This window comes from Calidris pugnax, unplaced genomic scaffold (genome assembly GCF_001431845.1).
Source record: "Calidris pugnax isolate Ruff unplaced genomic scaffold, ASM143184v1 scaffold20, whole genome shotgun sequence".
Taxonomy (NCBI): Eukaryota; Metazoa; Chordata; class Aves; order Charadriiformes; family Scolopacidae; genus Calidris; species Calidris pugnax.
The window spans coordinates 28,977,917-29,048,728 of NW_015094510.1; the positions used below are offsets into that span (position 1 = coordinate 28,977,917).

Here is a 70,812-nt window from a genome sequence, read left to right on the forward strand (position 1 = left end):
TTTTGGCTTTCAGAGTCTGGATCATGATTTGCCTTTTATAAGCAAATTATTTGAAACAATTTCTGGAAATGAATAGTGCAATTGGTTTTTGATGGAGTGGAGCAATCAGTATGACGAACAGCAATTCAGTAGCTTCTACAACATTTGAAACTCTCCACTTGTTTGATTTCATTGCTATTCTTTGAGTGCTGATAAAACTTGTGTTTTGTCTTAATACTAAAGCAAGGACAAAGTAAAAGATTTAATGCAATGTCATTTGCATAAAACTTTCCTTCAGAAGTTTCCACTGTTAAAATACACAGCAAATGAAATGTAAATGATACCTACACTATACCCAGTTCCATACTATGATGGATACAGAGGCAGCTCAAAAGGTTTTTAAGTGCAATCATCCTTCTAAGCTGGATTCTCCTCTTTGTGTTTAAAAAAAGAAGAAAGCTAATATAATGTAATAGTAAGAGGTTTTGTATGAGCTTAGTAAAAAGAAAATGTGGTGTTTTAGTTGAAGCTTGTTAGAGATAATTTGTGTTAGGCAAAGGTTAAATTAAAAAAAAAAGACTAATAGAATTAAGTGAATTTGAGGATATTATACAATGCCTTTATAAAGTATGTAAGTTCTGGAAATCAGAAAAGTTGCCAAAGGTAAGATTATTTTGTTAAGAAATAATTGGTACTTGCAGTGCAATGTACTTCACTACATTGAAAAATGAGTTCTTTGCTTGCTGTATGAAGGACTATTTTCACATTTAGATAAAATGATTTTACAGAAAGCTATAATGGAGTCTGATGAAGAGTGGTCCGTGAACAAGAAGTTAATTGATCTTTCTTCAAAAGATATTCGGAAATCTGTAAGTAATGAAATATATTGAACACTGAATTTCTCAGCAAATTCTTCTCATCCTTTTTCGTTATTAAGTGTTTCAAAGAGAGAAGAAAGGGAACACAATTAGATCAGTGGCTCAAGAAATGGAATAAGCATGATGAAAATTAAAAGTCTGACTGAACTCCTAACTGACATTAGGGAAAAGATTCCCATTTATTTCAACAATAGGAGGACTGAGCTGCAAGCATTGGTTGAGAACAAAGCTGGCACTTTGAAGACACGTACTAGCATAATTTTCTTGATTAACTTTAAGAATTAAGGTAGATCAAAGATTTGCAAATTACCTTCCTGGAAGAAATATGATGTGTCTTTTTCATTGACTTATAACAGCCTTTTGTGTTGCTAAGTTTGTGAAGCGTAAATATAAATAGCACTATAAGTCTTTTTTTCTAAAGCAAGGGAACAGTACACTGTCTGTCTCCTGGATACTAAACTGAAACATCATTGTATAAACAAATCCTAGGTTCAAAGATTGTTCCATCATTTTAATATTAAAGTGAAAGATGTGTATAGATTTTACCACAAGTAGTTTACTGCTGTGTAGTAGCAATACTTAATTTCCAAAAGTGTCTTTTAATAAATATAGCACCTTTGCACTAAACAAATTCTGATTTAGGAGAAAGAAGAGATGGGTTTTAATACTGAGACTTGAAGCCTGATACAACATTTAAAAGACTTGCTGCAGAAAACAGCAGAAATTACTTGCAGAACTGTAGCAATAAATGAATCTGCTTTCAAGTCACTTCTTGCTTTGTCAGACTGAAGGGTCTTTCCTTGTAGCAGGATAACCAGTGTCTCCTCTGTAGACTGACTGAATTATTAAATTAATTGATTTGGCAAGTTAATGATAATTTCCAGTCATGTAGTGGGGTTTTCTGGTAGTGTATTCTCCATAGAGATGTTTCCCCTTCCCCCTGAGTATCAGCATTTCCTCTGGGTAAATATTTCCTGCTATTGCTCAACATCTCATCGTTAATAAATGCAACTTGCTGGTGGTCATCTTAAAACTTCTACTCATCCCGTGTGATTCAGAGTTGTGGAGTCAGGAAGGCATTTGCTGAGTGTTTTTGCTGCTGCATGGTCCCTCCCCATCTCCTGCCTGGTGCTGTAGGTGGTGTCCTCTGGAGGTTCTGCCACCCACAGATCATCTTTTCAGTTTTCAGTGTCTTTTTATTTCGTCATTGTATGGTGTTCTTTCCCCTTACCTATTTATTTACTGTTTCTCTGTAGCAACTTTATAAATTGATCTGAGAGGTCATTTAAGAAAAAAAAAAAGGTATCCTGTTGAGTGTAGAAACACTTTCAAATGCGTTAGGTTGTGGGGAGGTTAACTGAATACCTACAGTCTGTCGAACAGCTAAAAATGTGGGTCTGCATGTGTAGGTTCCTAAAGGATTACCATACTTTTCTGTGGACTTCGGGCTTCAAGGAGGATTTGCTCATGTCATTGAAGATCAGCACAAGTTCCCCCATTACTTTGGAAAGGTATTGTTGTGTAAAAGATAAATTTACCAATTATACTCTTTTTAATAAAATTTAATTAAAACAGATGCTGCCAGAATCGTCACTTTGCTGTACCTTATCCCAGTTTATTAGCTGGCTTTTCTTGCAGTGATTGTAACTTTGCATGTTGAATAAAGTAGCTGATTTCTTCACTAGCTGATACTTGGAATGTGATTCTAGATCCATGTTTCTTTTGAATTAATAGGAACTCTAGATACTTGACATGTAATTTAATTGATGGAAAATACTTGCATCTATTTAAGAAGAAGGAAAAAAGGGGGGTTTCATGGCCATAATACTCTCATATAGGTGTACTGGCTTCTGCTTGTATAAATTAGGGTGCATAGACACACGAACTCACAGGCAACTCCTAGTATGATAGGTGTGTGGTTAAATTACTTCATGTAGTATAGAGAGTATAGTATACACAGGAGGAGCTGCTGTAAAACCTTCTCTTCTTTATTATGTCACAGCAGTCTTTATTGGAAAATTCAATATTGCAAAAACATTAAGAGTGACTTGGGAGAAATATAACTTATTTCAAGAAGAGTTAAGAGCAAAATATGCAACTTTTTCTGAACTTTTCTCTTCTTAGTCACAAATGTACAAATATATTAACAGTCTTGCAATGTTAGGATATTTGTGCAGTCCATTGCTATGCGGCAGTTAAAAGAATTTTGCTGAGGCAGCCATCTAACAACTGCAGTTCTAATTTTTGAATTGGTATATTTTTCAGAATTTCCAGTTTTAATAAATAGCACTTGAAGAAAACAGTGACAAGTAATGTTATAATTTGAAAATATGTATTTGTATATTCTATGATAAAATAGTGTTAAGTAATATGGTAATTTTGTATTTATCGTTCTATATCTTTGTTCTACTTGCAAAGGAAATCGTTGGTGGCATGCTGGACTTGGAACCGCGGCTCTGGAGGAAAGGAATCAGGCAGAATTTTGAGGATCAGAGGAAGAAGGTGTTGCAGTTTGCACAGTGGTGGAAACCATATGACTTCACCAAAAAGAAAGAATGAGTACATCGCTGCAGTCAAGGACTCTATAAGCCATAAATTATATTTAAGGATACTTCATATGTTAAGAGTAACACCAGTGTGTTATATATTGCAAATATATTTTAAAACCAAGGACATTGTTTAATTGCTGATGACCTGTTTCTGGTTTAGACACTGTGGATCACATCAACCTGGAAGCCTGGCAAACCAGAAGTGTACAGTGTTTTTAATTTTTCAGCTGAGCCAAAAGAATAATGCCCATGTCACTGTTGGTATTCTTCAAAATATATGCTCTGCTTTTGGAGTTTTTATAATCTTTGAGGCAACTGAATTTTTTTTATATAGCGTAGAGCCAGTGCTTAATAATCACAGTAACTTTTTGTAGAAAATGGTGTAAATTTGAAGAACATTTTGATTAATACAAATACATTGTTGCAAAAAGAAGCTGTACAGAAAATTACTTTCTGATTTTGAGTCCTTGTGTTCTTTAAGTTGAGGTCATTGCAGTAATACAAGTGTTCAGGTATGATGTGATTGATAAACCTCCTGCTGCTCCCCCTGCACAAGAATGTTCTGTACTTTCCTTCAATATGAAGTAGTATTTTGAAGCTGACCTGGTGCACAAAGGCTGATGAGGCAGCTGGTGGCAAATGACAGCTTTAATGGTAGCAGTTACTTATGATGACAATAAAAACCAAAATGTAAAGAGAGATAAGCGGTGAAGAGCCCTAAGGAAAAACAGTCTCCAATGGCCAGAAAAGAAGCAAATCACCACAGGGATCTCCCCAGGTGACTCTTCTCTCTTGGACATCCCCTCTGGTGTGGCAGGTGGTCCACCATAATACTGTTCTAATTATAACTATATAGTTTTTGTTGAGTCCTGCTCAAACTCCCTGCTGGTTGTTCCTGCTTGGATGCTGTTAGTGCTGATTGGAGCACGCTGTGAGCAGGGGTGAGAGTTGCTCGTTAATTGATTGTTAAGCTTTGTGCATGGATGTCACTGGGAAATGCCTGCCCGCTATTTAAAGGACTGCTGTCTGCTGTGTTATTCACTAGGTTTTGTCTTTTCTTTAGTGTAAAAGTTACAAAATGGGGAAGTGTGAGCAGGAAGAAAGGGTGATTCCTCCATCGCTTTCCATGGGAAACCTGACGTAGCAGGCTTGGGCTTCACAGGAGCAGAGCTGGGAGGACAGGACAAGGACAGAAGGATGAGGATGAAGACATTGCCACGGTGTCCTCCCAGTGGTTAAGGGAAAGGGTGCAAACTTGCAAACGAAAGACTGCAGTGCTACGGGGAAAGGCTGGGAGTGGCAAGCAGAAGGCCCTTAGCATGGCAGAGGTTAAGGCATCCTGCAGGTGTCCCAGTGTCCTTCCTGCTCTTTTCATACAATCATAGAGTGGTTTGGGTTGGAATGGGCCTTAAAGATCATCTAGTTCCAACCACCCTCCCATGGGCAGGGACACCTCCCACTAGACCAAGATGTAGAACTGTACAGTTCTGTTACCTGCTGTGAAGAGCTCAGGTTAAGAAATGGATCCCTAAATATTACAGGGTTGAATAAGTGTTCATTTCTAGTCCCTTGGCGGTCTTCTGCAACTTTCCTGAAGAGCCAGTATTCTTTTTTCTTTTTTCTTTGTTACTGTTTTTTTGGCAAGTAAGTCTGGTAGAGGTAGAAATTTATTGTGTTGTGAATTATTTTCTTAGGATCTTCGTAAATTTGTGTCACTGCAAGAGAAATAACTTAAAAATAAGCTGTCATGGTACTTTTAGTGATTTAATGTCTGATTTGTACTATTTTTCATCAGCAAGCCAGGGATAAAAGGGCCAGTTCTACTGTTCTCCAGAAGTTTTGACCTTCCTTAGGCTACTGGGAAGATTACAGAGCAGATAGGAAATGAGATAGTAACTGCTTGGAGTTGGTCAGGATGTGGTAACGCGGAAGCAATTTTAGGTAAAGTGCAGTCCTTGGTGGTAGCTGTGTTTAACCCCAGCCCCACACAGCCACTTGGCCCCCGCAGTGGGGTGGGTGAGAGAATCAGAAGGATGAAAATGAGAAAACTCATGGGTTGAGATAAAGACAGTTTAATAAGTAAGGGAAAAGTTGCACAAACAAGCAAAGCAAAGCAAGGAATTAGTTCACCACTTCCCACGGGCAGGCCGGTGTTCAGCCATCTCTGGGAAAGCAGGGCTCCACCACGTATAATGGGCACCTGGGAAGACAAAACGCCGTAATTCCAAATCATAGAATCATCCAGGCTGGAAGGGACCTCCAAAGGTCATCTAGTCCGACCTCCCCGCAGTCAGCAGGGACACCCCCAACTAGACCAGGTTACCCAGGGCCTCGTCGAGCCTCACCTTGAATATCTCCAGGGATGGGGCCTCAACCACCTCCCCGGGCAACCTGTTCCAGTGCTCCACCACCCTCACAGTGAAGAACTTTCTCCTAATCTCCAGTCTAAATCTGGCCTTTCCCAACCTATCACTACAGGCCTTTGTAAACAGGCTCTCCCCAGCCTTCCTGTAGGCTCCCTTCAGGTACTGGAAGGCTGCTATTAGGTCTTCTCTTCTCCAGGCTGAACAACCCCAGCTCCCTCAGCCTGTCCTCATAGCAGAGGTGCTCCAACCCCCTGATCATTTTAGTGGCTCTCCTCTGGACCCTCTCCATCAGGTCCATGTCTTTCCTATATTGAGGGCTCCAGACCTGCACACAATACCCCAGGTGAGATCTCACCAGAGCAGAGTAAAGCAGCAGAATCACCTCTCTGGACCTGCTGGCAATGCATCTTTTGATGCAGCCCAGGATGTGATTGGCCTTCTGGGCTGCAAGTGCACACTGCCTGCTCATGTCCAGCTTCTCATCCATCAGCACCCCCAAGTCCCTTTCCTCAGTGCTGCTTTCTACTAGCAGCTGTCCCCCACTTAATGTCCCTCACTTCCTCCTTCTTTCCCAAGCTTTACATACTGACCATGATGTCTCAGGGTATGGAATGTCCCTTCGATCAGTTGGGGTCAGCTGTCCTGGTTGTGTCTCCTCCCAGCTTCTTGTGCCCCCTCAGCCTGCTCGCTGGTGGGGTGGTGTGAGGAGCAGAAAAGGCTTTGACTCTGTATAAGCACTGCTCAGTGATAACTAAAACATCCCCCTGTTATTGACACTGTTCTCAGCACAAATCCAAACCACAGACCTGTACCAGGTACTGTGAAGAAAGTTAACTCTGTCCCAGCCAAAACTGGCACGGTGGTGTAAAGCATGACTCACAATTGGTTTCTCTGAAAGTGCATGTTATCTCCAGTCTCGTCTGCCCCCCTGGAGGACAGCCAGGAAGTGGCAGAGGGGAATTGTCTTTTAAGTCTTTAAAAGGCAGAAAAGTCTTTATCCAGTGCTTTGCTGGAGATGTACTGATATTCTTTGGATCAGAAAGGACTCAGAAATATGGAGTAAGGGTAATAATCTCAAGCTAGTGATACGGGAAAATGTCTCTTACCTATTAGAAGTTTTCAGAATGGGTGACTGTGCCTACCACGTACACTGAGAATAGTATCTTCCTGTAATTGGTCGCAGACCAGGCAAGCGTATCTTCAGGTTAAACTGTTCCTTTTCATAAGTGTCTCTAAATATTCATGAGGCCATGAGAGTGAACATGGCTTGTTAGGGCACTTATGTGGAAGGCATAGTATGCTTCGAGTTCAGTCCTTACTCTATAAATATTAAAATATTTTAAGTAGACCACCTTTATCCAGAAGAATACCCAATACCTAAATTATTTCAGCACTAAGAGGTGGAAAATGTAAATTCACCTGTCTTTAGGGAGAACAGGGCTCAGAAGCTGTATTTCCTACATTGCTGTAAATGTGCTCCTATGAACTCTTTGGTGTAACTGGGGAGAAAAAGGGACTTCTCTCTCCAACAGAACCTATGTGTGTGATCTAACAGGCGTAAGGACGTAGCCATGTCCTGCCCTGCCAGACAGGAAGATTCTCCTTTTGTATGATACCTACTGCTGTCCTTCTCAGCTGCTGGCATAAAATGGAATGTTTCCCTGCCATCCTGTCAGCCTTTTCCAGTGCAGAGTAATCCCTACCTTGTATTTCCTCGCTCTGCTGAAGGAATTGTGTCCTCTTAACCTGCATTCCAGGTCTTTCAGTGGTTTCAGGGCAGGTGTGCTGCACCACCACACCATTGCTGCTGCTTGATCAAGCCCTGGGTGAGGTCTGAGCAGGAATTCAGACTCCAGGGCTTTTTATTCAATCATGTTTGCCACTAAGTTCTCTACAGACAACCAGGATAGATGACACAGGGAAGCAGATCATCTGCCTCAGGCCTTGATACCCTGCAGATTCCTAGCCTGGGTCTGTCTGGAGGAAAATGAGCTAAACAGGCTCCTGTGAGATGTTCACTTTCTTCTTTGCCCTTTCTCAGGCTGTGCTGTTCAACCTGGTATTCCCCACAGCCATGTAGAAAGCAGCCTGATGCATGAGGCAGTTGTCTTTGTATTAAGAATCCACATTTTGAGGTTGTTATTTTTGCTCAAACTGAAGGAAAGCACCATGAATTTATACCACACCATTAGCTACCAAATGAAGTGTAAAAGCTGCCGTGGTATCATCATCCTTATCTATAGCCAGCGGTTGGTTGATGTCAAGGTGACTGCCTGAAGTTATCTGTTGATGTAAATTGCAGTACAGTGAAATGAAGTTGATGAAGCTGAGGTAAAATCAGCTAAAATGGAAAGCAGGAATCATAGAAGACTTCCTGCCTGTTACTGATGTTCTTCCAGATAGGTAGTTCTCATGTATGTCCATGTTCCACTTGCTTTTCCCTTCCCCTTTTCTATTTTCCTTTGGACTAAGACAGTGAGATGCTGCCGTTTTGGTGTAATGCTGTTTTGGTGGATTGTTGCTTTGTACTTCTTAAAATACCTGAAAGAGAACAACATGCATTTTTGTTGCGTTGGTTGAAAATCAATATAGCAACATTAAATCTTAGGTCTGTTTGGGCTGATTTTTTTCAGTTCATGAATCTAAAGGATGAGCTATTCTAGGGTCATAATCATATGTGATTTAATGGGATTTTACGTATTGAGTTCAACCGACTTGTTTTAAATTTCATCCAAGTTCTGATTGGAAAGTAACATGTTAAAATAAATAGTAACTCTCATGGCAAGAGATCACAAATCTATTGCAGTCTATGAAAGAAGAAACATTTTGATGGGTCCCTTAAGGCTTCTGTCTTTGGTTGACATTTCTTTAGCATTTCCTGCCTTCTGCATCTGTATTTTTATCATTAAAACATGTTTTGTCTAATTCCAGCTGGACTGCTGGATGAAAAGATGTGGAGACACTGACTGCTGTGCTCTTACTGTAAGAGTAGCTGTTGTGGAAGCAAGACCCTTTATGTCCTAGCTAAAAGTGCCATTTTTAGCCTTTACAAATCAAGGCAGCCTAATCCAGCATGAAGGAACAGACTTTGGAAATCCAAGCTTGCTAACATGGTAATAACCGTGTGGATTTTGAAGTAACTGTGTGGTAACATTATTTTTCTAGATGCATTTATTTATGTGGTTGAAGTGAGAAGGGTAACATGCTTCCTTCAAGAAAGCTGTGCTGCTACACCCTTTACAGGGAAGTTGCTGTAAATTTTACCCCCAAGTGAACAACCACTGGAAGTTGGTTCCAAAAGAAGATCTAAGCTGTTCTTGTGTCCCAGATTTCAAAGCTAAGAATAAAATCCGAGGATTGTCCTTAAGGAAAAGAGTTATGTATCATTGTAGAAGTTCCTGAATTTGTAGTTATAAACATTGTCTCCTGCTCAATGATCAATCTTGCACAACTGCCCAGCTGTCTCTGCTTACGAGACTTAACGATAAAGTGTCTGTGACGTACTAGAACTATGTTTTAGAAGGACCACGTAATTGCAGGGCATCTGTAACTGCAAGTGTCTTTACCCTGCCCGGCGTCCTGCTTCCCAGGTGTGACCTACACACCGCACCGTGGGCAGAGAACCCAGAGGCACATCCTGCAACACGGAATGAGCATGTTGGCTGCATCAGAGAAAGCAGCGTCTGAGCTCTTCTGTGGGGGTTGATGTAAGAAGTTCATTCCATGGTGCCCAAGCTGCCTTTGAATGCGTGGTCTGAGGGCAGCTGGTGGCCTGAAGTGGCTCTCATGAACTTGCTTCAAGATCTTCGTCAGACTCAAAAGTCCATCAGTTCATTCTTTTTCAATTTTTGGCTTTTGTAACGTACATATACATTAGAGTATATATTCAGGAACAAAGAATTTAGCAAAAAACCCAAGCATGATTGACCTTTTGGGGTTGAGTTGAAGGCATTCTTCACGGACCAAAGTCTTTGAGGGCAATTTTTTTAGTCCACATTTTCTGGTTTGTGATTTCTGGTTATTGATGCACAACCACTGGTGACCTGTTAATCTGAAATGATGGAAAGATACAGATGGTACTTTCTCTTGTAGGTTGTTTTTTCTAGTTTTTTGAGGGTATTTTTTGTTTGTTTGGTTTTGTTTGTTTGTTTTAAATAATTCTTTTTTGCTCTGGAGTCTCTGTGGTTCATAAAGATGGGATGTGGGGGAAGTCTCTGGAGAGGGTATGATATCTCATTGAGGTGTGATCAGTGTGTCTGATGCAGAGGGTTACCGCTGTTCTTGGTGACGTATCCTCCTATACTCCCCCCCACACACACAATGGAGTGCTTGCCGTTTTCACAGGAGTATGACTCCCTGCAATCTTGAGATCCTCTCCTGCTCCCAAGTCAATAGTTCGCTATTATATTGGATATTTTTTGCCCAAGTCTAGGTTCTTGCTCTTATTTTTGTTGACTTTGTTTCGTTCTCATAGACCATTTTTTTTCCAGTTTGCTGAGATAATTTTGAATTCTGCTTCTGCTTTTAAATGATTATTTTTTTTTTAGCAGCTCCTTGGGTCATCTACAAAATTAAGCAGCAACACTGTATTGCAGCAACTAGAAATTGATGCCACGTCCATGCACATGCTGCAATATTTGTGTGCACTGGCTGAACTGTTTCCTTGCTGTTGCTTTTATCGTTGCTGATGGACTTGCTGTAACTACTGATACCATTATTCTTGCTATGGGTGAGGGTGACATGGGCATCACAAGTAGCAAAAGCAATAGGATGGGTGGCTTTAGAAGAGTCACGAACTGGTATCTGGGAAAGGTGAGGCAGAAATGAACTCCAGGATTATATTCTGTGTTTCCATGGGGAAAAATGAGACATTTCTGTAATCCCATCTGGGTCATCTGCCTGGCTGTATCCCCTCCCAACCTCTCGCTCACCCCCAGTCCATTCACTGGGGGGGCAGAGGGAGAAACAGAGAAGGCCCTGATGATGTGCAAACACTGCTCAGCAGTAGCTGAAATGTTAGTATTGTCAGTATTGTTTTGGTCTCAGATCTAAAAGGCGGCACCGTACAAGCTGCTGTGAAGAAAATTACTGCATTCCAGCTGAAACCTATGCAGATACATGTATATTTTGCAGGACTCTAGAACAATGAGCATCAGTTTCTACTTGTATGTAGTTTGACTGTCTGATAACTGTATAGGATCAGAAGGTAAGGTGGCAAATGTCTAATTCCTGAGCTGCTCTTTGTCCCTTTAAAGACTCCGTACATTTCAGCAGGTTTAGGATGTGCAGGATTCTCTCTCAGACTTCAGTGGGTGCCCCTTTGCTGCAAAGCAACAGATCTTGTGTTTCCATCTACTGCTGTTCGTGAATGTTCTTGCAGTGAGAAGAAATCTTTTTTACACATCGCAGATGGGATTTAGCACAATGTCAAAACACTTTTATGTGTCCACCTGTGAGCTGCGTGTCTAAGTTCACAAAATAGTCAGCGTTGGCCTAATCAAGGAAGTTAATGGAACCTTAGAGAGTGATTCTTCTTGTGCCGCTGTAGGTGACCTGGTGGGTTAATTGACTCATTCATTAGGCTCAAGTGACTCCATTGGTTAGGGACCAATGCCTACTATTGTGAGTTTTATTGTGTAAGAGCAGTCTAAATTTGGCAAATGTCTGACTCACTTAGCAAAGAGAAGCTCTTGATGGAGGTTTAGCCACCAGTGTGGCTAACCCTGTGTGGTATTTGTTCTACGTGGATGCAAGGAATCTTTCAAATGTTGCAAGGTATCTCTATGTTGAGTAGTGATTATTACAGTCAGAAATCTGAGGCTTTTTTTGCTTGGGTTTTCTTCTGTCTAGTCAGAAGTGATTAGAAGGTTAGTCTGTCATCAAACAAAACTTGGTCAAAATCAATGTATTTCAGTGAAACGGCTAAGCTTTATTGAAACAACTTATTGAATTAAGCTTTGTGGTTGGTCTTCTCAGCAGTTCTCTCTATTTACTTATTATGTGTTGAAAATTCATGTGGTATTCCCATATTTAGTATTTTTAGCCAACTGCATTTAGAGTGGAAAGCAACCTCCCGTGTAAAGTAGATCTGGAAAGCTTGAGGTGGGTCCTAGTTTGACCCATACTGGTCTCGGGGCAAATTACCTATTTCCTTTGCCCCTTGCTATAGGCAGACAGCGAGAGGACCACCACCCAGCAGAAGTTCTGAGAGACTTGGTTGAAATTATGTCCCATAAGTATGTGCCAGTGATTTCCAAACAGGTTGGTTGAATTTAAAAGTACGTATTTGTGGTTTTCCCGAGGACTCTGGGAAAATTGCAACATAGATTGGGGATTTTAAAAGCCCCAAACAACTTAATATCATTTTGGAGGCAGAGAGTGGACAGAGAATTTGTTTATTATCTTTTCACAAGAAGCACATGCTTCTCGAGAAATTTCTGTGAACCAGCTCTCCACTTTTCCTGAAGCATAGTCTTTTGTGGGAAGCTTTTGGGTTATTTTCTCTTTAGAACAAAAATATTTTGGCCAGTATCAGAACAGAAACAGATGATATGGATTTCACCTCACATCTATGTGAGTAGTTCTTGTCTCTGTATATAGCTGTCTGGAAGACTGTGTGGATAAATAGCATTTTATATTTCCTACGGAATATGAAACATTTTAAAAACTTTGCTTAAAACTGAAAAAAAGAGTGAAGTTCTTCAAGAAAATCTTAATCCCCAGGACTTTCATCTTCATAGCTCTTTACAAACATTAACTTCGTACGTCTGAAGGTTTTGACAAATGTAGCTCCCTCTGACAGCTGTAAAACTGCTCTGCTTTTGGACCATGTGAATTTGCCCCCAGGTCTCAGCGCATCCCCTGCCCCAACTCAGCACCTGGGCTTCGGGTTCCTCAGAGTGTCCAGAAGGTCCTCTCAGATCCCAGCTCCTTGTGCAGCCCTGAGATCCCATTCACTTCAGTTCACCACATCCTCCTTGAAGTGCTCCTTGTCCGCAAACACTGTTTTAAATGATTTATGACTGCACAGTCTTTTATTTTTAGCCTCTATGCAAAGCTTCCAAATCAAATCTTGGTGGGAACTGCTGTCTGTGATAATTTTGTTGTCTTCCTTTCCACTAATGAAGAACCAGTTCAGTCTTGCAGCTGAACGGTGCGGTTGTCTTCCTTAGTACATTTTTATACAAATCAAACAGGAATACAGGTAGATGAGAACAGTAATATGATTCTGGCTTATTAAAATAATTAACTTTAAAAAGGTTAATGAGTCCCTGCCTAACAAAACAGCAGTGCTAGAAAGCCTGGATTGTCTTTTAATGATGGGAAGAGAGGACAAGCAAGTGGGTTGTGAGGACTCCACTGTTTTCTCGCTCTTGATTCAGAGAAGAGTTGCACAGCGTTCAGAGGAGCTGCGTTTGGTGTGCAGTGAGGATGCTCACTTCTCCCACCCATCTTTGAGCCTGTTTATCATATTTGCTTTCTGTGAACTGCTGTGATTTACACATTAATACTCATTTATAAGGTATCGGAGATACGAATATATAATATCACAGAATCACAGAATGATACAGAGTTAGAAGGGACCTCTGGAGATCATCTAGTCCAACCCCCCAAGATGGTGATAAGTGTTTCTTCTAAACTAGAAGGCAGGCGCTACTTGGCGAGGTGTTTGGCCATCTGGTGGCAGAATGCTGGCTTTATTTGTGTTAGAGACCAGGCGTCAGTGGCAACATTTCCTTCCCACTACAGCCCTAGTCTGTGAGGGCCCTACAGGGAGAAACACAAAAGGCAGAAACAGAAGAAATTAGTATGGGACATGTTTGCATTTAAGGAGAGTAGGGACTCTTTGAAAAAGAGATCTGTTTTTTTTTTTTTTCTCTGAAAAGACAGAGGCACTGGAAGCAAGATGCTGAAAGATGAGCAAAACACCTCCCTGTTGCAACTACATGGCCACTGACAATAGCTGCATCTTCCTTCGTTTGCTTAGTGGTTGTGTTATACCAGAACATATGAGTGTGTGAAGTGTCTTCTGCAGCCAGTGGTGGCAGTGCCTGAGCTGGGGTTGGGTGGCCTGCTCTGAGCTCTGCAGCTCTGGTGTCTGGAGGTTTTGAGAACAGGCTGAAGAGCATTTGTGGGAAATGGCACGGGGCGGGTGACTCTATTTTGGAGCAGTGGAGTGGAACCCTTGTCTGTTGCCTGTGGTTTCTCAGAAATTTGCTCACCTCCTTTGCTTCATTTTTATTTTTTGTCACAGGAGTGTAGGATTAGAAAAGGGGTATTTTTGGCATCAATTCACAAAATGGTTTGGGTTGAAAAAGACCTTTAAAAATCTAGTCCAATGCACCTGCCATGGGCAGGAACATCTTTAAGTAGACCAAGTTGCTCAAAGTCCCATCCAACCTGACCTTGAATGTTTCTAAAGATGGAGCATCCAGAACTTCTCTGTGCAACCTGTTCCAGCATCTCCCCACCCTCACATAAAACATTTCTTCCTTCCGTCCAATCTAAATCTCTCCTCCTTCAGTTTAAAACCATTATCCCTTGTCTTGTCACTATAGGCCCTGGTAAAAATCTCTATCTTTCTTATAAGCCCCCTTTGTATACTGTAAGGCTGCAATAGAGTCTCCCCAAAGCCTTCTCTTCTCCAGGCTGAACCACTGTCACAGCCTTCTTCACAGGAGTGGTGTTCCAGCCCTCTGATCTGGGTCTACTCCAACAGGGATTATCTTTGAGTTAAGGCTGTTCTGTGGGGTGGATCATAATACTTCATATACAAGAATGTGGTAAAGATAGTAGTTTCCCATCACCAAAAAAACGTATCTTCCTTTTCATACAGGAAGTTACAAATGAAGATTAATGAACTTGTGAGGAGAGAGAATAAGCTGCTTGTTGCTCTCTTCCTTGCTGTGACAGCAGGAAAGACCTTGAATTCCTCCCCCGCTCCTTCTTTATTATACACGGCTTATAAAGATATAGGGATAATATTTTTAATCTCATAGTGATATGTATCAGAGATAGATTCAATTTTTTAGCTGACCCAGTCAACTTCTTGAAAGTACTTAGAATCATTAAACTTCATTTTATGACCCTTGGTTCCAGGGGACCAATCCACAAACATCAGTCTTGGCTGTTCATATTACAAACAACTTACACAGATTTGTAGGTCTAAACAAAAAGCAGAGATCCAGGAAAAGCTATAAACAATTGCAATTTTACAGGAAACAAGCAAGAGAAAATGTGGCATCATTTTTTTTTTTTTTTTTTTTCCCAGTAGCAGGAACTGATGCTGCTTCGGAATAGAGTATGAGTCACGATACAAGGAGGCAAGAAGTCAGGCAACAGCTAGCCATGAATCCAGGGACAAAAGAAGCATCTGTAAAGGTTTCCAGCATCACTTTTATAGACACAGAACAACCCATCTCTTTCTGTAGCCTTGCTCTGGTGTTTCACAGGAGAGTGAAGAAATAATCCACAAATTGATTTCACACCAAAAGAGGCCAAATTCAGTATGATTACTTTGGGGAAAAATTATCAGCAGCCTTAAACATCCAGCAAAAAATTTCTTTTAACTGGAGAACTCTAGCTTAAGGTCCTCTGCATGAAAGACCCATCAACAGTTGGAAGTCCCATCAACAAATATTTTGCCAATAACAGTACAACTTTTCCTAATGAATGCTTTTGTTAAAAGAAATCTTCATTTCTCTGCTGCTCGTATAGTTTCCTTTGCTTTAATAATCAGGTGATTCCTCAGAGCTTTTGCTTCCAGTCCTATGGTGTTTTTGCACATATGGCTGCATTATTTTGGGAAATAAAATTGTGATATTTCATTTCCTTAAATTAGCCTATACGTGTTAATTGAGTGTTACGTAGGAGGACAGGTCTTTAGGAATAATCTAAACGTGATCACTCTCACCTTCTAGTTTTCCACATCTGGATCAGCTTATTACAGATATTTACTAACGAAGCCCTAGTGTGGTGACACAGCAGCCAATTATTTTTTGCACTGAGTTCCCACTTATTTAATGACAGACAGCAGGACCTTTTAAAACTGCAGGCCTGACAACTTTGTGTTAAATCCGTTATTTCAGTTTAGTCTTTAACAGCATGTCTAAACCCCAACCTGATTCCACGAATATAATCACATTACAGACCAATTATTTTGCTTGCTGAGTCACTTTGTCAGTTTGACAGCATGCCTGGAAGAAAATTTCGATTCCTTTCAATTCTTTGATTAAAGAAATTAATTAATTCAGAGTTTTATTTTGTTTGGAGACATCAGGTCTGACTTTCCCACTGATTCATAGTCCTCACTGGTAGTCACTGGTGGGATTCGTTCTCTCTCCAGCCCTTTGAAGATGGAGAGGTCCCTTCGTGGTGAAGGTAATGAGCAGTCGTCACACTTCTGGTCAAAATCCTTCTTCCTGCCGTGCTGGGGCATAGCATGGGGGTCTCACTATATTTGAAGACCTACTCCCAGCTTACTGCTTGTGTTGGCCAGAAGTGGACTGTATTTCTCTCTATGCAACAAATAGTCATGAAGAAGGAGTTGACCCTTATGAAGGATGTCTTCCTGATGGATTATTTAAAATGGGGAACACAAAGTTGAGTAGACAGAGTTTGGAGATGGAAAAGGATCTTTTAGATTTGAACAAGCTGGGCTTGAAGTTAGAAGTTATCAAATATTCATATGTTTGAACTTTGGAATATTTGGTTGCTTAGAAAAGTTGGGTATCTGCAGCCTGTAGTGAAGACTGAGAACTGTTAACAGAAAAATACTGTCATAGGTCTCTCTCATATTTTTCTGCTCATTATAATGGGAAGGGAATAGTATTAGCATTGGCATTTTGAAGCTGTTTCTCAGCAAATACATCATGATTTAGAATTTATGAATATTTTATGTCTATCAGCACACTGCAGACCAGATCATCTGTTGTGCTCTGGCTATTGCCCGGTCACGTAACTAGGCTACCTGTATCATAAAGAGGGTGAGCTCTAGCTGAAAAAACCCACACGTCAGAGCAGAGGAAAATTCGTATTTTTCACTCCCATTTTGCTAATGAGGAATGACCCACAGAAAGATTAGAGCTTGTGAGGGTTTCAACTTAACACCATGCAGTCCCTCCTGCTCAGATGTGGTCAGCACAGGCAGTGTTGTATGGGAGGGATGATAATCCATTTCTAGATTATGGAAAGGAAAATTATTAGAGGTCTATGTAAGGATATAGTAGGAATGTGTAGGGATAAAATCAGAAGGGCTAAGATGTGAAAGATGTGAAGTGAATCTAGTGGCTTGTAGGGCCATAAAAGACAAGGAGAGAAGCTTCTACACCTGGGCTAAGAGGAAGGCAATAAAACCAAGGCATCACTGCTGAGTTTGGAAGAACAGCAAATGACTGATGGTACAAAAAATAGGTGAAGTAATTTTGGATTCTAACTTTGTAAAAAAGATTAATTTTGGCCAGATCCTAATTACAATTAAGTTTTCAAAGGAGAAAATAGTCATCAGAAATAAGGAAAGAAGAGGTAGAACAAGATGTTTGATAACTTGCATGCATGCCAGCCTCTGAGAAATCAGCAAAGAAACTCTCTGAATGGTTTCAAGTATTTGGGGGAGATGCAAAAACACCATTACTGCAGACTAATAAATATTTACAAGGACTTTCAAGTATAGTATAATGTTACATACAGCATGTGTAAAATTGCCTAGGCCTATGGCCCATAGCTGTGTTCCTTTTGCCAAGAACCTTTTTTTTTAAAAAAAAAAAAGTTAAGCAAACTTTCAAAAAGAAAAAAAAAAATTATATTCTCTCCATGAGAATCTTCACACTTCCTTAAAAAGTTACCTTTCCCTCTGAGAAAAGCTTGCAGTATTTCTACTTTGAGTTTTCTGTCATTATGCAGTCCAAATAAAATTCATCTGTGAAAAAGTTCTCTCAGATGGAGCTTTCCTGTCCAAGAAAAAGAGTATAATTTCTGCTATCCTCTTGGTGATTTGTGCAGCAAAAAGGTTATTTTGAAGTGCTCTTTGTGCTGGGTAATTTTGCACCCTCTTGTGGCCATGAGGGTCCTTTTTTAGTCCCTAATTCCCTGGAGCAGATAAAGTGCTTTGCTGCAAGAAGCGAAAGTCACCTGTGTGCCTCATCAAGTAATCCTTGTCTGTTTCCAAAAGGATATATTCAAAAAACTGCATTTTAAGTGAAATTTTTCTCTTCTCTTCTACACTGCTGAAAAAAAAGAAGAAAATCTCATCTGTGACAGTTAATTTAATAGCTACTTTAAGCAGACAGGAGTCCTACAATACTTTCTTGTCACCTCTGAGAAGCTTTGTAGTATCACAAAAAAATGGCTCTCGGGAATTGAAAAAAAAAGGTGTTGCTGTTCTGTGTCTGCTACTGCTCAGGTGAAATCTCTCGCTTCATGCCTCACGTTGTTTTCAGTCAGGTTGTCAGATACTGGCAGGAATCCCAGGTGTAGGGGAGGTCCAGGCTCCATACTCCTGCTGAGCATAACCAAGAAGAGTTGTTGGCCTGGAGCTCTGGACTCTTTCTGACAGTGGACTCATTATTTCAGATAAGATATATATCTTTGGAGGATCTAGTGTTCCTTGTGGCTCTTATTTCTGGATGCACAGCAAGAACCCAAACAAAAATAAACACTTCCAGAAGATGCTTTTAGTGTACCAATTTCAGCAGTTCAATATTATGTAAAGCTACATGAGGGAAAAAGAAGAATTTTAAAAAATAAATAACACACAGCTGTAAAGGCGAGGAGTTTGGTTGTGGATTCATAACTGCCTACATTTGCCAAAAACTGTCACTTCTTTTTAACTGTTCAAAGGACTGAGAAGAGCCCCTGGCTCCAGACTGAACAGCCCAGGATGTGGCATCTGCCTTCCAAAGTCCTCAAACAGGAAGTAGCCCAGATATTTCCCTAAGTTTAAGGAGATTTTATAGTCGTTATATGAATCTTGACTATTTTTAATTTTGTTATTGTTTGTGTCTCCAATAGGATCAGACAAGATATATTATGATTATATGAAACAGAACAATTTCTATCTCAAATACATCATCACCTGTGGGAAAGGAAGGGCTACTGGCCTGTTATTTACAGATGGTAAACTAAGGTACAAAAAGATAACTTTTCCTCTTATGCTACAGCTGTCATTATGGGTATTTCTATTCAACATGATTGTTGTGTGTGTTCAATTCTTTCAGATTTGAGCATGAGAAATATTGGCATTTACAAAACACATTTCAGCTTCCTAAACTGAAAGCTTTATGCTTAGAATCTATGGTCCCTCCTTTGGTAAGACAGACACAGCTGTTGGAATCCAAGGCACCACTTCGCACCAACAGTGAAGACTGCTCATTAGGCTAAATGCCATGAAATTAAGGCTAAATTGAGTTAATTATGGATATGGTCTATTGTCTGGACCTGCGAGCATCTGAGACATTTGAAGACTACTTTGTAGTTGACTGGCATTCCAGAAGGCTCTAAGTATATGGTATCAAAGGCATGGACTCAATTAAATAACTCTCTTAAAACAGTGGTCATATGGTATCCTGGACTGCAATGGCATCTGCTAACAATAAAAGAAAAAAAAATCATGTCAAAGGCTGTGTGTTATTTCCATGAGTTACAGGAAACATGCTTTCCTAAAACTCCGACAGCACCAAATGTAATGACTCATTGCCTCTATTCCTTAATTACAAAGCTCCTATGTGGAGGTCTCACTTGTATGACAGTGGATCTCACTGGCATCACTTTTGTAATGATTCTGCTCCATGGCATGTTTGGGCCCAAGCGTGGGATGAGACCAAGGGCAAAACGTACCAGTGATGGAAACCTCCAGCATCCACAGCTCCAGCACCTACTGACTTATAGCTGAGGTGAAAATGGGTGGAAAATTCTGGGTAAACTGCTGCACATGCCAAGCAGGAGAAGCAATAAAACTTGTAAGGCTTAAGGCAGAAGTAGGTGATGTACATTGTGGCACAGCCGGAACCACATAAAGCAAAAGGCCACTTCCAGGTAAGTATTCCATCATCACATGCTTCCCACAGGGCTGCTGGACACAGCCTCTTGAAAATAATGCTGGTTTACTCTGTGTAATTTGGAAGCCAGAAGGAATTGTAATTATCCAGTTGAGTAATGTCCAGCCTGTAGCTGAAACCCTGTTTTTCTGACTGCCTCTAGTTCCAGCCTAATGCGGGCTCCTGCCTGTGGCACAGCCATGATTAATCGTTTGGGTGGTGATATTGCTTCTGTGATAGGAGGTCCTGCCAACCCGAAGAGAAGCTAATCCCAAAAGAGAGGCATGGCATAAAAGGTGAAGCTCCCTAGAAGCGCTGGGAAAGTTGATCAGAGGGGATGAAGGCCCTGAAAATATGCTGGGTAAGCCTGTTCAGAGAAAGTACAAACATACAGTTTCAAAATAACAAAAAAAGGAAAAATTGGAAGAGCAACTGAGAAAAAAAAGCTAAGAGTGAATGCTTTCCCTCTTAGTTTCACCCCTGATTGGTACAAAGATTAGGAGAGAAAAAAAAGAGTTTTGAACAGGTCTGAGTCATCTCTTCTAATTTGGGGGTGAAATATTCTTCTGCAGAGCCCTCTCTCCTCTTCAGGCTGTGCTTCTGGGAGTCAGTCTGCCTAACTGAGGTGACGTTAAGCCCTGCAGAGAAAGTTACAATTGCATAAAATCTACTTGCTGCCTTAATACAAGCAGAAACAAATGTGTTCGGGGTCATTGCTGAGCTTGCAAACACCCACTTTTGATGATTTTGGTTTCAAAGGTGGCATGTATTACCATTGAATAATGAAAGTGTTATCCTAAGTAATCTGGACCTACAGATCATAGGGTCTCTAAAATACTTTTTCTCCATTAATTAGTGATTTTAACAGTGTGGTTAGGTACAACAAAGGCTGCCATTCCCTGGCACGGGATATGATCTAGCTTCTTTTAATGTGATTTTTTTGAAAGAAAGTGAAATCTCATTATCTTTTTTAAATCTCAATTTGGAAATTATTCTTTGTGAAACTGTACTAAGTGGAGTTTCTTTAGACACTTAAGCAAAGACTGCAGAAAGGAATAACTGATTTTCTGCACCTTCAGCCCGAAAAGCTGGAGATCCCTCTTTTCTACCAGCCTTTTGACCAAGACAATGTGAGTTGCCTGACACATGGGCTGCAGTCAAACAGTAAAGATTTCCCAGCAAGTTCACAGACAATACTAGCTCTCAACTTGCTCTTTCTATGCTGTTCAGGACAGCATCACCTCACAAGGACTTGCACTAATCTCTCAATTATATTTTTACATCAAGAAGCCTCAGCACATTTTGATCCCTAATGTAATTCTTTCCTCCTGTGCAGAGGAATGACTCAGGTTCTTGTAGCTGTTGTGGCTGCCTTAAAATACATCACTGATTTTGCATGAAAAATAATGCTGGAAGCATATAACTCTGTAATGGCTGCTCTGCAGCCATGTTGTGGTCTTTGGCTACCTCCCGTTATAGATCTTGTATTTTTGAGGTATTTCCAACTCAGTCATCAACCTAACACTCAGCATTCTGGATGATGGTTAGAAAAATTATCTAGGAATTTAAAAAGACACAGATGCCTTTGTCAATGGTAAGCTCTCCTGAGACACAGCATTTCTTCTCTGAGCTGTTGGAGTTGGCATAAAAAGCCTTGGGGAAGGAAGCAAGAGCAGCAATCCCACAGCTGTTGGATGCATTTTGAGGTTCTAGGTAACTTCCTACACTAGGCATCTTATATAATATATAATAATAAGACTGTGCCTGGCCCAAACAGCTTACCACCCCTCCTAGTTTTGTGTCATCAGCAAACTTGCTGAAGATACATTCCATCCCTTCGTCCAGGTCATTGATGAATATATTGAAGAGGACAGGACCCAGTACTGACCCCTGGGGAACACCACTTGTTACAGACTTCCAGCTGGATTCTGTGTCCCTAATCACAACCCTCTGAGCTCTGTCTTTCAGCCAGTTTTCAATCCACTTAACTGTCCATTCATCTAACCCACACTTCCTAAGCTTAGCTATGAGGATGCTGTGGGAGATGGTGCCAAAAGCCTTGCTGAAGTCAAGGTAAACAACATCCACCTCTCTCCCCTCATCTATGCAACCAGTTATGCCATCACAGAAGGCTATCAGGTTAGTCTGACATGATTTCCCCTTGGTGAATCTGTGTTGACTACTTCTGTTAGCTTTCTTTGCCTCCATATGCTCTGAGTTGACACCCGGGATGAGCCGTTCCATTACCTTTCCAGGGGGTGGAGATGAGGCTGACTGGCCTGTAATTTCACGAGTCCTCCTTCTTGCCCTTTTTGAAGACTGGGATGATAAGTCCATTGGAATTAAGAACTTCACAGTTTGCTGGGAAGTCGCTCTAGATAAGGAGAAGGAAATGTCTCCAGGGATATCACGTTCAAATGCATATGAGCAGAGAGGTGCTGGAGGAGGAATGTGGGAGAGACATGCCAGCACTGGGCAGCTGTGAGAGGACCCTGGCTGGCCCCACCAGAGCAGCACCGGGTACCTTGCCTGTCTTGCTCATGGCAATGGGTTGCATCAGTTACAAAAATACTGGTAATTTGTCCTGCTTTTCTTTCCTGTCAGGCCACAGTTTTGTTGCTTTTTTTTCACTTAGCTTCAGCACAGAAGCTATTAATGAGCGTGTCATGCCAGCAAGGCCGCTTCTTTATCTGGGCTCCAGGCATTCCAGTCTGGACATCAGCTCCTACCAGGCTGCATCATGTGGAATTTCTATGGGTTGTTTAATTAATACAGCAAATACAAATGACAAATGAGGTGGAGATATTGAACTTGAACTTCGCATGGGGATTTTTCAGCCCAAGAAAATAACTCTAACATTGGAATGGTTTTACGTTTTTTCTCCCTGCTGCAGTTATTGGGAGATGATATCAGAAAGTGCTACAAGGAGCAGAAAGAAAACGGTGTAATAAAGACATCAATTTAGGTTTAAAACATCTTCTGTACCTAAGTGGAAGATGCAAGATGGCACTAAGTAATTTTTAGTCCTATTACCCTCTTACAGATGACAGAGGTGCATTTAGAAAAATCTGTACGAGCAGACAAGCAATATTTAGAGAAGAAGGGGAATGGGGTGCTTAGACAGTAGTTGTTTTTTGACAGGGCTTTGCAATGAACTGGGAAAAAATAGCTGCCTAATGAGACTTTGGAATATGTATTACAACTGCAATCAAGACACAGATTTTAGCAAGATGATAAATTTGTTGCACTTTTTTGGCCTCTTGTTTTTGTAAAATCAGATGTTACTTCCACAAATTTGAGGCTTGGAAGCACCATGAGTACAGAAAATGGTGCTGTCTGCTTTCTTGATATAATCGATTTTCTTTTTTTAAAAAAAAGATATACTTCAAAATCATGCCAGAGAGAAGAAGAATGAGAGGTGATTTTTTTCCCCCTTCTATTAAGATTCTCCTGCAGCAGTGTCACCATGGTAGCTTGGTACTGGGAAGCTTTCAAAAGATATCCTTAACCCCTAAAATGGGAAGAGGAAACCCCATCCTCCCCCAACAAGACCAGGTGCAGAGACATCATATCTTAGGCAGAAAAACTCTAACCTTCTTTTCTAAAATGTCTGGCTAAAGTGTGTTCCTGAAAGGGTTATGAAAGCTCCGAGTGGCTGTAAAGAGCAGCCAGGCTGAAGCTGGTCCCTCTGTGGGCCAGGGAGCAGGTAGCCTCCCTAGAAATGTGTCCTTTTTCTTCTTCAGCGAGGCCACCTCCAGACCTTGGCAAGGGATCAGCTCCTTCATAGACATCCAAAGGAATCTGCTCCAGGTATTGGAGTCATGGGGGTTGTAATGTCCCTCTGCTCTTCTTTCCTAGGGACAGCAGCATTTGAAAGCTACGTACGAGACTGATGATTCCTAAACCATCTTCTGAATCCTGCACAGGGAAGGGCACTGCACTCCATGGGCATATCCCTGCAAACACTGTGGTGAAGCTTGACAAACGGAGGAAATTTCCAGCACTGCAATGGGTGCCAGAAAGCACATATCTAAAGTCACAGCTGAGGCTGATCTCTATTTTTGCTAGAAAATCAAAGGGAAAATATGAAAGGTTAAGAGGTAGAAAAGAAAAAAGGAGAAAATATTCAGGCCAAAAGAAATGGGGGACCACACTGGCATGCAGTAGTAGAGAGTACAGCCCTTTTTTAACTAATGGGCTTTCCTGAGGTAAAGAATTACGTCAACGTGTCTTGAAATGACACTTGTCAAGGGGCAAAGTGTGTATTGTAATCTCATTTAATAAACTATTCAGCCCACTTAAATATCCTTTCTATCTGTTTTATCCACTGGAAACATGTGCTTTAGCAATTCATTAACCTCCCTTCTAATTACATGGATATAGGGAGCACTCTGCTATGACACTGCAGAACTACAACATGAGAAATTTTGTTTTGTTGCTCAAAGTACGTGTTCATTTCTGAAAAGGGACACAGAAAGGTCAGAGGGATGTAGCTGTTTGTAGCCTCCTTTGGATTTACTGGAATAATTACTTGCTTGTTCAGAATTAGCTATTACTTCAGGAAGGATTTTATTACAGGTCAAAGGCACACTTGTGGAACCAAAACCAAACCCACTAAAATAAAAAATATCAGATAACATCAGATGCAGTATTTCTACTTCAAGGATAATATAAATAAGTACTTCATTAAAGATGTTGTCAGAGTAAATAAGTTGGCTTGGAAGAGCTCTGAATTTCAGGGACATTTGCTCAATGTTGAGCCAAATTCAAGCTTTGCTCTTCTTGCAGTGTATTATATTTTTTTTTCTGAAGGGAATGTAGTGGACTCAGGATGAGAGCACTGGTAAGCACAGAGAGCTTCTAGGCTGCAATGGCTCTGAGTGCAGTTTGTTTTCTAGTTTAGACTGGAATCCAACACTTGCTGCTTTTAGCTGGGAAGTCTAGAAGTTAGAAACAAGAAACTTCCCAGGGCAGTTTTCAGGCTGACTGCTGTCACCAAGGTGGTTTGTTTGAAATGCCCAGTGCATACAGGTAAGTTCATGCTGTCTGACACAAGCATTTTTGCTTTGGGCTGGGTACTGGAGAGCTATGATGAGCATGGTGCTGGGCTGGTAGCACTGCTGGGAGGTGATGGCTACGACTGCAGGCTCAGTGAATGCTCTGTTAACTGTAAGGGCAGAGCTGGCTCACTGCTGCCTATGGACAGCATGGCAGTACACCCAAGGAAATGTTCCTGGGTGCATGTCCAAGCTGTGTAGAGACCTTTGTGGTTTGTATTTTGCTTGCTGGAGTGTAAATGACATTGCATTGCCTTTACTGCCAGTTCCCTTAACAAAGGTTTTACCTTGAGGACATTCCCTGTTGCACTTCTTTACTGTAATGTAATTGTATTGGCTCTCCTCTGACTGAATCAGTCCTTATTGGGCAAGTAATTAGGACTTTCTGAAGAGGAAAGCTGGTTGCTTGCTCGGGTAGAATGAGGCACCATCCCTCCACAGCTACAGCACACTGTTTACAGAGGTGGACCCTAGGTGTTATATTTTAGACCCAGCTACCATGCTCCAGATGCTCAAAACTGTACATATGTGAATAGCTGATAGTACTATGTTAGTGGTGACTGTTGCATTTAACCTACGTATTTCGAGGCAGCATTGCTGTGAATGTCTGCACATAAAATATTCAGCGCCTTGCACACTCTGCCCAGTAAATGGGGAAGAGTAGATGCTGATTTACATCAAAGGTGCCCAAGGGCAAAATAGACACAAAGTGAAGGGCATGAGACTAAATATCTCAAACAGCACTTGCTGTGCATCAGGGTAAGTGACCACAAGAAGCACAACCATTATTGAAAAACCTTGGGTTTCCATCTGGTGTTTCATTCAGGTTTTCCTGAGATGAGAGGGGCCACGTGCTGCTGTGAATGGACAGAAAGTGAGCACTTGACATGAACTTTGTCACTTTGTGGAGCACTGTGGCAAAGCCCTGTGGTTCACTCTTGTAGGGTAGTGACATACACAGTACAAAACCCATCATTAATCAAATAATTAATTTGGGAGAGTAATGGACATGGATTTCTCTTTCAACATTTCACTGTTAGAACTTCCCAGCCCAGAAATTGGGATATTTATTAAGAGGACCTGCCATTGCATTTGGATTCAGTCCAATCAAGTGTTTTTGTTATAACAGGGAGGGCTAAGAGCTGAGCAGGAAGATCATGAAATGACTTCTAAGACTAGTTCTCTTGCAGGAACTGCCTGTGTAGACAGAACATCTCTTTCATGTTTAATGCCATGTAAAGTGCTGTGTACAGCAACTCGCCTAACTGAATGAGTAATATGAAAGTGATATAATAATAGAAAGGTAATATAAAAACCTCTTGAGACATTCATGACTAGAATTCCATCTTTTTTTGTCTCAGTGTATTTCAGAGTGCCCTAGGGGAACCTTTTTTTCCAGGAGAAAAGCTGAGTTATGAATTTTCCCACTATATCTAATTGTAAACAGAGAATCCCAAAACGGAAACATGAGCTACCTCAAGAGTGCCTTTACCTCTTAAAATTAGATACCCACCCATGACGATAAGTGACCTTGCTGCTGGCTCATGTGTACTCAGTGGTTCTTTTTTTCATTTTAGATCTGGTACGTTCCTGAGAGAGATGGCTCTGCAGGGCTTACGGGTATAGGTATGGAATAAGTACATGGTAACCAACCAAATAGGCAAGAAAAACGTAACCTCTTGGATTTTCAGACCCCTCAATGGATGGAAAGGGTTAAACATGTTTGGAATATGCTTGTTGTGAGGCTTCTCCTGGCTGCATGCCTAGTGGCAGGCAGTCCATATGGATGCATAATGGCAAACAATGGCACTGTTAATGCTTCAGAAACCACTGGAACATCTGGACTCCCAGCAGGGTTTAAACAAAGGTAGCACTGAATTAGCTGTGTCTGTGGTTGCTGAAAGAGAGCGATCAACCCCAGACCCCCGATGAACCCCACCAAGGAACCACCCCCTCCCCAGAAGGCCCTGCAGACTGGTGGTGGTCAGTGCCTGCTGTGGCAGGGGGCTGTGGGGAAAAAGCATTTGGGGACATTGTACGACTTCTTTGGGGGTGTTTTGAGGGAGTTGTGGGTCTGTGCAGGACTTCTCATGGGACATTTAGGGGAAGGTTCTGTGGGGGCAACCAGTGTGAGGGAAAAGGGGATAAAAGAGTCTGGCCCTGGGTAACAGCTGGCTGGTCAGTGCACTTGTCTGACCGAGTTCTGCACCTGGTCAACACAGCCTATCCTGCAGTTTTACTGCATGTTCTTATGTAATGATGTAAATAATGATTTACTGCTACTACTAATTACTCTTACATTCTCTCTGCCCACTTTCTGTGTGGGCACACCCTCTATTCAGAGCCTGTGTGAGAGACCACCAGCGCCCTTCAGGCCAGATGGGTGGGCAGCAGCAGAAGAGCCGAGTGCCAGCCCCTGGAGGACCACGAGCCTCAGGGGCTGGAGGTGCTGGTGCCAGCACTGGGGGAACTGGGGCCTGAGGCTGCTCTGGGGCAGGCTGAGTATTTAAACCCAGATACCAGAGAGACCTGTTTTCCATCTGTTAGTACGTATTTCACTAGTGGATATCAATCCTGATCTGCTGGAGCGGAACAGTACCTGCTGCTTGTGCTGTTCCTGTGTGTGTGTGAGTCTACGTGGGTGTAGGCAAAGTGTGAAGACACTGCTCTCTGTGTTCATCAGTGGCTGGCCATGTGTGTGTGTGCATACACCTCCTGGTAACCCATCCTCAGCCTCACTGCAGGCTGGACCTGGGAGCCGGGAGTTGCAGCAACCCCACCTCTACTGGATGGGGGCAGGAGGAAACCCCCTGGGTGCTGTAACATAAGGATCTGGCTGCCCGTTACAGTATGCAACGCAGAAAGACACACACTGCTCCTTGTGCAAGGACAGATTCAAGGTTTAATGGTGGATCACCTTGTAGATGCTGGCGTGGGGTCAAGGGAGGGGTTCATTCACAGCAGAAGGCTCTCATGTCGTTGAGAGCTGTGTCGTCCCCCTTTCCCTGGGGTTCCTCCACCTTTGTCTGGAGTCCACAGATGGCCCCAGAGGTGCAGCTGCTGCTCCATGGGCCAAAGCGACCCCATGAAAGTCCCCTGCCCTCCAGCTGCGTCCCGTCTGAGCAGGTGAACCTCACGTTGTTGGCTGCCGTGTCGTCATGCAGGCGCCACCTCTTTTCCACACGCAGCGAGAAGGAAACCAGCCTGCTGCTGGAGCAGAACTGGGCCTCGGTCCAGTTTCCCCACCTGCCAGAGAAGAAAACAGCTCACCAAGACGTGTTTAGCCTCTGCTGTGCTGCAATCAACACAACAGCTAACCTGGGATCCTCGTATTCCTGGGGCAGGGGACATACCCAGGGATGGCGGGTTTCACTCTGCTTCTCTATCACCCCCTAGATGCCTGGCCACCATCAACCCTGTTGTTGCAGGACCCCTTGGGAATTTCAGCTGCTTGCTTTGTCCTTGTTACTTAATATCAATGTCCTTTTCAAAGTAAGCATTTGAAGAAAAGGAGAAAATACAAGTTCAAGATCTGCATTTTTTAACTCTCCTTCATCTTTTGAAGTACAGTTCCCTTCCCTGAGACCAGATCTCTACCCTAAGACCTTCAAAATTTGTGGCCAGGGGGAGCTCATCCACCTCTTCAAGCAAGGGGGGGAGCCACCTTACAGGGGATATGGGTCACTATGGAGGAAACCATTGCCCTGATTTTCCTTCATGCTCTCCCAAAGCTGCTGCCCTGAAGGAGGATGAGGAAGCAAAGACTACTCACTGCCCCACGGAGGACTCGATGACCGTGCCATCCATGCAGAGCAGGCGGATGCCGTTCAGAGCTGTGTCGTCGCCAAACAGCCATAATCCCTGGTAGGGCTGCACCTTAGAAGAGGGGAGGAAAACGGGAGAGGTCAGCACCCCCTCCCCCTTTTAAAAGAAGAGATGAGGTGAGGCCTTGTGATGAGGGGTGGTAGGAGGCTTCAGGGTCAGGGCCAGACACAGGGAGTGCTGCTGAGCAGGGCTGTGGGGCAGCTCTACAACGTTTCTCAGGGAGCCCTTTTTGCTGTTGCCCACCCCTGATTTTTTTCCAAGCTGTGGATCAGAGGCTCTGGACACAGGAATGCTTGGTAGCTGCTGTCTCAGGTCATGCCCACCCTCTCACCATGTGCTGTGACACCCAGAGCTGGAGTGCTGGCAGCTGGGAGTTGTCCCTGTCCCTTGGGAATGGGCCCTTCAGTACCAACCCCAGGCCTTTTCTTGCCCCGTGGACAGACTCCTGCTAAGAAATTGCTCGCTGGAGAGCTGCTCTAGGCTTGAGATTTCTTGCTGATAAGCCTGCACGAGCTGCAGGTACAACACAAACTGCTACAAGAGGACAAAGTGTTGTGGCCAGCCCTGCTGAGACCAGAACAAAATAATATAATTTCACAGCAGGGCCTTTTCCCAGCCCAAAGAAGCAGTGAAACCTTACCTTCAGTTCAAATCCCTTAGCGTAGCCGCTGGGGCAAAACTGTTTGTGTCCCCAGGAGCCCCAGGGGCCTCCATTGGGCACTGTGAGGACGGACTCATATCCCCGTGCCTCTGTGCCCCAGAGACAGCAGGAGCCCAGCAGGCAGAGGACAGCAGGAACGAGCAGTTGCATCATGGTAGACCTGCTTGGTGCCTCACTGCATGGAGGTGATGGCACGGGGGAATTTATGAGCCAGGAGAAGTGGGTGGAAGTCCTTGGGGAGTGTCCACAAACCCCATGGGGAGTGCTAGTTGTTGCTATGTACTGCTCCTGTTGCCAACCTATCCCTTGGTGGTGGGGCCACCCTTGCCAGGCAGAAGGGCTGTCACTCATTTGTGCTGGCCAGGGGTCTTGCAGGGCTGTGAAAACTTGTGGATGTGAGGGAAGGGAAGGGGACAGACCTGGGACCACTCCCCAGGGGGTGCTCTGATTTTGAGGAACATCCTGGCAATGCTGTGAGGTGGGTGTTGGGGAGAGTGAGGTGGGAGGAGAGGTGGTGGACTGAAGGGGAAGAAACCTCTGAAGGGGCTGAGGCAAAATGGAGGTGGAGGTCTCAGGGTCCTTCACCCTGTGGAAGTCCTCGCATCCTCTTCCACACTTTCCTTCTCTCCTCATGGTTTCACTGGGGCTGAGGAAGATGCCTGCACTGGAAGCCATTGCATTTTACTCCAGGACATGCATTAAGTGTAGGTGACTAAGTAAATGGTGGCAACTTCTTCTCATGGGGCAAGAGCTTTAGCTGCTAACAATATAGTGTGCCCTTTGCAGAACTCACTCCAGTTTATTCATGTCTTTCTTGTCCTGGGGGCAGGGGAATGAGAGCCAAACTGCATGCAGTCCCATCGTCTCATGGACTCATGCAGACACAGCTCCCATCTGCTCCGGTGTATCTTTAGGGGGTGTGAGCATACAGAGAGGGTGGGAGCTCCCAGCAGAAGCAGACCCTACTTCTGCTGTTGTTCCACTCTCAGATGTGAGTTCCTGCTGCATGCCATGTTCCTCCAGAGGGACTAGCTGGAAAAGAAGCCTCCGCTGACAGCAATGTTCATGGTTATCCTGTGAGTAATTGCTAAGTAGGAGGAGAAGATTCTCACAGTCCCATTGAAGAGTCAGTGACGCTGCCAGCTGTGAGAGTTGTCCTGTGAGGTCTATACCAGCAGTATATCCTACGCTATAAACACAGCTAACATAGGGAGAAAGAGTTATTCCAGGCTTCAGTTACTGAAGAGTGGGATACCCTGCTTCTATGACAGCCGTTTTGTGCAGGTGAGGGAGGAAGTGTTGCTTTCAGCTGAAATCCTCAGATGTTATCCCTTGGGTAAAACTGTAAATATCCCAGTTACTTATTGCACCCCACGGGACACAATGAGGATGAAAATGTCTTTTTGTGTCCTTGTATCTCATAGGCAACAGGAACCCTGCAGAAAGAAGACAACAGGGATGAAAGGCTGTGAGGTCAGGGTCCTGATCTGGAGAACGGATAGCTCATGGCTACTTTGCCACTACAGCAAGATAGGACTTTCTAAGCTTGAGGTGGTGACTGGATTTCCTCGTAAGAGTGGCAGCAACCCCAGCAAGAGCCATTGCCAGGTACCATATATGGTAAAGAGCTGTGAAAAATTTATATGATCAACCCCCTTCATTAACCATGTTGGCTGCATGATGAGGCTTTCAGGATATGTAGAAAGTTGTGGCTTTAAGGTGGAACAGTGGCAGAGGCACCTAGAACCATGAAAGGATCTTAAGGAGAAGCAGTGAAGAGGAGCTAGGTAGGGGAGGAGGCCTGAACTGGCTGACCCGAAAAAAGTAGAGATGTTTTACAGTTTGTAGTTATATCCACAGAGCTGAATCTTGTTCCGTTTGAGTCCCTCCTATTGAGAGGGTCTGTTTTCTTTGTCTTCTAGTTTTACACAGCTTCTCCAGTTTCCATTGATCAGTCTGAGCTCTAGCCCCAGTGGTCCTGCAACTGCAGGTAGGAGAAGGGGGATCCTGGCTGGGAAAGACCCCTTTCAGCATCTTTGCTGATTTTTTTGTTGCTCCCTCTTGGCTGCCTGGGGAGGAGGCAGTCAGAGGCAGCGGCGCCAGGTCAGTGGTTCTGTGATACTCCAGCAGGAAACAGTGAAAACAATTCCCACTAGTAATTAACTCTGCCTGTGGGAGAAAGCAGACATGCAGTATGCATTTCTGTAACTTCAGAGTGGGGAGCTAGAAAACAAGCAAGGAACTAATCTCAGCTTCATATTCCCCTCTCTTGTCTCTCATTAATTTTTAACTCTTCCAGAGTGATGAACCTTCTTCTTGAGTCAAAGAAGTTTTCCGTTTTTTCCCTCTGTAGAAAACCTTCCCAGCTCTACGAGAGGCATGGACTGGAATGAAAATGCTGGGATTAGTATCAGCAATTGAATTTGTGCTGCTGGCCTACAGGGCCAAAGAGTACTTTTGGATAGAAGTTCATACACTGAACTTTCCCAACTATCCAGTGATGTCTCCAACATCCCTGCTAATGGGATTTTTCTCACCTGGGGAAGCTCTTTCTCTTCACCCCCTGCTTCTTTTTCTCTTCTGTTAACTTGAAGTCCTCTGGTCAGGCAGGGAAAGTACCAGCTCGCAAGCCCAGGATGGGTACATTTTTCATTATGTTAGATTGGGAATCTGAAGTTTGAATTACTCAGTGAGTCTGGAAACATCTTTGCTGGTTAGCTGTGGCAGCTAGTTGTAGGGTCATGTTATGTGACACATATTTTTTTCTTTTAATCGAATTATTGGAAGGCAGGACAGCATTAGACTCAGCAATAGAGATGAAGACATGATGACCAGTGCCACCACTGTCACTGAGGGGCTCAGCTTTGGGCAGCAGCAGGTCCAGCTTGGAGCTGGCTGGTACTGGCTGTGTCTGACATGACATGGGGATGGCTCCTGGTGTCTTCTCACAGCAGCCACCCCTGAAGTCCCTCCACTACAAAAACTTTGCCATATAAATCTGGTACACAGTTTAGAGACATCTTAGACCTCTTGAATTTTTAGTATCAGTTCTAGTTATTTTTTGGTATTCACTCTGTGAATTTTTTTCATCTCTCTACTAAGGTAATTTTAAATTCTACCTATTCTTTCCTAAGATCCCTAAAGCCCAAGAGGGGTTAGAACCACCTGAACACAAAATTTCTTCCACTATGCGCATTGGTGCAACTAAATAATTAAAAAATCACCATATTTGCTGTGATCTTCATATGCCATCAGCTGGTCCTACAGATTTTCTGACAGACGCCCGAATCTTTGAAGTGAAGAAACATTATTAGCATTAATTCCCTTTGCCATTTGTGTCTCAAAGTGCTTTTTGTCTGCTGTGCTTTTACATGCAATCTGCCACCAGATATGTTACTTCTATTTTTTCCATTTGGCCACAGCTTTAGCTTTCACTGTTTCCTGCAGCCTCCCTTAACTTACGGTTTACCAATGCCTATTTCCTTTTACCCTTCCTCAAGTCCTTATTAACAAGGTGTGTGCACTGCTCCTGTACTTCCAGCACCATAACCTTTAGACCCTTCCTGGAGTCAATGTGCAAGCTCTAGTGTCTCCTTTGCAGCCTGCCCTTTGACAGGAAGAATGGAGAAGGGCTCCCTGCAGGATCTATGTCTGTGGTTTGTCTGTGAGCAAGGGGAAGAGAGAGCCAGGAGCTATTCTGAGCACTCCTGAGGACAGAGACCTGCGGTATCACCTCAGTCCTGCGATGGCAAACAGAAGGAGATGGGCATCCTGCAGCTGTGAACATGCGCTGTGCCAACAACAATCTCTACTACTGTTTATAAGATTATTCATTTTTTTTTTTTTTAGAAGTAAAATGCCACTGAGGAACAACGTAACACAAGTTACAGCTGTTGCCCAAGGAAGCTGGAAGGCAGGTCAGTGGCCTTTCCCAAGGACTTCCCTGCCTGTGCCCAATTTGTTCCCACCCGATCAATGAGCAGGAGCCCTGGCTGTGGCTGGGTGGGGAGTGAGGGGCTGATGCTGCCCCACAACCCCATGGAGAGCTTGTGGGGAGGTTTTTCTGCAGATCTGGAGAGGAAAGCGCCGAAGTGACTGATAAAACTAGATATATCTCAGTGTTACTGACATAACTGTGAAAGCAAAACTCTTCTCTAGGCTTGTCCTCTGAGTTAGTTCTAAACCCATTTCCTTTCTGATTTATGCCCTTCCTTCCAGTTTACACTGTCCCTTCTCTACTTTCATCAGCTTCCAGACACTATCTCATCCATTCTCTTTCTTTAGCCACACAGATTTATCCTTTTGAGCTCTTCCTTTGCACTTCTTTCTGATATTTTCTGTGTTGTCTGGGAACTTTGGACATTTGAAGAGCTAAACCCCATAAAGTGTTGTCTGCAAAGTCATTTCTTCTTCAATAACACCCCCCCAGTCTCAAATCTGAGTTTCAAGTATTCTTTAAGCTAACATACAGCAAGTTGATTGCAAAAAAGGTGAAGGAAAAAAAAAAAGCGCAAGCAATGAAAATACCTCAAGCACAAAGGAATTCTCCTTGTGAGACTGGATATTGCAAGTACAAGGGCAGAAGGGAGATCATGGAAAAGGGGAGGGTTTTTCTGTCAATGGAAATCCCTTGGTATAGCCACAGGAGGAAAAATGCATCATCCCTTTGTTTCCCCAGGAGCCTTCATGGGTGCAGCAGGGACAGAGCTGTGCTGTTGAGCTCCTTTGTGCTGAGCAGGGCAGGAAAAGAGCAGGGAGGCAGAGGGCAGCTGCAGCACAATTGCATGATGACCATTCGTCTTGAGCCTATTGAAAGAGCAGTCGCTGGGCAGCTCCCAGATATGGAAATGGGAGGAATTTATATTCCAACAACATAGGGTGATCCAACCTTTATAACCACTGTTGGTATCTGCTCCTGTGTCCTCTGAGAGCAGCTGTCAGGGTAAGGAGAACCACTGCTCAGTATGAAAGCAAGACAGGAAAACTGGCCGTGTTTGCTGGGAATGAGCTGGCACAGTTGGGCATCTCCTTGAAGTTCATTAATAGGAAAAGTGGATGTTAGAGTCTAAAACAGGTCCTCAGTTGGCCAAGCAAAGGTGCAGCCAGAGAGCTTTTATCTTTTCACAGTCCCATGTGCAGGACTGATGGCTATTTCCATTGACCCCCAACATCATCAGCGTCCCCTTTCTTGGGCTCCCCCAGGCTCCCTGCTAACCTGTGCTCCAGCCAATGCATTCACTGACCTCTTCTGTCTTTCAGCTCCTGTCTCTCTGGGACATGCTGGCATATGAGAGGTGATCTTGATTTGGTGGCTATGTGACATGTCTGTGGCATAAGGACATGCATTTCTGACTTACTACTGGCTAGGACCTCTAAGATGAAGCAGATGGCGTGCATTATGTGTTATTCTTTTTTTTGGCCTCACATGAGAAACAGATAATAGCTTGAGTTTAGCTTTGTTTGCTCATATCTCTTGCTCTGTCTTGTTTATTATCAGGCTCTTTTTCTTCTGTTCCCATCATGAATCCTGTTGCCCTGACCAAATCCAATTTCCACAGAAAAGCTTCATGAAGAATGAATAAGGTGGCTTCTGGAGAGAGAGTCAGTAGCAGGGAAATCTCAGACCAGGTCATTATTAATGGTTTCCTATAAAATAAATAATAAGCTTATTAACTTTGTAGACCACAGCAAGCTGTAATAGGCTGCAAGTACTTTGGAGGACACAGCTTGAGCCTGACAAATGGTCTTGTCAAATTGGAGAAATAGTTTGAGAAAAATAGGATGCAGTTCTGCAAGGACAAGTGTGAGTTCACACCTTACGCAGAAATAAGCATCTGCATGAGGAAAAATGCCCGCATTAACATCACTCTGCAGAGAAGGGCCTGGGGGTCATAATGGATCAAAGGCAAAGCATGAGTCAGCGGCGTCAGGTCGTCTCCATGCTGAGATATATGAACCAAATTACAGCCTGCAAGACAAATGAAGTGATTTTTCTTCTCAGCATGTGTGAGCCCCCGGCAGGGATGCTCTGCTCAGCTGAGGGCACTGAACTTCCAGAGGGATGTGGCCCAGTTGGACAGAGTCCAACGTAAAGCAACAAAAATGGTCAGCGGCCTGGAAGACAGACATGACCTGTGAGGAACGAGCGTGAGAGCTGGGACTGTATCATCGAGAGACGGGAGGACTGGGGAAACGGAGTCATGGGAAGAGCAGTTCAATTAGGGGTCTGCAGCTAGTGCTGCTGTGGGAAGATGTGGGGAGGTCAATGTAGGGAGCATGAGGAGGAAAATCTGCCCCCAGTTTTCCTATCTCCTTCCTTACCAGATTGCCTCTGTGCCATGTAGAGCCAGGTTGGGCGGCAGCCATAAGGGGCCAAAGTGGACTGTGGCAAGAGTGGCTCAGTGGCTGTATGGGAACCCCTGTTCGAGGGGTAGACGTAAAGAGTACGTTGGGGAGGTAAGCATTGCTTCAGGGCTTGAGAAAAGATGTTGCAGTAGGGGTGCTGTCACCTGAGGTCTGTAGGGAATGAGAAGATTTGCAAGTCCCCACACCTGACGTCATGAACAGCCCCTGGCCACTGTGGGGGAGCAGGAGAAGAGCCTGCAACAGTGCAAAATACTGCTGCAAAGAGACAGGGGATGAACTGGTCTCGGTCTGCCTGAGACAAAGAGTAATGTATGAGCATTGCAGCAGGCTGAGATTGGACACTGGGGTGTGCTTGATAACAGTAGTTATGGCAAGGGAGGCTGGGAGGTCACCATCACTTCTTGGCAAAGTTTGAGCAGACGTTCATCAGGGGTGATTGGCATGCAGTGATTGCTTTGGAGCAGGAATGCACTAGAAAATTTCCTGAACATCCTTTCAGCCCTGTTTGCTCTAACTGATTCTTTGTGTGAGTCGAGTGGTTCAAAACAAGAACCCCACCCTGATCTTCAGCTGGTGAGCAGAGCCCCCACGAGCTGCACCTGGGACCGATGGGGATCCTGGTGGGAAGAGCCTTGTGTGATGCGGTGCAGCTATCATGGACAGCTCTGCTTGCAGACTCTGCCTGCTGTCAGTGCTCACCACAGGGACTCAGCAGCAAGACGGTCTTTGCTGGAGACCTGAGCAAAGGGACTGAGGTGCGAGGGAGATGCCACTGCTGCCCCTAAATCACGCATGATCATGTCATAATTGTCTCTAAGCTCGTTGGGGACAGATTTTCCCAGGACCTTTCCTTGTTGCTGACCTTGGCCCAGGCACTGCTGGGCTCCCAGCAACGTGCCCTTGAGCCAACAGTGTGCCCTTGAGCCAACAATGTACCCTTGTGGCCAAGAAGGCCAATGGCATCCTGGGGTCTATCAGGAAGAGTGTGGCCAGCAGGTCGAGAGAGGTTATCCTCCCCCATTTACTCTGCCCTGGTGAGGTCTCATCTGGAGCATTGGGTCCAGTTCTGGGCTCCCCAGTTCCAGAAGGACAGGAAACTGCTGGAGAGAGGGTACAGCAGAGGGCTACAAAGATGATTAGGGGCCTCGAGCACCCCTCTTATGAGGAAAGGCTGAGGGACTTGGGTCTTTTTAGTCTGGAGAAGAGAAGACTGAGGGGGGATCTTGATCAATGCTTATAAATACTTAAAGGCAGGGTGTCAAGACGATGGAGCTGGTCTGTTTTCAGAGATGCCCAGTGACAGGACAAGAGGAAATGGGCACAAACTTGAATGTAAGAAGTTCCACTTAAACATGAGGAGGAACTTCTTTACTGTGAGAGTGGCAGAGCCCTGGAACAGGCTGCCCAGAGAGGTGGTGGAGTCTCCGTCTCTGGAAACATTCAAAACCCGCCTGGACAAATTCCTGTGCAACCTGCTTTAGGTGGACCTGCTTTGGCAGGGGGGGTTGGACTAAATGATCTCCAGAGGCCCCTTCCAACCCCATGTGATTCTGTGAAAGCCTCCATCCCTGCCGCAAAGAGCAGAGTGTGAAATGGCAAGTGACAGGCGTTCACAGGAGCTTCACACCAGCAAATGGGTGAGGGCTGCTGCCAAAAGCATCATTACAGTGTTTATTTCCTTTGTATTTGCAGGGTAAAATTGGGAAAAAAAATGAGAATATGAGCAAAGGCTGTTGGACAGCTGGGATCTAACTATTTACACAAACTGTTGATGAAGAATGTAAGTAAACCAGGATCACATATACATGACAGCATGTGCTGCATTTATTAGTATATGAAAATATTTATTAGATGATATTTTATTATATTTTACTATGATCATAAGCCTGTACTGGATTCCCCATCTTCTCTGCAACTGGCCAGCAGAATGGAAGTACTAAATAATCTTGAACTTTTATTAATACAAGCCAGACTAGGGTTGCAGATAAGAAAATTTTGGACATCAAATTCCTGCTGCCCAGGGAGTCCTTTTCCTGACCAGTAATGTGAGCCTAGCAAAGGGTAAATATCCCCTAAGCAGTAGTGAAGAAAACAAACAAGGAAATAAATCCTGCCTAGCACTGACAAGCAAGAAATACCATAGAGCAAATTTCCTAGGGAAACTTGGGACTTCCTTCTAGCTACAGTATTGTTTGTGGATCTGGGTAAGCCCGAGTGTACCTGCCTGGTCTGGCCTGGGTTGGGATGAGGAAACACCATTTCAGACTGGCTTCAGCTCCTTTCTAAGCTAAGGATAGAAAATGAAAGGTCATTTTGGGGTCCAAGAGGGGAAAGGAAAGAGAGTAGAAACAGTAGTTTGCTCGGGCTGAGTTTCTCTGCCATTGCCAGATCTGGGGCAATTATCCAAGTGAAGGAGCAGGACTCACACTACTTGTGTGTCCTGGAAAATGTTCGCTTTTGTGCAACAGTTCTGCAGGACTGGAAAGCCCCCCAAGTCTGGTTCCCTGGTGGTGCAGCAGCAGTGAAAACCTGACATGGGAGCAGGAGCAGCAAATCTCCAATGCATCTGTAGCAGCCAGTGTTGCGGTGGTGGCTGGCTGACTCATCACTGCTGCTCTCCTCCATAGAGGATGACTTTGATACCTGTGCAGTAAAGATGGGTGCTCTTCTGAGCTGTGTCATCACCTCTACTTTTAGCAGAATCTGCCTGGCAGGAAGCAAAGATCTAGTGGCAAGAGAAAAGACTGGAAGACCAGAAAAAATTCACCTCGGTTTTATTCAGGGATTTAATAAATTTCTGTGCATATTTTGATTTAAATGAGCCTCTTAAAAAAAAATAAATTAAAACTGAAGTTGACACACCACATGGTTTCAATAGCAATCCACAAAGCTGTTTCCTGCGTATTTTCTTCTCATCCAGGCTGTAAAGCTGAGGTCCCGGACCTCGTCTGGAAAAAAAATGAGGGGGATGCCTTGCCCTTGTCTCCCCTTTCATCAGCTTGTTGTCCCCAGGCTCCAGCAGAACATTCATTTCTTGCAGCAACACAGAGATCATAACAGCTCCAAAAGGCAAGGGAGGGGAGAGCCCAGGCTTGATTTGCATTAATTTATGCACTAAGGCTTCCCTTTGTCTGAGGAGATTTTCGCTAATAGATCCCTCACTGGCAGGAGCCAGGGTCTAATTACATGACAAAATTGTGCAGATGTGGCCATAGAAGAGACACGCGCTGTTAATAGAGTATTTTTCCACAGTGGCTTGTCCCAGTTTGGAGAGAAAAATAAACTGTCTCTCTCTTTTTTTTTTTTTTTTTTTTTTTTTTTTTTTTTTATGAAATTAAGGCTAAATTGAGTTAATTATGGATATGGTCTATTGTCTGGACCTGCGAGCATCTGAGACATTTGAAGACTACTTTGTAGTTGACTGGCATTCCAGAAGGCTCTAAGTATATGGTATCAAAGGCATGGACTCAATTAAATAACTCTCTTAAAACAGTGGTCATATGGTATCCTGGACTGCAATGGCATCTGCTAACAATAAAAGAAAAAAAAATCATGTCAAAGGCTGTGTGTTATTTCCATGAGTTACAGGAAACATGCTTTCCTAAAACTCCGACAGCACCAAATGTAATGACTCATTGCCTCTATTCCTTAATTACAAAGCTCCTATGTGGAGGTCTCACTTGTATGACAGTGGATCTCACTGGCATCACTTTTGTAATGATTCTGCTCCATGGCATGTTTGGGCCCAAGCGTGGGATGAGACCAAGGGCAAAACGTACCAGTGATGGAAACCTCCAGCATCCACAGCTCCAGCACCTACTGACTTATAGCTGAGGTGAAAATGGGTGGAAAATTCTGGGTAAACTGCTGCACATGCCAAGCAGGAGAAGCAATAAAACTTGTAAGGCTTAAGGCAGAAGTAGGTGATGTACATTGTGGCACAGCCGGAACCACATAAAGCAAAAGGCCACTTCCAGGTAAGTATTCCATCATCACATGCTTCCCACAGGGCTGCTGGACACAGCCTCTTGAAAATAATGCTGGTTTACTCTGTGTAATTTGGAAGCCAGAAGGAATTGTAATTATCCAGTTGAGTAATGTCCAGCCTGTAGCTGAAACCCTGTTTTTCTGACTGCCTCTAGTTCCAGCCTAATGCGGGCTCCTGCCTGTGGCACAGCCATGATTAATCGTTTGGGTGGTGATATTGCTTCTGTGATAGGAGGTCCTGCCAACCCGAAGAGAAGCTAATCCCAAAAGAGAGGCATGGCATAAAAGGTGAAGCTCCCTAGAAGCGCTGGGAAAGTTGATCAGAGGGGATGAAGGCCCTGAAAATATGCTGGGTAAGCCTGTTCAGAGAAAGTACAAACATACAGTTTCAAAATAACAAAAAAAGGAAAAATTGGAAGAGCAACTGAGAAAAAAAAGCTAAGAGTGAATGCTTTCCCTCTTAGTTTCACCCCTGATTGGTACAAAGATTAGGAGAGAAAAAAAAGAGTTTTGAACAGGTCTGAGTCATCTCTTCTAATTTGGGGGTGAAATATTCTTCTGCAGAGCCCTCTCTCCTCTTCAGGCTGTGCTTCTGGGAGTCAGTCTGCCTAACTGAGGTGACGTTAAGCCCTGCAGAGAAAGTTACAATTGCATAAAATCTACTTGCTGCCTTAATACAAGCAGAAACAAATGTGTTCGGGGTCATTGCTGAGCTTGCAAACACCCACTTTTGATGATTTTGGTTTCAAAGGTGGCATGTATTACCATTGAATAATGAAAGTGTTATCCTAAGTAATCTGGACCTACAGATCATAGGGTCTCTAAAATACTTTTTCTCCATTAATTAGTGATTTTAACAGTGTGGTTAGGTACAACAAAGGCTGCCATTCCCTGGCACGGGATATGATCTAGCTTCTTTTAATGTGATTTTTTTGAAAGAAAGTGAAATCTCATTATCTTTTTTAAATCTCAATTTGGAAATTATTCTTTGTGAAACTGTACTAAGTGGAGTTTCTTTAGACACTTAAGCAAAGACTGCAGAAAGGAATAACTGATTTTCTGCACCTTCAGCCCGAAAAGCTGGAGATCCCTCTTTTCTACCAGCCTTTTGACCAAGACAATGTGAGTTGCCTGACACATGGGCTGCAGTCAAACAGTAAAGATTTCCCAGCAAGTTCACAGACAATACTAGCTCTCAACTTGCTCTTTCTATGCTGTTCAGGACAGCATCACCTCACAAGGACTTGCACTAATCTCTCAATTATATTTTTACATCAAGAAGCCTCAGCACATTTTGATCCCTAATGTAATTCTTTCCTCCTGTGCAGAGGAATGACTCAGGTTCTTGTAGCTGTTGTGGCTGCCTTAAAATACATCACTGATTTTGCATGAAAAATAATGCTGGAAGCATATAACTCTGTAATGGCTGCTCTGCAGCCATGTTGTGGTCTTTGGCTACCTCCCGTTATAGATCTTGTATTTTTGAGGTATTTCCAACTCAGTCATCAACCTAACACTCAGCATTCTGGATGATGGTTAGAAAAATTATCTAGGAATTTAAAAAGACACAGATGCCTTTGTCAATGGTAAGCTCTCCTGAGACACAGCATTTCTTCTCTGAGCTGTTGGAGTTGGCATAAAAAGCCTTGGGGAAGGAAGCAAGAGCAGCAATCCCACAGCTGTTGGATGCATTTTGAGGTTCTAGGTAACTTCCTACACTAGGCATCTTATATAATATATAATAATAAGACTGTGCCTGGCCCAAACAGCTTACCACCCCTCCTAGTTTTGTGTCATCAGCAAACTTGCTGAAGATACATTCCATCCCTTCGTCCAGGTCATTGATGAATATATTGAAGAGGACAGGACCCAGTACTGACCCCTGGGGAACACCACTTGTTACAGACTTCCAGCTGGATTCTGTGTCCCTAATCACAACCCTCTGAGCTCTGTCTTTCAGCCAGTTTTCAATCCACTTAACTGTCCATTCATCTAACCCACACTTCCTAAGCTTAGCTATGAGGATGCTGTGGGAGATGGTGCCAAAAGCCTTGCTGAAGTCAAGGTAAACAACATCCACCTCTCTCCCCTCATCTATGCAACCAGTTATGCCATCACAGAAGGCTATCAGGTTAGTCTGACATGATTTCCCCTTGGTGAATCTGTGTTGACTACTTCTGTTAGCTTTCTTTGCCTCCATATGCTCTGAGTTGACACCCGGGATGAGCCGTTCCATTACCTTTCCAGGGGGTGGAGATGAGGCTGACTGGCCTGTAATTTCACGAGTCCTCCTTCTTGCCCTTTTTGAAGACTGGGATGATAAGTCCATTGGAATTAAGAACTTCACAGTTTGCTGGGAAGTCGCTCTAGATAAGGAGAAGGAAATGTCTCCAGGGATATCACGTTCAAATGCATATGAGCAGAGAGGTGCTGGAGGAGGAATGTGGGAGAGACATGCCAGCACTGGGCAGCTGTGAGAGGACCCTGGCTGGCCCCACCAGAGCAGCACCGGGTACCTTGCCTGTCTTGCTCATGGCAATGGGTTGCATCAGTTACAAAAATACTGGTAATTTGTCCTGCTTTTCTTTCCTGTCAGGCCACAGTTTTGTTGCTTTTTTTTCACTTAGCTTCAGCACAGAAGCTATTAATGAGCGTGTCATGCCAGCAAGGCCGCTTCTTTATCTGGGCTCCAGGCATTCCAGTCTGGACATCAGCTCCTACCAGGCTGCATCATGTGGAATTTCTATGGGTTGTTTAATTAATACAGCAAATACAAATGACAAATGAGGTGGAGATATTGAACTTGAACTTCGCATGGGGATTTTTCAGCCCAAGAAAATAACTCTAACATTGGAATGGTTTTACGTTTTTTCTCCCTGCTGCAGTTATTGGGAGATGATATCAGAAAGTGCTACAAGGAGCAGAAAGAAAACGGTGTAATAAAGACATCAATTTAGGTTTAAAACATCTTCTGTACCTAAGTGGAAGATGCAAGATGGCACTAAGTAATTTTTAGTCCTATTACCCTCTTACAGATGACAGAGGTGCATTTAGAAAAATCTGTACGAGCAGACAAGCAATATTTAGAGAAGAAGGGGAATGGGGTGCTTAGACAGTAGTTGTTTTTTGACAGGGCTTTGCAATGAACTGGGAAAAAATAGCTGCCTAATGAGACTTTGGAATATGTATTACAACTGCAATCAAGACACAGATTTTAGCAAGATGATAAATTTGTTGCACTTTTTTGGCCTCTTGTTTTTGTAAAATCAGATGTTACTTCCACAAATTTGAGGCTTGGAAGCACCATGAGTACAGAAAATGGTGCTGTCTGCTTTCTTGATATAATCGATTTTCTTTTTTTAAAAAAAAGATATACTTCAAAATCATGCCAGAGAGAAGAAGAATGAGAGGTGATTTTTTTCCCCCTTCTATTAAGATTCTCCTGCAGCAGTGTCACCATGGTAGCTTGGTACTGGGAAGCTTTCAAAAGATATCCTTAACCCCTAAAATGGGAAGAGGAAACCCCATCCTCCCCCAACAAGACCAGGTGCAGAGACATCATATCTTAGGCAGAAAAACTCTAACCTTCTTTTCTAAAATGTCTGGCTAAAGTGTGTTCCTGAAAGGGTTATGAAAGCTCCGAGTGGCTGTAAAGAGCAGCCAGGCTGAAGCTGGTCCCTCTGTGGGCCAGGGAGCAGGTAGCCTCCCTAGAAATGTGTCCTTTTTCTTCTTCAGCGAGGCCACCTCCAGACCTTGGCAAGGGATCAGCTCCTTCATAGACATCCAAAGGAATCTGCTCCAGGTATTGGAGTCATGGGGGTTGTAATGTCCCTCTGCTCTTCTTTCCTAGGGACAGCAGCATTTGAAAGCTACGTACGAGACTGATGATTCCTAAACCATCTTCTGAATCCTGCACAGGGAAGGGCACTGCACTCCATGGGCATATCCCTGCAAACACTGTGGTGAAGCTTGACAAACGGAGGAAATTTCCAGCACTGCAATGGGTGCCAGAAAGCACATATCTAAAGTCACAGCTGAGGCTGATCTCTATTTTTGCTAGAAAATCAAAGGGAAAATATGAAAGGTTAAGAGGTAGAAAAGAAAAAAGGAGAAAATATTCAGGCCAAAAGAAATGGGGGACCACACTGGCATGCAGTAGTAGAGAGTACAGCCCTTTTTTAACTAATGGGCTTTCCTGAGGTAAAGAATTACGTCAACGTGTCTTGAAATGACACTTGTCAAGGGGCAAAGTGTGTATTGTAATCTCATTTAATAAACTATTCAGCCCACTTAAATATCCTTTCTATCTGTTTTATCCACTGGAAACATGTGCTTTAGCAATTCATTAACCTCCCTTCTAATTACATGGATATAGGGAGCACTCTGCTATGACACTGCAGAACTACAACATGAGAAATTTTGTTTTGTTGCTCAAAGTACGTGTTCATTTCTGAAAAGGGACACAGAAAGGTCAGAGGGATGTAGCTGTTTGTAGCCTCCTTTGGATTTACTGGAATAATTACTTGCTTGTTCAGAATTAGCTATTACTTCAGGAAGGATTTTATTACAGGTCAAAGGCACACTTGTGGAACCAAAACCAAACCCACTAAAATAAAAAATATCAGATAACATCAGATGCAGTATTTCTACTTCAAGGATAATATAAATAAGTACTTCATTAAAGATGTTGTCAGAGTAAATAAGTTGGCTTGGAAGAGCTCTGAATTTCAGGGACATTTGCTCAATGTTGAGCCAAATTCAAGCTTTGCTCTTCTTGCAGTGTATTATATTTTTTTTTCTGAAGGGAATGTAGTGGACTCAGGATGAGAGCACTGGTAAGCACAGAGAGCTTCTAGGCTGCAATGGCTCTGAGTGCAGTTTGTTTTCTAGTTTAGACTGGAATCCAACACTTGCTGCTTTTAGCTGGGAAGTCTAGAAGTTAGAAACAAGAAACTTCCCAGGGCAGTTTTCAGGCTGACTGCTGTCACCAAGGTGGTTTGTTTGAAATGCCCAGTGCATACAGGTAAGTTCATGCTGTCTGACACAAGCATTTTTGCTTTGGGCTGGGTACTGGAGAGCTATGATGAGCATGGTGCTGGGCTGGTAGCACTGCTGGGAGGTGATGGCTACGACTGCAGGCTCAGTGAATGCTCTGTTAACTGTAAGGGCAGAGCTGGCTCACTGCTGCCTATGGACAGCATGGCAGTACACCCAAGGAAATGTTCCTGGGTGCATGTCCAAGCTGTGTAGAGACCTTTGTGGTTTGTATTTTGCTTGCTGGAGTGTAAATGACATTGCATTGCCTTTACTGCCAGTTCCCTTAACAAAGGTTTTACCTTGAGGACATTCCCTGTTGCACTTCTTTACTGTAATGTAATTGTATTGGCTCTCCTCTGACTGAATCAGTCCTTATTGGGCAAGTAATTAGGACTTTCTGAAGAGGAAAGCTGGTTGCTTGCTCGGGTAGAATGAGGCACCATCCCTCCACAGCTACAGCACACTGTTTACAGAGGTGGACCCTAGGTGTTATATTTTAGACCCAGCTACCATGCTCCAGATGCTCAAAACTGTACATATGTGAATAGCTGATAGTACTATGTTAGTGGTGACTGTTGCATTTAACCTACGTATTTCGAGGCAGCATTGCTGTGAATGTCTGCACATAAAATATTCAGCGCCTTGCACACTCTGCCCAGTAAATGGGGAAGAGTAGATGCTGATTTACATCAAAGGTGCCCAAGGGCAAAATAGACACAAAGTGAAGGGCATGAGACTAAATATCTCAAACAGCACTTGCTGTGCATCAGGGTAAGTGACCACAAGAAGCACAACCATTATTGAAAAACCTTGGGTTTCCATCTGGTGTTTCATTCAGGTTTTCCTGAGATGAGAGGGGCCACGTGCTGCTGTGAATGGACAGAAAGTGAGCACTTGACATGAACTTTGTCACTTTGTGGAGCACTGTGGCAAAGCCCTGTGGTTCACTCTTGTAGGGTAGTGACATACACAGTACAAAACCCATCATTAATCAAATAATTAATTTGGGAGAGTAATGGACATGGATTTCTCTTTCAACATTTCACTGTTAGAACTTCCCAGCCCAGAAATTGGGATATTTATTAAGAGGACCTGCCATTGCATTTGGATTCAGTCCAATCAAGTGTTTTTGTTATAACAGGGAGGGCTAAGAGCTGAGCAGGAAGATCATGAAATGACTTCTAAGACTAGTTCTCTTGCAGGAACTGCCTGTGTAGACAGAACATCTCTTTCATGTTTAATGCCATGTAAAGTGCTGTGTACAGCAACTCGCTTAACTGAATGAGTAATATGAAAGTGATATAATAATAGAAAGGTAATATAAAAACCTCTTGAGACATTCATGACTAGAATTCCATCTTTTTTTGTCTCAGTGTATTTCAGAGTGCCCTAGGGGAACCTTTTTTTCCAGGAGAAAAGCTGAGTTATGAATTTTCCCACTATATCTAATTGTAAACAGAGAATCCCAAAACGGAAACATGAGCTACCTCAAGAGTGCCTTTACCTCTTAAAATTAGATACCCACCCATGACGATAAGTGACCTTGCTGCTGGCTCATGTGTACTCAGTGGTTCTTTTTTTCATTTTAGATCTGGTACGTTCCTGAGAGAGATGGCTCTGCAGGGCTTACGGGTATAGGTATGGAATAAGTACATGGTAACCAACCAAATAGGCAAGAAAAACGTAACCTCTTGGATTTTCAGACCCCTCAATGGATGGAAAGGGTTAAACATGTTTGGAATATGCTTGTTGTGAGGCTTCTCCTGGCTGCATGCCTAGTGGCAGGCAGTCCATATGGATGCATAATGGCAAACAATGGCACTGTTAATGCTTCAGAAACCACTGGAACATCTGGACTCCCAGCAGGGTTTAAACAAAGGTAGCACTGAATTAGCTGTGTCTGTGGTTGCTGAAAGAGAGCGATCAACCCCAGACCCCCGATGAACCCCACCAAGGAACCACCCCCTCCCCAGAAGGCCCTGCAGACTGGTGGTGGTCAGTGCCTGCTGTGGCAGGGGGCTGTGGGGAAAAAGCATTTGGGGACATTGTACGACTTCTTTGGGGGTGTTTTGAGGGAGTTGTGGGTCTGTGCAGGACTTCTCATGGGACATTTAGGGGAAGGTTCTGTGGGGGCAACCAGTGTGAGGGAAAAGGGGATAAAAGAGTCTGGCCCTGGGTAACAGCTGGCTGGTCAGTGCACTTGTCTGACCGAGTTCTGCACCTGGTCAACACAGCCTATCCTGCAGTTTTACTGCATGTTCTTATGTAATGATGTAAATAATGATTTACTGCTACTACTAATTACTCTTACATTCTCTCTGCCCACTTTCTGTGTGGGCACACCCTCTATTCAGAGCCTGTGTGAGAGACCACCAGCGCCCTTCAGGCCAGATGGGTGGGCAGCAGCAGAAGAGCCGAGTGCCAGCCCCTGGAGGACCACGAGCCTCAGGGGCTGGAGGTGCTGGTGCCAGCACTGGGGGAACTGGGGCCTGAGGCTGCTCTGGGGCAGGCTGAGTATTTAAACCCAGATACCAGAGAGACCTGTTTTCCATCTGTTAGTACGTATTTCACTAGTGGATATCAATCCTGATCTGCTGGAGCGGAACAGTACCTGCTGCTTGTGCTGTTCCTGTGTGTGTGTGAGTCTACGTGGGTGTAGGCAAAGTGTGAAGACACTGCTCTCTGTGTTCATCAGTGGCTGGCCATGTGTGTGTGTGCATACACCTCCTGGTAACCCATCCTCAGCCTCACTGCAGGCTGGACCTGGGAGCCGGGAGTTGCAGCAACCCCACCTCTACTGGATGGGGGCAGGAGGAAACCCCCTGGGTGCTGTAACATAAGGATCTGGCTGCCCGTTACAGTATGCAACGCAGAAAGACACACACTGCTCCTTGTGCAAGGACAGATTCAAGGTTTAATGGTGGATCACCTTGTAGATGCTGGCGTGGGGTCAAGGGAGGGGTTCATTCACAGCAGAAGGCTCTCATGTCGTTGAGAGCTGTGTCGTCCCCCTTTCCCTGGGGTTCCTCCACCTTTGTCTGGAGTCCACAGATGGCCCCAGAGGTGCAGCTGCTGCTCCATGGGCCAAAGCGACCCCATGAAAGTCCCCTGCCCTCCAGCTGCGTCCCGTCTGAGCAGGTGAACCTCACGTTGTTGGCTGCCGTGTCGTCATGCAGGCGCCACCTCTTTTCCACACGCAGCGAGAAGGAAACCAGCCTGCTGCTGGAGCAGAACTGGGCCTCGGTCCAGTTTCCCCACCTGCCAGAGAAGAAAACAGCTCACCAAGACGTGTTTAGCCTCTGCTGTGCTGCAATCAACACAACAGCTAACCTGGGATCCTCGTATTCCTGGGGCAGGGGACATACCCAGGGATGGCGGGTTTCACTCTGCTTCTCTATCACCCCCTAGATGCCTGGCCACCATCAACCCTGTTGTTGCAGGACCCCTTGGGAATTTCAGCTGCTTGCTTTGTCCTTGTTACTTAATATCAATGTCCTTTTCAAAGTAAGCATTTGAAGAAAAGGAGAAAATACAAGTTCAAGATCTGCATTTTTTAACTCTCCTTCATCTTTTGAAGTACAGTTCCCTTCCCTGAGACCAGATCTCTACCCTAAGACCTTCAAAATTTGTGGCCAGGGGGAGCTCATCCACCTCTTCAAGCAAGGGGGGGAGCCACCTTACAGGGGATATGGGTCACTATGGAGGAAACCATTGCCCTGATTTTCCTTCATGCTCTCCCAAAGCTGCTGCCCTGAAGGAGGATGAGGAAGCAAAGACTACTCACTGCCCCACGGAGGACTCGATGACCGTGCCATCCATGCAGAGCAGGCGGATGCCGTTCAGAGCTGTGTCGTCGCCAAACAGCCATAATCCCTGGTAGGGCTGCACCTTAGAAGAGGGGAGGAAAACGGGAGAGGTCAGCACCCCCTCCCCCTTTTAAAAGAAGAGATGAGGTGAGGCCTTGTGATGAGGGGTGGTAGGAGGCTTCAGGGTCAGGGCCAGACACAGGGAGTGCTGCTGAGCAGGGCTGTGGGGCAGCTCTACAACGTTTCTCAGGGAGCCCTTTTTGCTGTTGCCCACCCCTGATTTTTTTCCAAGCTGTGGATCAGAGGCTCTGGACACAGGAATGCTTGGTAGCTGCTGTCTCAGGTCATGCCCACCCTCTCACCATGTGCTGTGACACCCAGAGCTGGAGTGCTGGCAGCTGGGAGTTGTCCCTGTCCCTTGGGAATGGGCCCTTCAGTACCAACCCCAGGCCTTTTCTTGCCCCGTGGACAGACTCCTGCTAAGAAATTGCTCGCTGGAGAGCTGCTCTAGGCTTGAGATTTCTTGCTGATAAGCCTGCACGAGCTGCAGGTACAACACAAACTGCTACAAGAGGACAAAGTGTTGTGGCCAGCCCTGCTGAGACCAGAACAAAATAATATAATTTCACAGCAGGGCCTTTTCCCAGCCCAAAGAAGCAGTGAAACCTTACCTTCAGTTCAAATCCCTTAGCGTAGCCGCTGGGGCAAAACTGTTTGTGTCCCCAGGAGCCCCAGGGGCCTCCATTGGGCACTGTGAGGACGGACTCATATCCCCGTGCCTCTGTGCCCCAGAGACAGCAGGAGCCCAGCAGGCAGAGGACAGCAGGAACGAGCAGTTGCATCATGGTAGACCTGCTTGGTGCCTCACTGCATGGAGGTGATGGCACGGGGGAATTTATGAGCCAGGAGAAGTGGGTGGAAGTCCTTGGGGAGTGTCCACAAACCCCATGGGGAGTGCTAGTTGTTGCTATGTACTGCTCCTGTTGCCAACCTATCCCTTGGTGGTGGGGCCACCCTTGCCAGGCAGAAGGGCTGTCACTCATTTGTGCTGGCCAGGGGTCTTGCAGGGCTGTGAAAACTTGTGGATGTGAGGGAAGGGAAGGGGACAGACCTGGGACCACTCCCCAGGGGGTGCTCTGATTTTGAGGAACATCCTGGCAATGCTGTGAGGTGGGTGTTGGGGAGAGTGAGGTGGGAGGAGAGGTGGTGGACTGAAGGGGAAGAAACCTCTGAAGGGGCTGAGGCAAAATGGAGGTGGAGGTCTCAGGGTCCTTCACCCTGTGGAAGTCCTCGCATCCTCTTCCACACTTTCCTTCTCTCCTCATGGTTTCACTGGGGCTGAGGAAGATGCCTGCACTGGAAGCCATTGCATTTTACTCCAGGACATGCATTAAGTGTAGGTGACTAAGTAAATGGTGGCAACTTCTTCTCATGGGGCAAGAGCTTTAGCTGCTAACAATATAGTGTGCCCTTTGCAGAACTCACTCCAGTTTATTCATGTCTTTCTTGTCCTGGGGGCAGGGGAATGAGAGCCAAACTGCATGCAGTCCCATCGTCTCATGGACTCATGCAGACACAGCTCCCATCTGCTCCGGTGTATCTTTAGGGGGTGTGAGCATACAGAGAGGGTGGGAGCTCCCAGCAGAAGCAGACCCTACTTCTGCTGTTGTTCCACTCTCAGATGTGAGTTCCTGCTGCATGCCATGTTCCTCCAGAGGGACTAGCTGGAAAAGAAGCCTCCGCTGACAGCAATGTTCATGGTTATCCTGTGAGTAATTGCTAAGTAGGAGGAGAAGATTCTCACAGTCCCATTGAAGAGTCAGTGACGCTGCCAGCTGTGAGAGTTGTCCTGTGAGGTCTATACCAGCAGTATATCCTACGCTATAAACACAGCTAACATAGGGAGAAAGAGTTATTCCAGGCTTCAGTTACTGAAGAGTGGGATACCCTGCTTCTATGACAGCCGTTTTGTGCAGGTGAGGGAGGAAGTGTTGCTTTCAGCTGAAATCCTCAGATGTTATCCCTTGGGTAAAACTGTAAATATCCCAGTTACTTATTGCACCCCACGGGACACAATGAGGATGAAAATGTCTTTTTGTGTCCTTGTATCTCATAGGCAACAGGAACCCTGCAGAAAGAAGACAACAGGGATGAAAGGCTGTGAGGTCAGGGTCCTGATCTGGAGAACGGATAGCTCATGGCTACTTTGCCACTACAGCAAGATAGGACTTTCTAAGCTTGAGGTGGTGACTGGATTTCCTCGTAAGAGTGGCAGCAACCCCAGCAAGAGCCATTGCCAGGTACCATATATGGTAAAGAGCTGTGAAAAATTTATATGATCAACCCCCTTCATTAACCATGTTGGCTGCATGATGAGGCTTTCAGGATATGTAGAAAGTTGTGGCTTTAAGGTGGAACAGTGGCAGAGGCACCTAGAACCATGAAAGGATCTTAAGGAGAAGCAGTGAAGAGGAGCTAGGTAGGGGAGGAGGCCTGAACTGGCTGACCCGAAAAAAGTAGAGATGTTTTACAGTTTGTAGTTATATCCACAGAGCTGAATCTTGTTCCGTTTGAGTCCCTCCTATTGAGAGGGTCTGTTTTCTTTGTCTTCTAGTTTTACACAGCTTCTCCAGTTTCCATTGATCAGTCTGAGCTCTAGCCCCAGTGGTCCTGCAACTGCAGGTAGGAGAAGGGGGATCCTGGCTGGGAAAGACCCCTTTCAGCATCTTTGCTGATTTTTTTGTTGCTCCCTCTTGGCTGCCTGGGGAGGAGGCAGTCAGAGGCAGCGGCGCCAGGTCAGTGGTTCTGTGATACTCCAGCAGGAAACAGTGAAAACAATTCCCACTAGTAATTAACTCTGCCTGTGGGAGAAAGCAGACATGCAGTATGCATTTCTGTAACTTCAGAGTGGGGAGCTAGAAAACAAGCAAGGAACTAATCTCAGCTTCATATTCCCCTCTCTTGTCTCTCATTAATTTTTAACTCTTCCAGAGTGATGAACCTTCTTCTTGAGTCAAAGAAGTTTTCCGTTTTTTCCCTCTGTAGAAAACCTTCCCAGCTCTACGAGAGGCATGGACTGGAATGAAAATGCTGGGATTAGTATCAGCAATTGAATTTGTGCTGCTGGCCTACAGGGCCAAAGAGTACTTTTGGATAGAAGTTCATACACTGAACTTTCCCAACTATCCAGTGATGTCTCCAACATCCCTGCTAATGGGATTTTTCTCACCTGGGGAAGCTCTTTCTCTTCACCCCCTGCTTCTTTTTCTCTTCTGTTAACTTGAAGTCCTCTGGTCAGGCAGGGAAAGTACCAGCTCGCAAGCCCAGGATGGGTACATTTTTCATTATGTTAGATTGGGAATCTGAAGTTTGAATTACTCAGTGAGTCTGGAAACATCTTTGCTGGTTAGCTGTGGCAGCTAGTTGTAGGGTCATGTTATGTGACACATATTTTTTTCTTTTAATCGAATTATTGGAAGGCAGGACAGCATTAGACTCAGCAATAGAGATGAAGACATGATGACCAGTGCCACCACTGTCACTGAGGGGCTCAGCTTTGGGCAGCAGCAGGTCCAGCTTGGAGCTGGCTGGTACTGGCTGTGTCTGACATGACATGGGGATGGCTCCTGGTGTCTTCTCACAGCAGCCACCCCTGAAGTCCCTCCACTACAAAAACTTTGCCATATAAATCTGGTACACAGTTTAGAGACATCTTAGACCTCTTGAATTTTTAGTATCAGTTCTAGTTATTTTTTGGTATTCACTCTGTGAATTTTTTTCATCTCTCTACTAAGGTAATTTTAAATTCTACCTATTCTTTCCTAAGATCCCTAAAGCCCAAGAGGGGTTAGAACCACCTGAACACAAAATTTCTTCCACTATGCGCATTGGTGCAACTAAATAATTAAAAAATCACCATATTTGCTGTGATCTTCATATGCCATCAGCTGGTCCTACAGATTTTCTGACAGACGCCCGAATCTTTGAAGTGAAGAAACATTATTAGCATTAATTCCCTTTGCCATTTGTGTCTCAAAGTGCTTTTTGTCTGCTGTGCTTTTACATGCAATCTGCCACCAGATATGTTACTTCTATTTTTTCCATTTGGCCACAGCTTTAGCTTTCACTGTTTCCTGCAGCCTCCCTTAACTTACGGTTTACCAATGCCTATTTCCTTTTACCCTTCCTCAAGTCCTTATTAACAAGGTGTGTGCACTGCTCCTGTACTTCCAGCACCATAACCTTTAGACCCTTCCTGGAGTCAATGTGCAAGCTCTAGTGTCTCCTTTGCAGCCTGCCCTTTGACAGGAAGAATGGAGAAGGGCTCCCTGCAGGATCTATGTCTGTGGTTTGTCTGTGAGCAAGGGGAAGAGAGAGCCAGGAGCTATTCTGAGCACTCCTGAGGACAGAGACCTGCGGTATCACCTCAGTCCTGCGATGGCAAACAGAAGGAGATGGGCATCCTGCAGCTGTGAACATGCGCTGTGCCAACAACAATCTCTACTACTGTTTATAAGATTATTCATTTTTTTTTTTTTTAGAAGTAAAATGCCACTGAGGAACAACGTAACACAAGTTACAGCTGTTGCCCAAGGAAGCTGGAAGGCAGGTCAGTGGCCTTTCCCAAGGACTTCCCTGCCTGTGCCCAATTTGTTCCCACCCGATCAATGAGCAGGAGCCCTGGCTGTGGCTGGGTGGGGAGTGAGGGGCTGATGCTGCCCCACAACCCCATGGAGAGCTTGTGGGGAGGTTTTTCTGCAGATCTGGAGAGGAAAGCGCCGAAGTGACTGATAAAACTAGATATATCTCAGTGTTACTGACATAACTGTGAAAGCAAAACTCTTCTCTAGGCTTGTCCTCTGAGTTAGTTCTAAACCCATTTCCTTTCTGATTTATGCCCTTCCTTCCAGTTTACACTGTCCCTTCTCTACTTTCATCAGCTTCCAGACACTATCTCATCCATTCTCTTTCTTTAGCCACACAGATTTATCCTTTTGAGCTCTTCCTTTGCACTTCTTTCTGATATTTTCTGTGTTGTCTGGGAACTTTGGACATTTGAAGAGCTAAACCCCATAAAGTGTTGTCTGCAAAGTCATTTCTTCTTCAATAACACCCCCCCAGTCTCAAATCTGAGTTTCAAGTATTCTTTAAGCTAACATACAGCAAGTTGATTGCAAAAAAGGTGAAGGAAAAAAAAAAAGCGCAAGCAATGAAAATACCTCAAGCACAAAGGAATTCTCCTTGTGAGACTGGATATTGCAAGTACAAGGGCAGAAGGGAGATCATGGAAAAGGGGAGGGTTTTTCTGTCAATGGAAATCCCTTGGTATAGCCACAGGAGGAAAAATGCATCATCCCTTTGTTTCCCCAGGAGCCTTCATGGGTGCAGCAGGGACAGAGCTGTGCTGTTGAGCTCCTTTGTGCTGAGCAGGGCAGGAAAAGAGCAGGGAGGCAGAGGGCAGCTGCAGCACAATTGCATGATGACCATTCGTCTTGAGCCTATTGAAAGAGCAGTCGCTGGGCAGCTCCCAGATATGGAAATGGGAGGAATTTATATTCCAACAACATAGGGTGATCCAACCTTTATAACCACTGTTGGTATCTGCTCCTGTGTCCTCTGAGAGCAGCTGTCAGGGTAAGGAGAACCACTGCTCAGTATGAAAGCAAGACAGGAAAACTGGCCGTGTTTGCTGGGAATGAGCTGGCACAGTTGGGCATCTCCTTGAAGTTCATTAATAGGAAAAGTGGATGTTAGAGTCTAAAACAGGTCCTCAGTTGGCCAAGCAAAGGTGCAGCCAGAGAGCTTTTATCTTTTCACAGTCCCATGTGCAGGACTGATGGCTATTTCCATTGACCCCCAACATCATCAGCGTCCCCTTTCTTGGGCTCCCCCAGGCTCCCTGCTAACCTGTGCTCCAGCCAATGCATTCACTGACCTCTTCTGTCTTTCAGCTCCTGTCTCTCTGGGACATGCTGGCATATGAGAGGTGATCTTGATTTGGTGGCTATGTGACATGTCTGTGGCATAAGGACATGCATTTCTGACTTACTACTGGCTAGGACCTCTAAGATGAAGCAGATGGCGTGCATTATGTGTTATTCTTTTTTTTGGCCTCACATGAGAAACAGATAATAGCTTGAGTTTAGCTTTGTTTGCTCATATCTCTTGCTCTGTCTTGTTTATTATCAGGCTCTTTTTCTTCTGTTCCCATCATGAATCCTGTTGCCCTGACCAAATCCAATTTCCACAGAAAAGCTTCATGAAGAATGAATAAGGTGGCTTCTGGAGAGAGAGTCAGTAGCAGGGAAATCTCAGACCAGGTCATTATTAATGGTTTCCTATAAAATAAATAATAAGCTTATTAACTTTGTAGACCACAGCAAGCTGTAATAGGCTGCAAGTACTTTGGAGGACACAGCTTGAGCCTGACAAATGGTCTTGTCAAATTGGAGAAATAGTTTGAGAAAAATAGGATGCAGTTCTGCAAGGACAAGTGTGAGTTCACACCTTACGCAGAAATAAGCATCTGCATGAGGAAAAATGCCCGCATTAACATCACTCTGCAGAGAAGGGCCTGGGGGTCATAATGGATCAAAGGCAAAGCATGAGTCAGCGGCGTCAGGTCGTCTCCATGCTGAGATATATGAACCAAATTACAGCCTGCAAGACAAATGAAGTGATTTTTCTTCTCAGCATGTGTGAGCCCCCGGCAGGGATGCTCTGCTCAGCTGAGGGCACTGAACTTCCAGAGGGATGTGGCCCAGTTGGACAGAGTCCAACGTAAAGCAACAAAAATGGTCAGCGGCCTGGAAGACAGACATGACCTGTGAGGAACGAGCGTGAGAGCTGGGACTGTATCATCGAGAGACGGGAGGACTGGGGAAACGGAGTCATGGGAAGAGCAGTTCAATTAGGGGTCTGCAGCTAGTGCTGCTGTGGGAAGATGTGGGGAGGTCAATGTAGGGAGCATGAGGAGGAAAATCTGCCCCCAGTTTTCCTATCTCCTTCCTTACCAGATTGCCTCTGTGCCATGTAGAGCCAGGTTGGGCGGCAGCCATAAGGGGCCAAAGTGGACTGTGGCAAGAGTGGCTCAGTGGCTGTATGGGAACCCCTGTTCGAGGGGTAGACGTAAAGAGTACGTTGGGGAGGTAAGCATTGCTTCAGGGCTTGAGAAAAGATGTTGCAGTAGGGGTGCTGTCACCTGAGGTCTGTAGGGAATGAGAAGATTTGCAAGTCCCCACACCTGACGTCATGAACAGCCCCTGGCCACTGTGGGGGAGCAGGAGAAGAGCCTGCAACAGTGCAAAATACTGCTGCAAAGAGACAGGGGATGAACTGGTCTCGGTCTGCCTGAGACAAAGAGTAATGTATGAGCATTGCAGCAGGCTGAGATTGGACACTGGGGTGTGCTTGATAACAGTAGTTATGGCAAGGGAGGCTGGGAGGTCACCATCACTTCTTGGCAAAGTTTGAGCAGACGTTCATCAGGGGTGATTGGCATGCAGTGATTGCTTTGGAGCAGGAATGCACTAGAAAATTTCCTGAACATCCTTTCAGCCCTGTTTGCTCTAACTGATTCTTTGTGTGAGTCGAGTGGTTCAAAACAAGAACCCCACCCTGATCTTCAGCTGGTGAGCAGAGCCCCCACGAGCTGCACCTGGGACCGATGGGGATCCTGGTGGGAAGAGCCTTGTGTGATGCGGTGCAGCTATCATGGACAGCTCTGCTTGCAGACTCTGCCTGCTGTCAGTGCTCACCACAGGGACTCAGCAGCAAGACGGTCTTTGCTGGAGACCTGAGCAAAGGGACTGAGGTGCGAGGGAGATGCCACTGCTGCCCCTAAATCACGCATGATCATGTCATAATTGTCTCTAAGCTCGTTGGGGACAGATTTTCCCAGGACCTTTCCTTGTTGCTGACCTTGGCCCAGGCACTGCTGGGCTCCCAGCAACGTGCCCTTGAGCCAACAGTGTGCCCTTGAGCCAACAATGTACCCTTGTGGCCAAGAAGGCCAATGGCATCCTGGGGTCTATCAGGAAGAGTGTGGCCAGCAGGTCGAGAGAGGTTATCCTCCCCCATTTACTCTGCCCTGGTGAGGTCTCATCTGGAGCATTGGGTCCAGTTCTGGGCTCCCCAGTTCCAGAAGGACAGGAAACTGCTGGAGAGAGGGTACAGCAGAGGGCTACAAAGATGATTAGGGGCCTCGAGCACCCCTCTTATGAGGAAAGGCTGAGGGACTTGGGTCTTTTTAGTCTGGAGAAGAGAAGACTGAGGGGGGATCTTGATCAATGCTTATAAATACTTAAAGGCAGGGTGTCAAGACGATGGAGCTGGTCTGTTTTCAGAGATGCCCAGTGACAGGACAAGAGGAAATGGGCACAAACTTGAATGTAAGAAGTTCCACTTAAACATGAGGAGGAACTTCTTTACTGTGAGAGTGGCAGAGCCCTGGAACAGGCTGCCCAGAGAGGTGGTGGAGTCTCCGTCTCTGGAAACATTCAAAACCCGCCTGGACAAATTCCTGTGCAACCTGCTTTAGGTGGACCTGCTTTGGCAGGGGGGGTTGGACTAAATGATCTCCAGAGGCCCCTTCCAACCCCATGTGATTCTGTGAAAGCCTCCATCCCTGCCGCAAAGAGCAGAGTGTGAAATGGCAAGTGACAGGCGTTCACAGGAGCTTCACACCAGCAAATGGGTGAGGGCTGCTGCCAAAAGCATCATTACAGTGTTTATTTCCTTTGTATTTGCAGGGTAAAATTGGGAAAAAAAATGAGAATATGAGCAAAGGCTGTTGGACAGCTGGGATCTAACTATTTACACAAACTGTTGATGAAGAATGTAAGTAAACCAGGATCACATATACATGACAGCATGTGCTGCATTTATTAGTATATGAAAATATTTATTAGATGATATTTTATTATATTTTACTATGATCATAAGCCTGTACTGGATTCCCCATCTTCTCTGCAACTGGCCAGCAGAATGGAAGTACTAAATAATCTTGAACTTTTATTAATACAAGCCAGACTAGGGTTGCAGATAAGAAAATTTTGGACATCAAATTCCTGCTGCCCAGGGAGTCCTTTTCCTGACCAGTAATGTGAGCCTAGCAAAGGGTAAATATCCCCTAAGCAGTAGTGAAGAAAACAAACAAGGAAATAAATCCTGCCTAGCACTGACAAGCAAGAAATACCATAGAGCAAATTTCCTAGGGAAACTTGGGACTTCCTTCTAGCTACAGTATTGTTTGTGGATCTGGGTAAGCCCGAGTGTACCTGCCTGGTCTGGCCTGGGTTGGGATGAGGAAACACCATTTCAGACTGGCTTCAGCTCCTTTCTAAGCTAAGGATAGAAAATGAAAGGTCATTTTGGGGTCCAAGAGGGGAAAGGAAAGAGAGTAGAAACAGTAGTTTGCTCGGGCTGAGTTTCTCTGCCATTGCCAGATCTGGGGCAATTATCCAAGTGAAGGAGCAGGACTCACACTACTTGTGTGTCCTGGAAAATGTTCGCTTTTGTGCAACAGTTCTGCAGGACTGGAAAGCCCCCCAAGTCTGGTTCCCTGGTGGTGCAGCAGCAGTGAAAACCTGACATGGGAGCAGGAGCAGCAAATCTCCAATGCATCTGTAGCAGCCAGTGTTGCGGTGGTGGCTGGCTGACTCATCACTGCTGCTCTCCTCCATAGAGGATGACTTTGATACCTGTGCAGTAAAGATGGGTGCTCTTCTGAGCTGTGTCATCACCTCTACTTTTAGCAGAATCTGCCTGGCAGGAAGCAAAGATCTAGTGGCAAGAGAAAAGACTGGAAGACCAGAAAAAATTCACCTCGGTTTTATTCAGGGATTTAATAAATTTCTGTGCATATTTTGATTTAAATGAGCCTCTTAAAAAAAAATAAATTAAAACTGAAGTTGACACACCACATGGTTTCAATAGCAATCCACAAAGCTGTTTCCTGCGTATTTTCTTCTCATCCAGGCTGTAAAGCTGAGGTCCCGGACCTCGTCTGGAAAAAAAATGAGGGGGATGCCTTGCCCTTGTCTCCCCTTTCATCAGCTTGTTGTCCCCAGGCTCCAGCAGAACATTCATTTCTTGCAGCAACACAGAGATCATAACAGCTCCAAAAGGCAAGGGAGGGGAGAGCCCAGGCTTGATTTGCATTAATTTATGCACTAAGGCTTCCCTTTGTCTGAGGAGATTTTCGCTAATAGATCCCTCACTGGCAGGAGCCAGGGTCTAATTACATGACAAAATTGTGCAGATGTGGCCATAGAAGAGACACGCGCTGTTAATAGAGTATTTTTCCACAGTGGCTTGTCCCAGTTTGGAGAGAAAAATAAACTGTCTCTCTCTTTTTTTTTTTTTTTTTTTTTTTTTTTTTTTTTTAAAAAAAAAAAAAAAAAAAAAAAAAAAAAAAAAAAAAAAAAGTTCTAGGAAAAATATTAAACCCGTTGCGTGCCCCATCTGGTTGGCCAACTTCACTGTTTATGCGTCCTACACGTTACCGCAGTCGAGACTCAAAACAGTAAACACCTCGGAACACCAAAAGTGCCAGAAGCCACCTTATTTTTGTTGTTATTTTCTGTAATTATACCTGGGAGGATTGGAGAGTTCTAGCACTCTTTTTTTTTTTTTTTTTTTTTTTTTTTTTTTTTTTTTGGCTTGTATGACTGCATCTCATGTAGGCATATGTTTAAAATAAAGAAGACCTCAGCCTGTCTGGTGAAGCTATTATGGCAAAAGTGTTTGGACCTATATTTCAAGAAATTCAGGGACTTTGCCTTTCTATACCTGGCCATGACTGAGGAAGGGACAAAAGGATCCAAGCACCAAGGAAATTCGCCAAAGCAAGTGTTGCTCAGGTGAAGTGTGTAGATAACATTTGTGTTGTTCAAAGCACTTCAAAGACCAAATGCAATCCTATTTTGAGGAGTAGGTAAAGATGAGGGGAACAGAGCATTTGAGAGGCTGACAGCTAGGGCATTTGTATGGGAAGTTAAGAGACTTCATGCTTCGTGGATAGAATTACCCTATTTTTGTGAAAGATGTTCTGGGGAAATGTCCATAAGTTTCCAAGAAATTGACAAAATCTATATTCAAGCTGTATAAAATTAGTGAAAAGCTGGACATGCAGGGGGAAATATAGGTGTGAGATTTTTGGCATGCACCCTGGAAAACTGCCGCTGTCATTGCAGATGGTGGTACCTGTGGAAAATCATATTTTGGGATGAATTTCAGAGGGAGTTAATGACATGTGAGTAGCTGGCATAGGATACTTCAGGGAGTGGAGGCTTTTAACTTCAGTGAAAATCCAATGATGTATCCACTAAAGTGAGAGTGGGGATTCACCCAGTAGCCCCAGGAACTTCCTCATTAGGAACAGGGAGGACAAAAATGAGTTTTTGTGCACCTGTTTCCTGGAAGCAGCAGGAGAAAAGGAGACCAAGTCCCTGGGTGAGGGACCTGATGAGTATCTGGGTTTGAGCTCTGGCCTGATGACAGCACAGGCATTGCTCCGTGACACGTGGCCTGAGCAGATCTTCAGTAACCTGGTGATCTGTCCTGGCTGTCACTGACATGAGGCTGTAGAAGGGTGGGCAGTTTGTATGTCAGCTTTTTCCATCAGCAACCCCGCTGTGCTCACCCCACTTTCCTGCAATCCCCATGGGGAGCCTCGGGGGTGGGCTTCCTACAGTTCTGAAGCAGGGGTCAAAAGCCAGGGTGGCCTCAAATGAACAGAAAATTAAAGTACTTGGTGAATGAAATCTTCTGCCAAGAAATGCCTCTGTTTGTGAAACATGGAGTGGTGCACACAGGCAGCTCCTGGTGGCAAAGCAAGCACAGTTTCACAGCAAGTAGTGTATAGCTGCATTTTTCTCCCTTTGAGGAAATAAACAGTCATTGTGACTGCACTTTTTTCCTGTTAAAATCGTATCTACCTTTTGCCAATACGTAAGTACATCTCCTAGCTTCAGTAGAGGACACTGAATAGCTAAATTTTCTAGTTTTGCCCGACACTTAAGGCTTATTCCAGGCAGATCTTTTCTTAGTTTCAACCTTTTCTTTCTTTCTTTCTAATATTACTTCTAATTATTCATCACTATTAACAGGTTCAGATTCTGCAATTACTCCATCTCCTCCCCAGTCACTGGTTAACTAGACCATAGTGTTTCATCTCTTTTAAACTCTTCTACCAAGCAAGGCACTGGGGAACTTCCAGCCCTGAGGATCTTGGGCCCCTGACCCTAAACCTAAGCCTAACTGTGCCATGGGACAGAAGAATGGTGCTTCTCGGATTTACATTAAGAGTATGAGGCTTTACTTGTTCACTTATAGAGTGTATATCCCTTTCCTAATTTTCTCATGTTTTTTCCACTTGTGGAATGCACAGTCTGAGTCCTTGTGTGCACACTAAAGCCTGTTAGAGGCTTTAGTGTCACCTGAAATAAATTTCAATTTTTAAGAGGAAATGCAATATATTTCAACTCAGCATGATGTTAACATTGTCTTCTAGGGAGAGTTATACGCATTGTTGCTGTGTACAGGCTTGCTAGCAATGCCTGTTGAGATTTCCTACTGCTTGCTTCTCTAAGACTGATCTCATTTGCCTGTAGCCTTTCCAGTCTATAACCACTTGTACTGAAATTTTCTATTTGTGGTTGCAGTGCCTGACTCAATGCAAAAAATTTTCTGGAAAGTTATCTGGAATGATGATAAGTCTATTGCTTGAGGGAGATGGACAAAAAAACTTACATCATAAAAATGGCAACTTACTCCTCTACAGTAGTGATCTTCACTCAGATGATGGAGGTGTGTGCCATGAATTTGCAATTTTCAATTCTAGCAATGCCAGTGTTTACTGCTTGAGGGATTTAGTTCCTTTTTAAAATTCATTAGAAAATTAGACACTCTAAGAAGTAAATTGAAAACTCAAGAACTAATGTAGCATGAGTGACCAATTATTCATATGATTTGGTATTTTTATGTAATTAATTTAATACTGAGGACAAGACAGACTCAGCAAAGTGATGCAGGAAAACTTTTTTGAAGGGACGAAGGGTGGCAAGACTGGGACAAAAAGATTGACCCAAAAAGGATCTACTACATGGGAGTTTTATCTGAGTACAAAAAAAGAAGGGACCGTAGCATAGCAAATAGCTGAGAAAAGGAGATTTTTCAGCCAGGCACTCGCCTTTTTTCCTTGAATTAAGAAATCAACCAAGAACCCAGGTGTGTTTATTCAGATAGGGTGACACAGTGGCAACTGGGGACACCCAGATCTGCCCTTTGGCTAAAGCCCACACAAATCTGAAGGAGTGAAGAGAGCCACTGAGAAAGGGCTTCGACCTGGAGACAATGCCATAAAAAATAAAATGAAGGTGTCTGCTTTCTTCTCTTTCCCTGCTGTTCCTGAGATCCTGCCCCCTACATCTACATGGATGCTCCTTGCATGGTGGCAGGGACCACCCTACAGGCACTGTCTCTTTATCCCTTTGCTGAACAGGAGTGTCTCTCCCATGTCTGGTGTGATTATGTTGTGAGGGGTGAACACTGGGGGATTCAGATCACCAGTGCTCTGTTAATGCTTCACTGACAGCTAGAGTGGCAGGCTTCGGTGGGGACTAAACAAACTTAAACTTGCTGGAGCATTTAACCCCTTTTTAATACATGCATATAAATGTACAAGCACATATAAAGACGAGATATCACCCACATGCACCTAGCCTCTCTCTGAGAAGTTCTCAGGGCAGGTGATTTTCATTCATACCCACACAGAAATTTTAAGTCTACTTTGAGACCGGCAGTCCCCGTCAGCGTGGGACGTACCTCTGCTCTGTGGTGACTCCAGAGAAGAGGGGTTTAGGAAACTTGTGCCCTTTAGCTTCAGCCAGGAGGAGAGTGATACAAACCAGCACCGGTGTAGCGCAGCTTCTAGTGGGTAGGTATGTGGGTCAGTGGCTTCTGCTAAAAAAATAAAGATCATCTGAGACTTACAGAAGCAGTAGAGGACTCAGAGGAACTGTGGAGGGGAGGAAGAACAACTGTCCTGACTAGGTTGTTCAAGTTCTCCTTTCCAATGATTTTCAGTTGGTTGTAACTTTGACATATTGTAAAGGCTTGTGGTGAAACTTTTTGTGCTGTGTACTTGTCTTTAAAGCTTCAGGTTCAGGCATTTTTCAGAGGGAGGTTAGGGAGAGATAGGTCATTTTGCATTGTTGTAAAAAGTCAACATTTCAGCTACATGTAGTGGTGTAACAATGCGAAGTCTGACAAAATATCCATCATTCCCTCTACATATCTCTTTAGCATTCCTAATTAGTGTGAACATTAAACGTAACAAAAAAAATGCATTTTGCGCTTATGCAGGTGAGCCTTGGCAGCAGTTGCATTAAGTGGACTGGTTATTCCATCTCTGCTGGGTATACTTCAGCCCTGAGCAGAAGCAGCTGTGGCCTGATGCTCACCTTCACCTGTCATCATGCTGGACAAAAAGCAGAGACAGCCCTTCCCTTTTCCTGAAGTGCTACCAGAGCTGTGCACAGGCAGCATGCTGTCAGAAGTTCCCAAATCAAATAAAGAGGAGTCAGAAACCAGATATGGGAAACATGGGAAAAAAAGGCATAAATGGTTTGAAACTGAAGGTAGGAGCTAGGGTGAGGAAAAGCCATTACCATTTCTAGGATGCAGGATTCCTTAACATCCAACATCTCTTCCACAGCAATTCTTCTCCCGTCCCAATGGCTGGCTGCAAGTGAGCCCCCCAGATTAGGAGACACAGAAGCTTCAGCAAACCATTGGAAGAGAAGCTTCCTCTTACCAGCAAGCACTTTGGTCCCACTGTCCCGTCCAGCACCGCTTTCTCCAGGTGGGTTTGCATGAATGCACATGGCTGTGGGAGAGGGTCCTGTGGCTGCCAGAACTCTGTAGGCAGGTGGATGCTACCCTCTCCTGGGTTGGCAGCGGTTCCTCTGCCTTCGACTGGTGGCTGGGTTGGCCTCCCCTTGCTTCTGTTCCTGTTAATGGTCAGCATCTAGGTGCAAGGAGAGAGACATCCGTCTCCTCTGTTTGCCTTTTCACTACTCTCTCTATCTCCTCAGGACTTTCCTGCTGCAGCTCTCAGCATCACCCATAACAGCAGGAACAAGTGGGATGTGTCACAAATACCCTATTTAGTGCTACACTTTTAATAATGTTGGAGTAATTGTTCCTATTTTCCTTTCCAAGTCTTTGGGAAAAGGACAAAGCAGAAAGAGGGACTGGATCTTGGCACCAGGTTCATGTACAGGGAGCCAAGGTCTGGATGTGGTCAGTCTGGGATGACTGGGCAACAGGACAGGGCCTGGGGACTGCAGCCGGAGACCCTGCTGAGTGTGAATGCTGCATAGGGCACCTCTGTCCTGCCTCCCTTGGCGGTTCAACATGGATCACTTCAGTCATTCATAGATGATTTCCTAATCACTGGTTGTTTTCTAAATTGTTTGCACTGAGACACTGGGGTCTCAACTGCAGAACAGAGTTTTCTACAAGCAGTTGTAGCTCTGCCCTGAGTTTATTATATCCTATGTAATACCTGAAACTTTGAAATCTAGTCAAGGAAATCTGGCACTCAGAGTGAATGGGTTCTTTTGTCTTTAGTCCATGCGCCTTGGTGCCTGAACTATTACATGGAGAAACGTCACTCCATTTCACAAGAGAAACTAATGTTTGTGGAGCATTTGGGTACCTCAGTGAAGAACACTATGGAAACACCCAAAGCAAATAACTGAACCTTTCCAGATCAGGGTTTTAACAGAGTATAACTAATAAATAGATCATGCCCTAAACAGCTACCATTGTTTGCAGGTGGTGACCGATTCTTGCTCTTGACATTTATGACAGAGGTGAGGCAAGAGGTAAAGGTTTGGATCAATGGGTTTGAGGTATTGAAGCCAAGCAGATGGCAGGTTCAAAACCACAGAATAAATGCCTATTCATAATGCAGACAGAACAGCCTTCCTGTTTTTACTCCAAGCTGCATGCAGGTACAGGGTATCTTGGGTTAATCTGTGCGTAACCAGCATTTTCCCTATAGTCATCTGTCCCTGACAGACACCCCAGAGTAACTCATCAGAAAAGTTGCTGATCATGCATGATTTGTCTTCTGGTTAGTCCAGAGCCTCCCACATAGTGTGAGTCCAGATCCCCAAGCAAAGCTGTTGGGCCCAGACCACTGTGGTTCACACCATCTCATGACAAGGGAGAACTGAAGTAGTGTCAGGATCAGGGCTGCCTCCTAGGTCAGCTGTCCACTGGTCAGTGGTGAGGGCTGTGGGAATGTGGTTTGAGGGCTACTAATTGAAGGTCAGCTTTTAAGGTGCTGCAAGCTCAAGTACAGCAAAGCCCTTTAGCACTTGCTGAACTCGAAGAATATAAATGAAGTTCAGAAGATTAATTCTATGCTTAAAGGCTTTTCTGGATCAATATACCTTGTTCCAGAATTCCACCAGTTCCAGAGGTGGATGACTAACTGTAGGTGACAGGGTCTGTTTCACAGTAAATTCTCTGGATCAGCATGACTGTCTGTGAAGACCTCTTGAGAGAGAGAAGACTTTTGCTTGAGTTTTTCCCATGCAAATGTTCAGGCTGCAGTGGCCAGCAATAATTCCCAATGGAAATTCTTAATGTCCATCAAATATTTCTGCCCTGCTCCACAGTGGAAGAGGATTGTAATTCCACATGTGCTCTTCCTGTGAGACCATGATCTCTCTCCCATGAGTCTTCATTTTAGGGGGATGATCTCAAGACCATAGTAGAGACCAACTGCACTGCCTGGCTCTGGGCACAGGCCAGGGCGCAATCTGCTCTGTTTATGAGCATGGATCTCAGAGTCGTGGCTGAACTATTTTCAGGCAACACCTGGTTACCTTAGGAGATGCAAAATTTTGATATAAGTATCAGGTCTTTATATATATTTAACAATTTTAGACATTTTGATGTCAAAGACAGGTCCTCTCCTTTCTTTTTATCCTCCCCTTCACCTGTGCTCATAACCTGCTATTTAAGTCCTTTTTAAAAATAAAGGCATACTTTGATCTATTATTATCTATTATTTGATCTATTATTTATCAGAATAATCTACAAATATTCAGTTTTCTTTTCAGAGCTTTGTGCACCGTTTCTTTCTTTCCTTTCCTCCTTCCTTCCTCCCTCTCCTAAGCCCGAGCAGACCTTAATCTGCTCTTTTTGGCTTGGCATTGCTGAGGCAGCATGCAGAGCCACCCTGCCACTGCAGGTGTGACCCAAACCTGGCCACAGCACAGGCTGCCTTTTTCCACAGGGCAGTTAAAGGGGGAGGAAAGAAACGGGGGAGGATGGTCAAGATCCACCTGTAGGAGCTTGGGGAAGGCAGCAGCATCAGTGACAAGAGCAGTCCCAGCTCTCTGCAGGGGACACTCTGGGACTGAAGTACCCTTGCTGGCATTGCTGTTAGCACCAGACAGCTTTCCACAGTGGAGTGGCAAGAACTGACATGCCTCCATTATGCTGATTGATCTGCATCCCAATGCAGAATATGATGTAGCTGGTGGCAGCCTGTCCCCACCAAAGGAACCACTTGGTTTACTAGAGAAAAAAGCCCAGGTGTGCACTAGGGTGTACGTATCATATACAGCCAGAGGAGTAGGACCTTGACATGGATGAGGGGGGATGAAAGGGATGGATCACTTTTGGACATATTAGATATGCCACAACAGTTATTTTCAAGGGACTGAAGAGCCTTGCGGCTGTGGTTAAGTCTAATCCTGAGTTTTCCCCAATGCATTTTCAGGATAAGTTGTTAGAGTTTTCATGTGTGAGGTGATCTTTAGTTGAAGATATAGTCATAGATTTACAGTGGGTGTAAATTGACATTTGGTCTCTAGCTGTCAGAAAACCTGCACGACAGGAGGGTCTGTCTCTTTCTTTTTTTTTTCTTTCTCTTTTTTTTTTCTTTAATTAGCAATTTGGATCAATGGTAAAAAATGTCAAAAGGCTGATCGAACTGTAGGAACATATATTGAGACATGTTCCACGGGAGACTGATTTGAGTCTGAAATTACTCAATATTTTTGTTAATGGCTTGCTTGGTAGAATAGAGAGTTTGCTTATTAAATTTATAGGTGGCACCAACCTGGGAGATGCTAAAGACTCTAGAGGATGGGGATAGCATTCAAAATAAGCACAGGCGCAAAGTATTACACTGTCGTGAGAACAGCCAACTGCAAAGAGAGTTGAGAGAGAGTGAGGCAGCAGTTCTACAGGAAGGGACATGCTGGTCCCACTCTTCCTATCTAATTGGGCATTTTAACTAAATAAGCAAGTAGAAAGTTTCTGCCTTTCCTGTACTGTGCTGCAATGGCAAGGCATCTGTTGAAATGCTGTTGAAAACAGGTGTGACTAGCAAAAAATGATGAGAGGTCTAGAAAATGATGTATGCAGGATTAAACCTTCAGAAAGAGCCAAGTGTCAAAGCCAAACAAGACAATGCCTTGGTTTCTGTTGTCACCTGATGGTGTCCTGCACCCTGGGTATAAATGGACCGAGTTGTCTGCTGTGGCCTTATCTGCAGGTCCCAGCTGTTCTCTTTCAGCTTCCCTCCACTTCCTTCCAGCACGCCTGGGATGCAGCCAGACAGCACCTCTCTCCATCCCTGGCTGCCCTTGTACAATCCTGCTTGAGCAAATATGCTTACTTTTTTAGCTATTATTCTCCAGTCCTTGTTTATGAACCTCCTTTCCTGCTGATTCTGACCCCTAACACAGCCTCGAGGAAAAGAAGTGAACGTCTTGGTGCAAAGAGTGTAAACAGCTATGAGACACGAGCAAAACAATTTCTTTGTTACTGGCCATGGTGTCTCCTTTCCTTCTGCTCAACAGGTTTCTTAAGGATGTTTGGTTTTCTTCCTGGCCACCATATGCAGGTAGAAATCTCAATGAAATCTAGTGACAAGTGGACTCTTTATATGTTTTCAGTTCTTGTGTGGAAATGACAAACAGCAAATAACACTAAAATTAATTTAGTATGAAGGAAAACGGCAAGGATTCTATGTAGCCATTCTGAGTGTAGCAGATCGTAACTTAAGCATGAGACAATAGTGTCATACTGTTGTGAAATGGGAACTGTGTGACAGGAAAGCCTAAACAGAAGCGCAAGCTTCCAGTCATGCTGAAAAAGCCTTCTTCTCTCCTCAGCATTTTGGTTCAATTTAGTTGGGATATTGGGTACAATTTTGGATGATGAAGTACAAGGAACCTATGGACCTACCAACAGCAGAGAATATAAAAAATATCCCCAAACCAACCCCACAAAACATCAGATACAGAAAATGATACAAGCAGTAGGACTGAAAGAATTTGGATTATTTAGTAGAAAAACAAGACTGAAGAGGAATGTGACCATAGTCTTCATGTATGTCAATGGTTGTGGAGGGAAGAAATGAATAAACTGTACTGTTACGAAAAGAAAAAAACAGTTTTACATTTCCAACGTCCTACATTTCAGGAGATGCTAGAAGAGCTGGTCCAAGAGTAAGGGCAGATGAGCACTAGACGGTCTTGCTTAAGGGCTCTCAGGTGTGTTTATCATTGAAAGTTTTTAAGTTAAGGTTGGACAAACATCCCTCATCCTTCGGCAACACTTAGGGCTGCCTTAGGGCTGCAGGCATGGGCAAGCTCTCTTCCTACATTTTTCAGGTTCTCTATCTTAGATTCATTTATAGAGAGGATGGTTCTGTGGTGCTTCGGCAAAAATAAACAGTTTTGGCTTGCTGGCTTCTGGGAAGGAATCAGGAACTGAAAGAAATTGAGAGCTCCCACTGCAGGGCAATTATGCTTTCACAAGACTGTGTTAAAATAATTAGTCATTGTAAACAAAAATCACAATGAGCAAATAAAGAATAAGGCTATAGAAATAAGACATACATAATTTATAGATGAAGAAAGTTAGTTCTATTGATAGCTCAGAAACTGTACAGATTGTAATTTCTGTGTTAAAAACCACTAATGGATGCTCATCCTAGTAGGTAAGATAACCAAACTGTCTAAGGTTCCAAGGAAAGTTTTACATGAAAGTTGGTGTCATGGGCACGTGGGAAACTGCCTGAAAACAAGTTCACAACAAGAAGAGCACCACCTCAGGGTGGAGCCCTGCCTTACACCCCATCACTAATGCAAAACTGTCTCCTCCTTCATCTGAGAAACATCTATACTTAGTCTGTTTTTTACTGTAATGCATCTTTCTCTGCTCATGCATCGAGAAAATCCTGGCTCTTGTCTCACTTCTGGCATCTCTCACTTGCATTTTCTCTGCTATTCTATTTTGTATTAATCTGAGTCAATTTAACAAAGGAGAAAATGAGGACCAGACAACACATAATTTGATTACTCATGTTCTCTTAAACATTTGCCCATATTACTGAAAAATAATTCTAATTCAGCACTACTGTTTTTAGCCTGCTCCAGCCTAAAAAGAGATTGAGGTTATAAAACTAGTCCAGATGGGGATCATGTATCCCTGTAGTCAGCAGAGATGAATGGGTATTTTTAGGGAGAGAGGTTCATGTGAAGGTATCTGTTTCTCTCTGTTGTCGTCACATTGTCTCTCTCAGCGGCTAGAAAGGGAGCCCATGGTGATTATTCAGATGGAGACACCTGCACTGTAAATGTCTACATTTAGTCAGAATCCCACTGATTTTTGCTAGATAATGCGACCCTTTGTTTGTTCATATTTTCACAGAATAGAATAGGTTCTCTGTTGCCCTTTCACATTTCTTTGGCAATAGGTGTGACTTCTGGATTTGCTGATGTACTGTTTCCATGAGACACTGGATTCTTTTGCAGGATTCAGCCACCTGTAGGGTGTTTCATCTTCATTCCAGCCTGCAGGTGAGGGAGGTTTGACAGAACCAGGCTGTGTGATTTACACATGCTTTGTACCTAATTGTAATGGTTAGTTTGGACGTTGGAGCTGCTGGTGGACATGGTTACTGAGAGCTGGCTTGTGGTAACCAGTAGCTTGGTAACAGAGTGGGAGGAGTATAAAATGGCCTGGAGCATGCAGAAACACAGTCATTCAACCAAAACCAACCCTCTGTACTTACTGACTTCTTTGGTGGATACTGTCTACCTTCGTTCCTCTCCTGAGATCCTGGGCACATGCTGCCTTCAACCCTTCCTACAGCTCACTTAAAACACATCACTGAGACTATCTTCATGGCCATTTATGCTCCCTTGTTGTTCCTGTTGACATCTCTATTCCAGTTCATAGAATCACACAGAGAAAAGTTGAAGTTGAAGGGACCTCTGGAGGTCATCTTCTCCAACTGCCTGCTCAAGCAGAGTCACCTAGAGCTGGTTGCTCAGGACCTTGTCCAGATAGCTTTTGAATATCTCCAAGGATGGAGACTCCACAACCTCTCTGGGAACCTGTGCCAGTGCTCAGTCACACTCATCACAAAAATGTGTTTCCTGATGTTCAAATTTGTGTCAAAAACTGTGTCAGTTTGTGCCCGTTGCCTCTGGTCCTGTCACTGGACTCCACTGAAAAGAGCTTGGCTCCATCCTCTTTGCAATCTCCCTTCAGCTATTTATATACATGTATGAAATGCCCCTCAGCCTTCTCTTGTCCAGACTAACAATCTTATCTCTTTCAGCCTTACCTCATAGGAGAGACATTCCAGTCTCTTAATCATCTTTGTGCCCTTTATTGGAGTCTCCTTAGTATGTCCATGTTTCTCTTGTACTGAGGAGCCCAGCATTGCTCACAGGACTCCAGGTGTGGCCTCGCCATTGCTGAGTAAAGGGGAAGGATCACCTCCCTGGATCTGCTGGCAATGTTTCGCCTGATGCAGCCCAGGCTACTATTTGCCTTCTTTGCTGCAAGGGCACATTACTGGCTGATTTTCAATCTGGTGTCCACCAGGACCCCCAGGTTCTTTTCTTCCAAGCTGCTTCCCAGCAGGGTGGCCACCAGCATGCACTGATGCCTGGGCTTGTTCTTCCCCATGTGTAGGACTTTGCACTGCTCCTTGATTAACTTCATGAAGTTCCCATCATCCCATTTCTCCAGCCTGTTGAGGCAACACAACCCCCTGCCATATCAGCCACTCCTCTCAGTTTTGTGTCACCAGAAAACCTGCTGAAGGTACAATGTCCCATCATCCAGATAATTAATGAAGATGTTAAACAGGACTGGACTCAGTATTGACCCCTGGGGCACACTGCTGGTTACTGGCCTCTAACCAGACTTCGTGC

General features: G+C 44.3%; 3 protein-coding genes across 4 annotated transcripts in view; 1 reads left to right on the plus strand and 2 right to left on the minus strand.

Moving 5' to 3' along the window:
• CWF19L2 (CWF19-like 2, cell cycle control (S. pombe)) overlaps positions 1-3,855 on the plus strand; it is a 74,112-nt gene extending 70,257 nt beyond the window's left edge. For both annotated transcript variants that reach the window (XM_014965778.1, XM_014965779.1), the window contains exons 16-18: positions 768-848; positions 2,267-2,368; positions 3,276-3,855. In XM_014965778.1, coding sequence (XP_014821264.1) covers positions 768-848; positions 2,267-2,368; positions 3,276-3,416 — 324 coding nt within the window. In that variant the 3' untranslated portion in view covers positions 3,417-3,855. The remainder of the gene's footprint in view (positions 1-767; positions 849-2,266; positions 2,369-3,275) is intronic.
• Positions 3,856-27,813: 23,958 nt separating this feature from the next.
• On the minus strand, positions 27,814-29,501 carry LOC106902361 (vitelline membrane outer layer protein 1-like). Its single transcript, XM_014965763.1, has 3 exons — positions 29,328-29,501; positions 28,635-28,738; positions 27,814-28,108 (listed from the first exon to the last, which is right to left on the minus strand). The coding sequence occupies exons 1-3, from the start codon at positions 29,499-29,501 to the stop codon at positions 27,814-27,816; spliced, it is 573 nt and encodes a 190-aa protein (XP_014821249.1).
• An 18,200-nt stretch (positions 29,502-47,701) lies between these two features.
• Positions 47,702-49,389, minus strand: LOC106902362 (vitelline membrane outer layer protein 1-like). The gene is made up of 3 exons (XM_014965764.1): positions 49,216-49,389; positions 48,523-48,626; positions 47,702-47,996 (listed from the first exon to the last, which is right to left on the minus strand). The coding sequence occupies exons 1-3, from the start codon at positions 49,387-49,389 to the stop codon at positions 47,702-47,704; spliced, it is 573 nt and encodes a 190-aa protein (XP_014821250.1).
• Positions 49,390-70,812: the final 21,423 nt, after the last annotated feature.

Bases quoted from the DNA above. Each gene is read 5' to 3' on its own strand.
- LOC106902362 (XM_014965764.1), bottom strand. From the start codon at position 49,389: ATGATGCAACTGCTCGTTCCTGCTGTCCTCTGCCTGCTGGGCTCCTGC. The intron at 48,627-49,215 runs GTAAGGTTTCAC...CCCTCTTCTAAG, and splicing joins CTAAGGGATTTGAACTGAAG to GTGCAGCCCTACCAGGGATT. The intron at 47,997-48,522 runs GTGAGTAGTCTT...CTTCTCTGGCAG, and splicing joins ATCGAGTCCTCCGTGGGGCA to GTGGGGAAACTGGACCGAGG.
- LOC106902361 (XM_014965763.1), bottom strand. From the start codon at position 29,501: ATGATGCAACTGCTCGTTCCTGCTGTCCTCTGCCTGCTGGGCTCCTGC. The intron at 28,739-29,327 runs GTAAGGTTTCAC...CCCTCTTCTAAG, and splicing joins CTAAGGGATTTGAACTGAAG to GTGCAGCCCTACCAGGGATT. The intron at 28,109-28,634 runs GTGAGTAGTCTT...CTTCTCTGGCAG, and splicing joins ATCGAGTCCTCCGTGGGGCA to GTGGGGAAACTGGACCGAGG.